Genomic DNA, 71,872 nt, shown 5'->3' with positions numbered 1-71,872 from the left:
GAAGAAAAAATGAGGGAGATTAAAAAGGCGACTGTGATCTGCAAAGTCTTAACCAGCTGCCCAACAATTGAAGACGATCCCTTAATCGGCTTTCAGAAGAAAGACTTGATCGGTCTTGATCTGCCTCATAAAGACGTCCTCGTCATAAGCACCCAAATTACACGAGCCATGATTGAGTGAATTCATATGGACGAGGACAATGCAACCTATATCCTACGACTTTCTGTAGTCGAGCAGATGGGCATAGAGGCCAAGATCAACAAGTCAACCAGATCATTCACCAGCTTCAATCGAGCAACCTCGATCATTATGGGAATGGTAGAGCTCGATGTCTACTCTCCATCAGTGATTAGTGCATACACGTTTATGATCATCGAGTAGGTCTCTCCATACAATGACATCCTGGGAAGACTATGGATTGACAAGATCAACGCCATCACTTCCGCCACACACCAGAAAATCCACTACCCAATCTCTAGAAGTGGTGTTGGGCAGATCAACAACGATCAGATATTGGCGAGAAGATGCTCAGCTCAAGGGCTAAAGAAAAGCAGACAAACTCATTTTATCCTTGTAAATCAAGTAGATCTAAAGGGAGCAGAACAAGCATGGGAGGAAGCATATCTTGTTCCTAACAATCGAGCTGATCAGAAGGGAAAGGGAATAGTCATTCCCCAATAACAATTAAAGAATGGTACTAAGACGAGGGAATTCGTCTGGAGGTCTCTCCTCAAGCTAGTACCTCTTTATCCTAATAAGCCAGAAAGAAAAAAACGAGAAAATGGAGTTGACCACCTTCGTCCAAGACAACAAGGACGTGTTCGTGTGGTCACCATGTAACATGCTAGGCATCGATTCGCAAATCATCTTCCATCACCTTCATGTTAAACTAATGGCACATAAGAGACACAACTTTGCTCCCGAGCAGGCTCTATTATTAAAGTCGAGATTGAAAGGCTCCTAGTTTCCGGCTTCATTGAAGAAGTCTCCTACTCAGAGTGGGTGGCCAAAGTTGTTTTGGTGGCAAAGAAAATTCAAGATAAGTTGAGAGTGTGCGTGGACTACACTGATCTTAACAATGCATGCCTGAAGGATAACTTTTCACTGCTAAGAATTGATCAACTCCTAGAATCAACTTCTGAAAAGCAACTGCTAAACTTCATGGGTGCATACTCTGGCTATAATCAAATCATGATGCATGAGGACGATAAAGCAAAGACTTCTTTCCTAATTGAAATAGGCACATATTGCAACAAAGTCATGACCTTTGGGTTGAAGAATGTTGAAGCAACGTACCAGAGATTCGTGAACAAGATTTTCAAAAAGTAGATCGGCAAGACTGTAGAGGTCGAAATGGATGACATGCTAGTCAAAGCTCCCCAAGGAACAGATCATATTAAGAATCTTGCCAAAGCCCTCAGCCTGCTCCAAAAGTACCGCATGAAGTTCAATCCGAGCAAGTGCATTTTTGGAGTCTCATCTACTCGAGTTTTGGGATACTTAGTCACCCAAAGAGGCATTGAAGCACATTCGAATTAAATCAAGGTCATCCTCAACATGAAGTCGCATGCCACAGTGAAAGAGATACAAAGTCTGATGGTCAGAGTAACAACTCTCAATCAATTCTTTTCGAGATCAACTGACAAGTGCAGGCCATTCTTCAAAGCCTTGAAGAAAGGAAAAAAGACAAGCGGGATGAAGAGTGCGAAGTAGTTTTTCAAAACTTGAAGACCTAGCTCACTTCACCTCCTCTACTCTCAAAACCCGTATTAGGCGAAGATTTATTCATCTATCTAGCGATGTCCAACTCAGCAATCAGCTTAACTCTCATATGAGAAAACCTAAGGGCACAACATCCAGTATTCTACACGTCAAAAGCTCTTCTCGATGCAGAAACTCGTAATCCAAAAATGGAGAGGCTCATTTTGTTCCTAGTAGTTTCCTTAAAGTTAAGACCTTACTACTAAGCTCAACGAATCATCGTCATGACAAAATTTCTTTTAAGGTTGATTCTACATAGTCCTGATGCTTCTTAGTGACTCATGAGGTGGGCTATCGAATTAAGTCAATATGACCTCCTTTACCAACCGAAGACTGCCATAAAAGCTCAAGTTTTAGCAGATTTCGTTATAAAGTTCACTCGATCAACTGAAAAAGAGAATATGGTCATCAAAAACAAAGAAAGTTCGACAGCAGACGAGAACTCCACTGCCGATCCTGACGTGCACAAATACATGTGGCAGTTGCGCATAGACGGAGCGTCAAATCAAAAGGGAGTTGGAGGAGGCGTAGTTATAATCACCGGAGATGGAACCTTATTAGTGCAAGCCATCACACTTGGCTTTCCAACCTCACACAATGAAGCAGAGTACGAGGCTGCTTGTTGGCCTGTGCATGACAAGGGAGCTATCGATCAAGAGGCTAGCCATCTACTCAGATTCCCAACTAATCACCAATCAATCTTTAGGGGAGTATATGGCAAAGCACCCAAGGATGATCTAGTACTTGTATAATAACCCAAACCTAAAATTCATAATTAAGGAATATTTTATTTTGTAAAAAGACAATTTTGCCCTCGGAATATTTTATTAAGAAAAAGATGACTTTTTGATCGAGAAGGAATTTGCCAATTCCACTTACACCATTGCGTAGAGCACGGTGAAATGAGTTCATAGACACGCAGTGGGCCCGAATCGGAGTTGTAACGAAAAAGTTATAGTCAAAAGAGTCTCAGTGGCAGAATCGTAAATATTTCAAAGTTGGATTTATAAAAACCAGCTTTCTCTCTCTCTCCCTCACTCTCTCTCCCGCAACTCTCCGCCCCTCCTCCTTCTTCAGCTCGTAACTCCGGCCACCGACCACGGCTATGGACGGGGCCGGTACCAAAACGACCGGGACGACGTCCTCTTCCTTCCCCGACCGTTCCCCGCCGGCGACGTGACCTGTGCTGGCCGAAAATTGCGCTGGAACCAACGATGCTCATCAGATCTTCAAGTCACTCGTTCTCCCTCAATTCTTCTCCAAATTTATCGAGTAAGGTATGGATTCCTACCAATTTTCCATGCTCTAGCTGATGGTTCGATGGGTTTGCATCAATTTTGACCGTAGATAACCCAGTTTTCGAATTGAAAATTCGACCGACTTTCGGCCGCCGTGTTCGGCAGCTTCCGGCCACTTTTTGGGGTAGGTCCAAGAACAAAAGTGGCTCCAAATACGGTGTTTTACCTAGGGTATGAGTTTGGAGCCGTGGTTTGAAGTTTTTCCGGCGAGGTGTAATCGCTTTAGACACCCATAGCTGCCAGCGCGTGCTACGGCGCGTGGGTGAGAGTAGTGCAGTGGCACTGTTTCTTGTTGCGATCCTCATGTCGTCACGAGCGTGTGGGATTTCGCGGATCTCAATTTGGATTCCGTTTGACCCCCGAACGAATTTTTCATATTGTGCGATTCCCGGGTTCGATACTGCTGAACCGTTGGATCGCGCTCAAATTCAGATATGTTGTTCCAGATAATTTTAGAATCGTGTAGGATTCGACGGATTGTGAATCGGAGTCCCGGATACTCCGAAATCGCGAACCCTAGGGCTAGGGTTTGGAAATTTTATGATTTCACGATCGGGGTCAATCCGATCGTCAGTTTCAGACCAAACTTGCAGGACATGGTTCCTTAAACGTGAGGAACTTAAAGGAACTCTTAGATTGGTCATTGGAGGTCGTGGACCCACGGGGTTCCGTATCGACCAATATGGAACTTTATCGCTTAATGAAATCTCAAGTCCTTTCAGACGGTTTTAAACATCTGAAATGCCTAAGTGGGTAGAAAAAGTAACTTTAAAGTTAGTGCACGCACTTTAGAAGTTGGGGGTCAGGGTTTTACTTAAAAACTTATACCGAGCAATTTTATTAATTAAATATTCATGATGGTTTACCCAAGCACCCGGGACCAGGCAGGCCCGCAGGAGAGACCTTCACGAAGTCTAGCGAGCTCGGACCAGGAGTGAGTTGACTTTTCTTTTCTAAATGATTTTATAAATAAATTTTGATTATTTGATCTTGAATAAGTTTTATTGACTGTTTTTCCAAGCATGATTTGTGCAGTAAAATACTTTTATTTATATGCTGCTTAGTTAATTATACCAAAGTGATATAAGAAGCAGAGTTTAAGATTTATACTAGAGGAAATAACAGCTTAGTTTCAGATTTGCCAAATTATGGTTGTTTATCAGACTTTTCTAAAATAGTTTATTTTAAAACCACCATGTACCCAATTATGGCTATTACCCTCAGTTATACCGATGTCTACGGACATCCAGTTTATTTTTAGTTTTGTCAGTGCACTTGACATTTGCCTCAAGAGTTTCGGGGACGCTCGGACCGTGAGTGCCAGGATTTGCAGCTCGGTTGAACTTGGTGTCACCGAGGTCTGCCAGGATTTGCAGCTCGGTTTGACTTGGTGTCACCGAGGTCTGCCAGGATTTGCCGATCAAGCTGACTACGGTCACCTGAATCCCGCCAGTGCGGCTCGAGTTGACTGTGTGTCACCGAGACCTACTAGCAGATCAGGCTGACTGCGGTCCCCTGAATCCTGCCAGGATTTGCAGCTAGGATAGACTGTGTGTCGTCGAGACCTGCCAGGGGAATTGACGGAATTACAGGGGCACATCCGAGTGGTAGTTTTAATTGATTGCAGTGCTTTTATGAAAGGTTTGAGTACATTGCTTTTATGCAAATTTGATTACAGTGTTTTTACGCAAGTTTGGATTTCAGTGCTTACATGCAAGTTTTATTGCTCTTGAATACGATTGCATATATTTATATAAATATGTAACTGCGTTGGTTTCAATATGCTTCAAATGTAGTTTAGATATTTAGTTTTACTCAACTATATTTTTACAATGGGGGTTAGTATATTCTGAGATATTTTATGAACGCCTTCTTGTTCAAAAGTGATGGTTTGTAAAATGATTAACTTATCTGTAAACTATTAGAATTGCTCTGATATATTGCCCTAGAGTGAGAATGGAACTATTGGCATGTTTATTGAAGTGCTGGCCGTTGGTTGTGTGGATATTTTGCTTGTTCTAACAGGTGGAAATTTTGGGATTGAGAAAATTACAGGGGAGACTCTGCCGAATTTTCGGCAGGAGTCAATGTTGAAATTTCAGTTCGAAGGGCAATTAGGTCAATTGTGCCCGACACTCGCCAAGTGTCGGACACGCACAGGGTTCGACTCGGATTCCAAAGCAGAATTTGGTTCGGGTCCTGTCAATTTGGTATCAGAGCAAGGTTTCCCTTCCTGTAGACTTTGCACTTTGTGCATTCTCGTATTCTTTTCAAATCCGTCTTCATGACAGGACAGATGGGCCCTAAAGGTGGTATTGTCCGTAGAGGGACTAGACAGTTGTCCCGACGTAAGGGGATGGGATCCCCAGATCGGGCGGGAACTGTACCGGTATCTGAACCGGTAGAGTAGTCTTTTGTTAGAGGCTTGTCAGGAGCCGTACCTGTTGTGCCTAGTATGCAGGGAGATCCTAACGTCCAGTAGACCTTGGAGTTGTTAGCCCAGGCATTAACTAGTACTGGGCAATCCAAAGATCCCTCCATGAGTTATGTGGAGCAAGTAAAGAGGATTGAGGGGCCACTAATTTTGATGATGGTGGCACCCAACAGTAAATGAGGATTAAATTAAAAGGATGGATAATATTGTATCAGAGTACGAGAAAAAAATTTGAACCGTCTAAGTATTGTTTTCCACTAGTAAGGATTGAAAGTGAGAAGTATCACCTTGTTACGATGGGGTTAAAAGACCTCCATCCGAGGTATTGTGATCAGTTAGTGGTTGATTACCTTTGATGATGTGGTGATGTCTGCCTCAGCCAGATGATGGTCAGACCACAGGGTGAACTCCGTACGCAGCATTTTGACATGGGTGATACTAGTTAGGGAGTATCTAAGAGAGGTAATTACAGTGGTAATTACAGTTCCAGATCATTGAGTTGTCGCAAGTATGGAGGCTACCGACCTGGATCTAGTTCCAGTGAAGTTTCCAGCCAAGGTCGTAGTATTGGAAACCGCTCTTGGGTTAGTGCAGCCAGAGGTATTGAAAGACAGTTGTTGTCAGGATCTGATAGAAGGAGTCGGCCCTAAGATGCCAGGTGTGGTAGGTACTATTCCGGGCCTTGTCAGTAGGCCACTACAGGATGTTATTATTGTTGACAGTCTGGAATTTTTCGTAAGGATTGTTCGCTGTCCCCTCAGCATAGAGAGATCACAGTTGCATCAAAACAGGTATGCAGGGTAGATTACAGGAGATACCACAGTTTATGGAGGCTTTGTCCAGTAGTGGACCCAGATCAGTGTAGCCGATCGAGACAGCAGTCAGCCGAGGGGACGTGGTGGAAGGTCCAGGCCCACAAGTAGAGCGTATAACATGTCCCAGCAGGAAGCACATGCATTACCTGCTGTAGTTACAGATTTAATTCCCTTTGGCATGGTTGATTGAGTGTCATTTTAAGGGTTAGATTGATTGGCCAGATACCGTGCCTCAGTAGGTGGTCCAGGAAGGAGTGCTTAGGATGCATAGCACATGTAAGAATACCAGAGATAATGAGATGAAATTGAAGATATTCCAGTAGTACAGGAAATTCCAAATGTTTCTCCCGAGGATCTTCTTGGATTACCTTCTCGTCGGGAGATCGAGTTCATTTTGAGTCCACTTCAGGAACGGAGCCTATTTCTCTGGCACCGTACAGAATGGCACCAGCAAAGTTGAAGGACTTAAAGACTCAAGTGCAGGAGTTGTTAGATAAGGGATTCATTCAGCCTAGTTTCTCTGCTTGGGGCGCTTCAGTGTTATTTAAGAAAGAGGATGTCACCACGAGGTTATACATGGACTCCAAATAGCTGAACAAGATCACAGTGCGGAACAGATGTCCATTGCTTCGCAGTGAAGAATTGTGTACCCAGATAGTTCCTAAAAGTGACCTGAGGCTTGGATATCTCCAGTTACTAGGTAAGAGAAGAGTATGTGCCTAAAACAGCGTGTTGAATGAGGTATGGGCACTATGAGTTCCTGGTCATGCCATGAGAATTAAGGAATGTGCCAGTTGCATTTTGGACCCTTCTTGAACAGAGTGTCTCAGTGTTACGGAGATCGCTGTAAGACTGTGTGCCTAGAGGACGTTTTGGTGTATTCTAAGAGACAAAAGGCACATATGAAATATTTAAACGTTGGGTTGCGGACTCTGAGAAGGAAGTAACTTTATGCCAAGCTTAGCAAGTGTCCATGTTGGGTAGACAGAGTAAGTTTCTTGGGGCACATGAACTCTACAGAGGGCATTTTTGTTGATCCTCAAAAGATTGAAGCAATAGTAAAATTGGCTACGGTCAACCAGTGTTACTGAGATACAGATGTTTTGAGTAAGTCGAGTATTACTGTCGCTCCACCACCATAGCGGCACTTCTTACCTATTTGACAAAGAAAGAAGTTAATTTTGCGTGGTCAGATAAGTGTGAAGAGGGTGTTGAACTCAAGATCGGGCTGACCATTGCTTCGATTTCAGCACTTCAGGAGGTTAGTGGGAACTTTGTGATCTACGGTGTTGCATTGCAACAAGGATTTGGTTTGTGCTGATACAGCATGATAGAGTGAACGCTTATGCGTCTAGGCAACTAAAGAAGCATGAGTCGAAGTATCCTATTCATGAATTGGAACAAACCGCAGTAGTGTTGTCCTAGAAGTTGGCGGTCGTATCTTTATGAGGAAATATGCCAGATCTTTACAGATCCCAATGGGTACAATATTTATTCACACAGGAGGAAGAAAAAAAATGAAAAAAAAAATGAGGCAAAGAAAATGGTCAGAGCTGACAAAAGATTAAGACTGCACCACCAAACAACACCAAGGAAAAGCTAATGTGGTCACAGATACACTCAGCATGAAATCCTCAAGAGCAGTAGCTTATCTCCAAGGGAGATATTTATCAGTGATGATAGGACTCAGGAAACTCAAAGTTGGGCTAGATATGTATAATCAGAAGGCTTTGTTAGCCACTTTTCAGGTAAAAGCAGGGCTAGTAGAATGAGTACCCGCAGCCCAATTTCAGGATTCTTGGAATTGCACACTGCGAGTGGAGGTTGATTATATGATTCTAAGAATGAAATTTTAAAAATGGGGATTTTACGAATAGCCTCTTGTGATGAAAGAAGTAGCAGAGTATGTCAGAAGGTGTTTAATTTATCAGCAAGTGATAGCTGAGCGACAGAAATCATCAGGGTTCTTGCAACCACTTTCGATTTCTGAAGGGAAGCGGGAGTAACTTACGATGGATTTTGTGTTCAACTTCCCCGAACACAGAGTAAGCAGGATGGAGTGTAGGAAATTAGGGATCGATTCAGCAAGTCTGTTTATTTTCTGCCGGTGAGAGCCAAATATAGTTTGAACAAACCGGCTAAGATGTTCACAGATAAGATCGTGAGACTTCAAGGAGTACCAATATCCATTGTTTCAGTTCGAGACCCATAGTTTATTTCCCGCTTTGGACACAGTTAAAAGAAGCTTATGGAACCCAATTGCATTTTAGTACTGCAACTCACCCCAGACAGATGACCAGCCTAAGAGAATGACTCAGACTTTAGAAGGACTGTTGAGAGGTTGTATACTGCAGTTTCGGGGTGATTGGGGTAAGAAGTTATCACTTTTAGAGTGTGCCTCAAATGACAGCTGTCAGACGAACTGATCATCCTCGGGATCGCAAATCTCAAGTTTGTCATGATGCCTTATACGAGACATAGTATAGGCCACCTCAGGCTGAAGATGAAATGGTAAGCAAGGATTATTGGTTTCTGAAAGTTTAGTAGAAAAGAAAGAAACATATTGGGTTAATCAGTAAAAGACTCAAGTGGCCCAGGATTGACAAGGAGTTATGCAGATAATAGAAGAAAGATCTTCAGTTGGGTATTTTTCACATTGTCACCTTAGAAAGGTATAGTAAGATTTGGGAAAGCGGGGAAAGTTAAGTCCTCGCTATATCGGACCCAGGAAGATTTTAGAGCTTGAGGGCCCAGTGACTTACAGGCTTACTTTGCCTGCAGATTTAGCACAGTGACTCAATGTTTTCCTTATCCCCATGCTCTAAAGAGATAAATCCGATGCGTCTCTTGTGTTAGAAGAATAACCAGTATAATTGAAGGCTGATTTCACTTGTCGGAAGCAACCAGTTCAGATTTTGGATTGGAAGTGTTTAGCTCTCAGCGAAAAAAGCTACATGGCAATCCGAGTAACAGATGCAGGAGCAGTACCTTCCCCCTCTTTGAGTGACAGGCGCGTAAATTTCGAGGACGAAATTTTTGTAAGGGGGGTAGGTTGTAATAACCCAAACCTAAAATTCATAATTAAGGAATATTTTATTTTGCAAAAAGACAATTTTGCCCTCGGAATATTTTATTAAGAGAAAGGTGACTTTTTGATCGAGAAGGAATTTGACAATCCCACTTATACAGTTGCGTAGAGCACGGTGAAATGAGTTCATAGACACGTAGTGGGCCCGAATCGGAGTTGTAACGAGAAAGTTATAGTCAAAAGAGTCTCAATGGCACAATCATAAATATTTCGATGTTGGATTTATAAAAACCAGCTTTCTCTCTCTCTCCCCCGACTCTCCGCCCCTCCTCCTTCTTCAGCTCGTAACTCCGGCCACTGATCACAGCTGTGGACCGGACCGGTACCAAAACGACCGGGACGACGTCCTCTTTCTTCCCTGACCGTTCCCCGCCTGCGACGTGACCTGTACTGGCCGAAAATTGCGCTGGAACCGACGATGCTCACCGGATCTTCAAGTCACTCGTTCTCCCTCAATTCTTCTCCAAATTTGTTGAGTAAGGTATGGATTCCTACCTATTTTTCATGCTCTAGCTGATGGTTGGATGGGTTTGCATCAATTTTGACCGTAGATAACCCAGTTTTCGAATTGAAAATTTGGCCGACTTTCGGCCACCGTGTTCGGCCACTTCCGGCCACTTTTTAGGGTAGGTTCAAGAACAAAAGTGGCTCCAAATATGGTGTTTTACCTAGGGTAGGAGTTTGGAGCCGTGGTTTGAAGTTTTTCCGGCGAGGTGTAATCGCTTTAGACACCCATCGCTGCCGGGGCGTGCTGCGGCTCATGGGTGAGGGTAGTGCAGTGGCACTGTGTCTTGTTGCGATCCTCAGGTCGTCACGAGCACGTGGGATTTCGCGGATCTCAATTTGGATTCCGTTTGAGCCCTGAACGAATTTTTCATATTGTGCGATTCCCGGGTTCGATACTGCTAAACCGTTGGATCGGGCTCAAATTCAGATATGTTATTCCAGATAATTTCATAATCGTGTAGGATTCGACGGATTGTGAATCGGAGTCCCGGATACTCCGAAATGGCGAACCCTGGGGCTCGGGTTTGGAAATTTTATGATTTCACGATCAGAGTCAATCCGGTCGTCAGTTTCAGACCAAACTTGCAGGACATAGTTCCTTAAACGTGAGGAACTTAAAGGAACTCTCAGATTGGTCATTGGAGGTCGTGGACCCACAGGGTTCCGTATCGACCAATATTGAACTTTATCGCTTAATGAAATCTCGAGTCCTTTCAGACGGTTTTAAACATCTGAAATGCCTAAGTGGGCAGAAAAAGTAACTTTAAAGTTAGTGCACGCACTTTAGAAGTCAGGGGTCAGGGTTTTACTTAAAAACTTATACCGAGCAGTTTTATTAATTAAATATTCATGATGGTTTATCCAGGCACCCGGGACTAGGCAGGCCCGCAGGAGAGACCTTCAGGAGGTCTAGCGAGCTCGGACCAGGAGTGAGTGGACTTTTCTTTTCTAAATGATTTTATAAATAAATTTCATTATTTGATCTTGAATAAGTTTTATTGACTGTTTTTCCGAGCATGATCTGTGAAGTAAAATACTTTTATTTATATGCTGCTTAGTTAATTATACCAAAGTGATATAAGAAGCAGAGTTTAAGATTTATACCAGAGGAAATAACAGCTTAGTTTCAGATGCCAAATTATGGTTATTTATCAGACTTTTCTAAAATAGTTTATTTTAAATCCACCATGTACCCAATTATGGTTATTACCCTCAGTTATACCGATGTCTACGGACATCCAGTTTATTTTCAGTTTTGTCAGTGCACTTGACATTTGCCTCACGAGTTTCGGGGACTCTCGGACAGTGAGTGCCAGGATTTGCAGCTCGGTTGGACTTGGTGTCGCCGAGGTCTGCCAGGATTTGCAGCTCGGTTTGACTTGGTGTCGCCGAGCTCGGCCAAGATTTGCGGATCAGGCTGACTACGGTCCCTTGAATCCCGCCAGTGCGGCTCGAGTTGACTGTGTGTCACCGAGACCTGCCAGCAGATCAGGCTGACTGCGGTTCCCTGAATCCTGCCAGGATTTGCAGCTCGGATAGACTGTGTGTCGCTGAGACCTGCCAGGGGAATTGACGGAATTACAGGGGTACATCCGAGTGGTAGTTTTAATTGATTGCAGTGCTTTTATGCAAGGTTTGAGTACATTGCTTTTATGCAAATTTGATTACAGTGTTTTTACGCAAGTTTGGATTTCAGTGCTTACATGCAAGTTTTATGCTCTTGAATATGATTGCATATATTTATATAAATATGTAACTGCGTTGGTTTCAATATGCTTTAAAGGTAGTTTAGATATTTAGTTTTACTCAACTATATTTTTACAATGGGGGTTAGTATATTCTGAGATATTTTATGAACCCTTATTTTTGTCCACTCACATTTTCAAATGTTTTGCGCCCCCAGGCTGTAGCATGCACAGGATATCCACCACCGGGCCATCTTGATTTCCGCACCTTCTTGTTCAAAAGTGATGGTTTGTAAAACGATTAACTTATCTGTAAACTATTAGAATTGCTCTGATATATTGCCCTAGAGTGAGAATGGAACTATTGGCATGTTTATTGAAGTGCTGGCAGTTGGTTGTGTGGATATTTTGCTCGTTCTGACAGATGAAAATTTTGGGATTGAGAAAATTACAGGGGAGACTCTGCCGAATTTTCGGCAGGAGTCAATGTTGAAATTTCAGTTAGAAGGGCAATTAGGTCAATTGTGCCCGACACTCGCCAACTGTCGGACACGCACAGGGTTCGACTCGGATTCCAAAGCGGAATTTGGTTCGGGTCCTGTCAATTTGGACAAAGTCCAAGAACTTTTGAAGGCATTCCCTACCTTCACCATCCAACAAGTTCCCCGGGCAGAGAACACATATGCAGATGCACTGATAGGGTTGCGATCAACGCTGGACATGCAGTTTAGACTTTCAATTGCGATCGAGCACCTTGATCAGCCAAGTATCGAAGAGGAAAAGCAGCCGGACCTAATGCAGATCGATGAGGATCCTATCTGGCAAGACCCTATCATTGACTACTTAGTAAACGAAAATTTAACAATGGAGAAGTTTGAGGCTAGAAAAAATCAAGCAGAAAGCTGCAAGATACTGCATGAAGGACAACAAACTTGTTCAAAGATCATATTTCGGTCCTCATCTCACCTGCATCAAGTAACCGCAAGGTTAAACCCAGCTTCAAGAAGCGATTTAGGTTAGCAAAGTAGATGACGGACCGATAGACGTTTGGAGTACACTGACTAGGAGCACACTCTATGGCATGGAACACCCTCTTGAAGCACCGCGACATCGGAAATCGAAAGCCCAAAGAGAAGTAGAAAGGGCAGAATGTGATGATCCTAGCATCTGGATCATTAGGGTCCGTGCAAGCCACATGGTTTGTCGGAGGCTCTGCCAACCTGACCTGCACATTACTCAGTATGGCAGAAGCAAAGGTGGCGCACCACTTCTAAAACTGGGATTCGGTTGTGATATCATACAAGTTCGCCACGAATTTCCTCTTAGGTAACTTGGAGCCACCCCACAAATACATGGACACTTGTGAACTGGCATATTGGCTTCCTCCATCAGATGACATGATGATTGCGCAGTTGTAAAAGGAAAATAAATTCACAAGTCAAATCGCAAATTAAAACCCTAATTTGTGCTTCGAAAAGAAGAACATGGAAGAAGAAGCCAAGTGCACCGAGCCGCTAAGAGCAGCTCCTCAGCCCAATCTGAGCCACCACATGCCCAGTAGGTCATGGTGCAGCACAAGCTCCAGCAAAATAAAATAAAATAAGAGGGTCGCAGCCACCACCAACAACAGCCAACAACCACCGCGGCAGCAACCACCATCCGACGACGACCATTAGCACCCTCGAATAGACTTGCAATGCTACCCAGTTGCCAAACCTCAACAAAGCTACGGTCTAGTAGCTAGGCCTGTGACGCGCACACGCAGAAAGACGCAACGACAGCTGCCGGAGTTGTTGCAGCTGCCACTGTCACTCATCGCCGATTGCCCCACACGATCACAACAACAACCAGATGGGCTCATCCAGTTGGCCCTCGCTGCGAAGAAAAAAGTTACATACAAAAACCAAGTGTGACCTACCTTGGTGTACACGATAACTCCTCTCCTTGACAAGCAAAACACTCCTCCAAGATCTCTCTTACAAGCTAGAAAGTAGAGGAAGACAAGTTTGCAATTTGAAGATGAGTGAAGAGAACCCTTGTATTTATAATAGTTGGGTATCCTTATCCAACTAGGAGTCACAAGCCAATTCCAAGAAGAATTCAAAGGCCTACTCCAACTAGGAGCCCAACTCACAAGTGGAAACCCAAACAAAGTTGGAAAGCCCAAAGAATATTTCACATCTCCTCCCTACCACATAGGCGCCAAGCAAAAAGTGAGGGGACATTTGTGGGAGCATATATTTTGGCTACCAATGAATGGGTGACACATGGAAAAGGGAAATTCCTTATTTCAATTAATTATCCTAATTAAATCTTATTTAATTAGGAGAATTATAATTGATTTAAGATAGGAATATCTCACTAAATCAAAGATGATATTTCCATCGAATCGCCTTTTTTAATTCCAATCTCCTATTTTTGTGTAAGAATAATCCTAATTAAATAAGGATTATTCTTCAAACCCTAGTTGACAATGAGCACTATAGCTACATCACACATATGAGGTAATCCTAAATCCCCAGCTCTCTCTCTCTCTCTCTCTCTCTCTCTCTCTCTCTCTCTCTCTCTCTCTCTCTCTCACGACTCCGGCCACCACCACCTACGGCTTCGGCCATCTAGTTCTCTCGTACCTTAGAGAAAGCTCCGATCACTTTAGCTATTGTCATATCTTTTTCAAGGTCCAATCAAACTAACTTGGGCATCAAATGGCCCTTGGCCAACACCCCCTGAGTATGGTCTGTTTACTCCAACCTTTTTCGCAGAGGAGGGAGAAGGAAGTTCGTTGGTCAAAGAATCTACGACAACCAGGTTATACTATTCGTGCACCAAATAAAATAAATAGTAAATTTAGCTTAACCCCTTGGAAGTCATTTTTCCTCAACTACAAACCATCTCTTTATTTTTGTTTGAATAAAATCTTGTTTTTTTCTAAATAAAACTCGATGACTAAGGTCCAACTAGGCAAGTTACCTAATCAAGTGCAAAATCGAATTTATTGTACTTTTTCTATTCCTAAAATAGTCCCCACCTAAGCCATTATTGCATTTTGTATATTAATGTAGGAACTAATATAGAAACAAATTTTAATTGGATTATAACTAATGACACACATTGAATTTGGAAATATCTCCAAATTGATATATAAATTAATTGAGATATTTAGTCATATACCCATTCTTAGCATTAAATTTCTATAATAAAAAACCGGTTAGTTTTTTATCATAATTTGAAATTGGGTTTTACTTAAACATTGTATTATTGGTGGGTTACAACCGGTTAGTTTTTCAAGTTCTTGCATCCCTCAATTTCATTGTGAGAAAAAACAAAAACAAAAACAAAAAATAGAAAAAAGTAAACATGATTTAGAACACTTTTATGCACATGTATCAGAAGGATCATGCGCAGTTTCTTTCGAAAAAAACATATATATATATAGTATACTTTGGTGTGAGAGGCATTTGATTGTCAAATTGAGTTTTGCTTTTTGACCTTTGCAACAATTCTTCAAAGCTCTCACTAATACGCATAATCGATCCAATCAACATTTATCAAAGTAGTTTAGAATGCTTTTCTGGTTAATACCTCCTCGTAGTTACGAATATGTTGCCACATAAAAATATATTTGTAAACACAAAATTAGATCTTTTTAATCTAGAAAGAAAAAAAAAAAAAATAGATTGCAATTCACATGACGATAACCAATCAAATGATAGAATAATGTGTCTCTATATATTCCCATAATATATATATCAATAAATACAAAATGAATGGTTGAATTAAATGGGAAATTAAATACAATAAAACAAATGATAAAAAATTCATAGAACCCCCGCTGTTCTCATGGCCTTATAGTATGAGATTCCCTGTTTACACAAGCAATGTGGCAGCGAAAACCCCAACGGCCACCGATCCGATTGAGAACCTATTCAAAACGGCGCCGTTGGGAGCAGGAGCTTCCGAGGGAGATCCCGAAACCGAAGTAGAGGGAGAGGTGGCCGAAGATTTAGGGGAAGACGATGATGGGGGAGAAGGTGGAGAGTCTGCAACGGGAGCTGTTGAAGGAGCAGCTGAGGGTGGAGTGCCCAAAGGAGAAGGAGAGGCAGCAGGTGGAGTGCTCAAGGGAGAAGGGGCAGAGGCAGGGGACTTGGCTGGTGAAGATGCAGGGGATTGTGCCCTTGTTGAGGCCACCAAAAGGGCAGCCATAAGCACCAAAACGACAGCGCTTGATCGAGCCATTAGAGAGAGAGAGAGAGTTAAAAGAGAAAATGAAGACAGAGAAAATTGTGGGAGGTTTTAAGAGGCAGAATGAGAAGCGAAGGATGGGTTTAAGGAGAGACCGGAAAGGGCCTTTTATAGGTGGAGGCTGATGAGAGTTTGGCAAATTGTAGATCACCGTTGGATTAATGTGTTTGAAGCGGATTTGATGAGGCTTGGACGGCGCAGATTGGTATGCAAGGAAATATTAGGTACAGTTGGACTTGGTTAGAAACCGTGTTACCCATTTTTGGCCAGGACGCGGTTGTTGTGTTGGCTGGTGTTTACTGGCTATTGGACGTAAAGGTGTTTACAACGGTTGGTCGGTAGACAGGTGTTTTTTCTGTGTCTTTTGGTCGCCGCCATGCATCAGGTGTTACAACTTACAATTACCCGATTTATTCGATTCGATTTGTTTCTTTGATTAATGTTCTTTTTGAAATAATGTTTCAAAAAGGAGGAATGTATTTTGGTCGTCGCCATTCAGGTATTGCGCGCGCCGTGTTGTATGTTCTTGTTTTTTTTTTTTTCAAGATATAAAGGGATTCGGTATTTGCATTTTAAAAAAGTCATTGTAATTAAAAATATAAAAGAGAAATTATATAGAGGAGTGCAAAATGACTTATTTGGAGTATTAATAATAGTTTTCTATGCAAATATTGTATGCTTATATACTTGGAATGTCAATTAGAATTATTTATGATTCCTAACTTCTTATGTGTTTGTTAACACATGAGTGTTGAAATTATTTCGATTCATGATTCACGCGTGTTTACTACTAACACATACGAAGAAGAAAAAAGCATGTGTTTCACATTGCAATACGTAATTCAATACATGAATATTATTCGATTTCGACAGTTTGGTTTGGTTTGGTTAAATAATAATTTTTTATTTTTTATTATTTCGATTCAATTCGTACAAAAATGTTTGATTAAAACGTTGGGTAATATTCTCTCTAACCGGACGAAAATCCGTACCAATCCGATATTTATAATTACTTTATTAATTAAATCAAATATACACATGTCAACTTATTGTGTGTAGACTGAAACCAAACACAACAACAATCACAATTTCAAAAATTCAAACTTCCAACAATAAAATTGAGAACATAAAAAGAAAAAGAATCATATCTTGGCAGAAAAGAAACATGAAAGCATCTTGTAGCGATATGTTATTCAAGATGATATTAATAAGTTCTTTGAAGCCTCATGTTGGACTGCTAAGAATACCACATTGGTTTCTTAAGGAAACCTCCACAGTCCACTGTATTTTCCTTTACAAAAACCTTCATCCTAGAATTTTAGTCCACATGCTTGAATTTCACCGTCCTCCCAGTAAATTCTCATTTGGAGTTTTTCAACTGGCATTAGTGATAAATGTTTTTATTCCCAAGGTTCTTCTTTTTTGAATTTGGAATACTTGTTTTTAATCCATTTTGGCCTAATTTGGATTACATAATTAGTAGGTTTTTTGTTAAACGGTACTACCGGCGTTTGAACTAATTCGAACCGAAGAAGCGGTTAACCAATCTGAATGATTAAATGTTCTAATAGTTGGTTAACGGAAGAGAAATTGGTCTATCGAAGACTTTGGTTTGGTTAACGGAAGAGCCCTCTACCATTCTGAATCGATCCGTGCTCAAGTCTAATTAGCGATAGTTGATCTCATACCTATTTTTAAATTCTTATTTCTTTGATTCATAACTTCTATCATTTCAAGTATGTAATGGGTAAATACACAGTTATTAGATTGGTTTGGATTGTGCCAAATGTGGATAAATGTACAAGACCACCTAAATGTGAAGGCTTAGGATCTATGTCATTAGTAGTTAAAGAAGTGTTTGATTGTTGGAATGAACAATCCAATTGAATGGAATAAAATGAAACCATGGGAGTTAGTAAAGATTGTAAATGAAGTTATCGGTATTTAACTGTCATAGATTGTTATGCATTTTATAAACAAAACGAAAAAATTATAGCATTCCTATTGTATTTCAAAATTCTTTCATAGTTGGTAACCAAAAAAAAAAAAAAATTCACTTGTTGTAACACCATCTTAAAAAACAATCTTCCCTTTCATTCTCAGTTCGGAGGATGAGGGCCCTCTTTGAAATACTTCTTGACAAGAAAAAAAATTCTGATCCATAATTGAGAAACCATCACCCAACTTTTTGATTAATGATAATCTCAACCATTAGCTGTTAAATGGAATCATAATTCTTCAAATGGTAAAGCTGTCCACTATATTCAAGTAATAATTTGGGGAATAAAGTCGCTATCTATTTCCCAATAAATGAATAAATAGAAGTAATATTCAAATAGATAATTAAAAATGGATAGGTAAACCTCCCAAAGTTTTTTGTCGGACCTTTTAGAGAGACAATAACATATTAAACTCACACAGACTACACAGATGTTTAGACTCGAACTTAGTAAGTTTCTGAGGGAGCAATTACTTCAAACCATTACACTAGCGGATTCTTTCTCTGCCTCCAAAGTACTTGTTTAACCAAGTTTGCAGAGTAAATCCCAGCGACGAGGCGAACTTTTTCGAAACTGCCAAGTTTGGAGCGGATGTAGGAAACTCAAAAGACGAACCAGAACTCGAAGAGGGAGAAATCTCCGCAGAGCTAACAGGGGAAGATGAGGGAGGAGAAGGCGGAGAGTCAGCTTCGGGCGTAGTAGGAGCAGCCTTTGGTGGAGCACTCGATGGAGAAGGGGAAGGTGAAGCCTTAGATGGAGAGCTAGATTGAGAAGGCGCATGTGACTTAGCAGGTGATGATGCATGGGATTTTTCCGTTGTTGAGGCCAGCAAAAGTAAAGCCATTAGCACCAAAACAACATTACTGAATTGACCCATTGGAGAGAGAGAGAGAGAGAGAGAGAGAGAGAGAGAGAGAGAGAGAGAGAGAGAGAGACTTATGGGGCTTTAGGGGGTTTTAAGAGGCAAATGAAGAAGCCAGGGATGGGTTGATTGAGAGAAGATGTTGGGTTTTATAGAGGGACACTGAGGATGCTTGGCTTGTAGAACACTGGTCCGTTCGATTGTGAGAAACTAGTTTGAACGGTGGAGATCTCTCCAAGGTGGATTTGGTTGGAGCAAAACGTGGTTTGTTTGTATATTGGGCTGCTTTTCCTAGCTGTTGTATGTAAAGTTGAAGTTGATAACGTAATGGTTAGTTTCCTTAAGTCCTAACAAGTTCCTCCTAATTTATTGGTCATTCTTGTTCATCATTTCTAAATTTAAAATCATTCATCATGTACCAAAACAGGATCCATTATTGACAGTTAAAAACAATTCATTATTGTTACACCATCTAGAAGAGAGTGCTGCTATTTCCACTCCTTGTCCTATTTCTCCATCCATTTTATCTTCAAAATTTTAAAGACAAATTTACCCTTTCGTTAAATGACTTCTAAAAACTTAGGGAAAAAGCATAACCCATCCATTCTTTACCAATAAGAGATATTTAGTCATATACTCATTCTTAGCACTAAAACTATAAATAAACTCTACACCATTTAATTTCTATAAACAAACCCAAAAAATGACAGCTGATCCGTTTTGAGTGTGTTTTGTAATCTAAAAGAAGTTAAAAGTCTTTTTGTTATGTTGTAAATGAGTTTTGAGTGTGTTTCTAAAGTCTATTTTATATAGGTTTTTTTTATAATTTGGGCTCCTATATTGGGTATAATAGTAAATCTCCCTAAAAATAATTTAACTTTTAAATTTTTAAAACCAAAGATAAAAATCTTGTAGCCAAGCAACCCCTCTCTCCCTCTCTCATCCCGGCCACCTTTTCACCCCTCATCATCTCCCACCCCCCAACCCAAAAAAATCCTCCCTTCCATGACCCACTCTCTTCTTCTCTCCCCCCTCTCTTTCCCGACCTACATCCGTTTCACTCTTGTGCTCAATGCTCACACTCAAGCAAAGCTTATACAGAGAGAAAAGAGAGATACGGTTTCTGGCGTCTTGCACCAAGGTATATTGGAATCACTCTAATAATAGTATAGGGTATCTAAGGCTTCAAAAATTTCCTATAATGTTCCACAACAATTTTATTGCGTCCATATGAGGAAGGGTATCAATATAAATGTACAAAACTTCACCCACCGTTTTTTGGAAATAATTTATTTTTATATTAATTCATTTTAATATAGCCTTCCTTTATTCCGTTTTCTTTTAGAAGAAATTCTCATTATCATATTTGATTTTATGGTATGATTGTTCACATAATGTCACATGCTTTGTTTTAATTTGTAATGTGTTTCACTCATAGTTTCATATTATTAATTATGTTGAGTAATCATACCATGTAATCATCGTATTGACATGATATAACGAATTAGTCGAACAAATATACATATATAGTAGAAAACATAGATATGCGACAATGTAATCATGACACTCGTGTATTTTTATGAATTTCGATACATCACTACTTTTCACTATAAAAAAAATTAAATATAGATAAATAATTCATTTAAACAATTAAAACAAAAAAAAAATGTATATAACGATATGGCAAGAAAATTTTATCAAAAATTAAAAAAAAAAATTGTTAATTTATGATTTTGCACCAATTGTTCTCCAATTGGACTTTTAGTGAACGAGTCCATTGTGCTTGAGACTTGCAATAGAATGAGCCCATTGTATTTGAGACCGTTAAGTCTAGAAATGTTGGCGTAAGACTGACTGATCTTGAAATGTGAGACGAGCCAAATGCATATGAGACCATTAGGTCTTGGGCCATCTAGCTGTTAATGATTTGTTAATGAGCTGAGTCCTCACAAGCCTTTAGCTTTCTTGATCATGCCACATGGCCTTCCAACCTGCGAACTGGAGTCTTTTTGTGAGCTCTTGCTAGTTTGTTTCTTTATGTCTTAATTGTCCTCGAGTCTCAATTTTTTGCAGGTGGCTTTGGAACAAAACGGAACAAGACGACTTCCTTCTTACTTTCACGTGGTAGGTTCACCACCCACAGGCTTCTTCTTTATTTATTTTTTAGTTTACCTTCAGCCAAACATAATAAACCAAATGTCTGATTTTGCATACTGAGAAAGAATTCCTCTTGCTTTTTGATTATGTGGGTCCATGAAGTTCTGAGACTTCACTACCGCACAATTCAATTGTCCCTCTAACATAAGAGCAACCCAGAAAACTCCAAGTCTTTTAACAGCTCTGTGAAACATAACAATCCCCATGGATTGAACTTGCTGTTTTGGATGATGAAGGTATCAGTGAGAGAAATCTCAAGATCTTGTTGTTTGAGATGCTTGAAGGCATCACGGCCAAGAATTTTCATGGATTGATCGAATCTTGGAGCTTGCTTGCTGTCTTTCTCTTATTTTCCTGCGGCTGCTCCTCTTCCCTCAGTTCCTTTTTCCTCCCACCATCTAGCGCTTCTTATAGGCTTCGATGTGAGGAATTTGAGTTGAAGTGAATAGCCACTTCTTAGCTGGGATGATAATTCAATACTTTATAAACTTAAAAGATGATAATTCAACACTTTATAAACTTAAATATAATCAAAAAGGATGATTTAGAATTGAAAATTTTACGATTCAATTCATTACAACAAGAGTTTAAAGGAAAGTAACTGATAAATTGATAAAACTAGTAAACTGATAGATTGGTAAAGAGAAAACAAGTCTAAGCAACTAGGAATCGATACCAAGTGTTGGCAAAGCAATAAAATTAACAGATAATTGAAGAATTGTCAACTAGATATCTTAATACATAGAGAAATAATATTGTTTTGAATAAGAAAATTGAGTTATAGGTGTTAAGCTAAAGATACAAAAGTGACTTAGTCACAAAGGTGTGGTGTTGTCACCAGACTAGTCACAATCATATTCTTTGCTGGAAGCCTGGAACTGGTTTTCTTGACTTGGCTTCTAAGTTTTCGTGCGAAACCTTCTTGGATTGTACTTTGGTCCTTTTTCATGCAGCAACACCTTTACATCTAACAGCCACTAAAACCCAGCCAATACGACAACCGCGTTCTGGTCAGACTTTTCTAACCAAGTCCAGCTTGCTTGCTACGTAATATTTCCTTTCATCCCAACCACAAAATCTGCACCGTCCAAACCCCTTAGAAATTTCTCAAAATCAACGGGGATCTATTAACCAAACTCTCCTCAGCCCTCCCCTATAAAAAGCCCTCTCCCTTCTCTCCTTAAACCCATCCTTCGCTTCTTAATCTTCATCTGCCTGCCTCTTAAACCCCATCACTTTCTCTGTCTTCATTCGCTCTTCTACAATGGCTCAATCCAACGCCGTCGTTTTGGTGCTAATGGCTGCCCTCTTGGTGGCCTCAACAAGGGCACAATCCCCTGCATCTTCCCCAGCCAAGTCCCCAGCCTCTGCCCCTTCTCCTTTGAGCACTCCACCCGCCTCCGCTCCTTCTCCTTTAAGCACTCCACCCGCTGCTTCACCTTCTCCTTTGAGTACCTCACCTTCTCCTTCGGGCACTCCACCCTCGGCTGCTCCTTCTGGCACTCCACCCTCGGCTGCTCCTTCTACATCTCCGGTCGCAGACGCTCCACCTTCTCCCCCATCGTCTTCTCCTGAATCTCCGGCCACCTCTCCCCCTTCTTCGGTCTCGGGATCCCCCACAGAAGCTCCTGCACCCAACGGTGCCGTTTTAAACAGGTTCTCCTTCGCGGGATCCGTGGCTGCTTGGGTTTTCGCTGCCGCCATGCATATGTAAAGAGGGAAAGTACAGCGGCAGTTTTCTGAATTTTAATAATTTGTTTTATTGTATTTAATTTACCATCTGATTAATTAATTCATTTTGTAGTTGTTGATATATATAGGAATAAAAAGAGACACATTTTTTTGCTATCAGAATTGCAATCTAATTTTTCTTTATTTTATAGTAAAAATTATATAATGTTGTGTTTGCAAAAATATTTTAATACATGAAGAAGGAATCGAGCTCAGGTTCAAGGAGGGACGGTATCTAACCCACAAGCAGAAGTTGGCCCATTGGCTTTTGCACCAGCCATTGCTAACCCCTGTTATTGGATATGTCTATGAATTCTCAATAAATTGAGGTTCAATCTTCATTCATCCAAAAAATCTTCAAGCTCAAGATTGAATGAATTAATAATAATAAAAAGTAGAGAGAAATTGTGTAATTGTTGCCAAATTCACAATTGACAAGAAGTTGAGATTTGATATTACAAATGAAAAAGCTGCAATCATGAATTAGAATTTTCTTTTTAGAAAATTTTATTATGAAGTAATTTTTTTTTGTTCTTCTGGTGATTAAGTAGTTGAAAGAGAAATCCTCTCATGAGAATGAGAATAAGTTCATTTTATATGAGAGGATTCCTCAGTATGTATGGGAACGAGAACAAGGTTATTTAACAATAATGAATTGTTCTTTTTGGTCAATAAAGGATCTTGTTTTGGTCAATGATGAATGAATTATCTTTTGTTGGAGAGAAATGTATTGAAGAGAAAATGAGTAATTAGAAAAAAAAAAAAAAATCAGGCTATGTTGTTGGCAATTAGGCAAGTGTCTCTACATTAATGGGTTTGATTGTCAATCTAACTAAGTAGGCTTACCCGCTCAATCACCAATGGGAGTAAAAACTTCCCCAATGATCTATGGCATCATACTCTTGGTGTCTTCCACTATAGGACCAAATTGTCGATACGGTAGGATTGGTACGCAATATGTTATTCAAGATGATACAGATTTCCTATCTACTTGGGCTTATTTAATCAAATCTCCAAATGAATCATCATTCAATGAAGCTTGGATCGTTTTGAAAATGAGTACAAAGAGAATGCAGCTGTTTTGAACTATATTAAAGGTACTTGGTTGTCCTTGAAAGAAAAATTTTTAAGTGCATGGACAGATGAGGTTGCACACTTAGGTAATTAGGCTATGGTATGTAACCTTACTATTAGTGCTCTATACGAAACTTAAATTGAGACTCTTATATAATAAAACAATAAAAACAAAATAAAACAAAAAACCATGAATTGTTGATGTCATAAAACACCTAAGCACAACTATCTTCGATGAAGACATGCATAGTCCAGTCGTTTGGTGTTGGTAATGTTGTCTAACTCGTCATGAAATTGATAGTCCCTAGGGCCATTTTATGAAGAAAATTTTGTTGCTTCGAAAAAAGAAGTAAAGAAACTACTGTTGTGCATAAATGAGAATCAAACCTGCAAACTAACTCCATTGGGCGCACAATTCTGTAAATTTATTTGAAGAACATCTTTGTGGGTTCATTTTACATTGTATTTCAATCATCCAACTCACTTCTTTTACATATTCCTTCGAAGATTATCTTTAAAACAATGTGTTCATCTAATTTTTTGTCACAATGGTTTTCAATTTGATGTTTCCGACCTTTAAAATTTTGATGGTTCCGACCTTTAAATTTACACCATACTCAAAACACTACTCATCCTCAAGGCAAATTGCACATTGCTTCTTGTAGTTTGGTGAAAGTGGGTTTCTTTTAGCTGGTTGTATCATGATAGGTGCTGAACGGTAACATTTATGTGTGACCGCCATTTTATTGTCACAATTTCCTTTTACTTTAGTTCAGTCTTGAGCACGAAGATTTCTTTTTTTCTTTTTGGTCAAAATCTTGCGTTCTTTGCTTTTGCCAATGCCCAGTGACAAAAGCTAGCAGCAGCTGCTTTTGCTAAAGTTCAAGGCTTTCCAGCTGGAAATGTCATTTGACACCACAAAATTGGATTCAATAATTAAATAAAATGTCTCCATTTAATTAAATTTAAGCATTAAAAAAAACAAATAAATTGAATCGGTACAAGAATTAATGAATAAATAAAAATCCATAAACTCTCACTAAAAATACTCGTAATTAAAAACCCACTCTACATAACCAAGACAGCAGCGAAAACCACAGCGGCCACAGATCCGGCGGCGGAGAATCTATTCAAAACGGCGCCGTTGGTGGTGGGTGCGGGAGCCTCAGAGGGCGATCCAGAGACTGAAGATGGAGGGATCGCTGGAGATTCAGGGGAAGCGGATGGGGGAGAAGGTGGAGAGCCTGCGACGGGAGACTGAGAAGGAGCAGCCGACGGTGGAGTGCTCAAAGGAGAAGGCGAAGCCTTGGGTGGAGTGCTCGATGGAGAAGGGGCAGCAGCTTTTTTGGGAGAGAGCACAGGGGACTTGGCTGGTGACGATGTAGGGGATTGTGCCCTTGTTGAGGCCAACAAGATAGAAGCCATTAGCACCAAAACGACGCTGCTGAATCTGGCCATTGTTGTAGAGAGAGAAGAGAGAAGAGAGGAGAGAGAGAGAGAGAGGGATTGCGAGGCAGAGTGGCGATGGATGGGTTTAAGGAGAGCAGGGAGAGGGCATTTTATAGAGGGAAGGGGAGGACACTTGGATGGGGGATGGACTGTTGGATTATTAGGAGCTTATTTGGACGGTAGAGATTTTAGCCTTTTGAGAGAAGGTAAGTTTCCAGAACGTGTTACCAACTCAGGCCAAACGCGGTTTGTGTACTGGCCTTGTTTTGTAGCCGTTGGATGCAAAGGTTTAGTCTCTAACGGTTAGTTTTCCTACGGTGCAGATGGCAAGTTTGGGTGATTGCGTTTCTTTTTGTGTCTTCTTTTTTGCCAGTGCAAATAGTGGCTTTATGCCAACGGATCCTCCTCTTGTAGTTGAGATACAGGTTGGAAAGTGTTGCTTTATTTTAAAGAGTTGTGATTGGCAGACTCCAAAAAAACATCATTTTGCACTTTATATTAAGATGCTATTTTTCTCCTATATTTTTCTAATGGAGCAGTGTAAGATGACTGTTTGTCATAAAAAGTAAGGCCGTTTGGTATCCTACTTGAATTCAATTTTATAAACTTAAAAACATATTTTAAGTTCAAAGCTTAAAAAACTCATTTGGTATGCCTATTTTTTAAACCTCAAACCTAAAAAAAACTCAAAACACCTCCCATTAGAGCAAGTCCAGCGAGCACCCAAAACCAGGCAAAAGGCTGCCTTCGCGAGCCCAAACGACCTCCAGGGCGCAACCAATAGTCCAGGCAAGGCCTGGGTCCCACCAGCCTGGGCAAGCCCAAGGGCAGATCTTGCCTGGGCTTCAGCCCGAAGGGGCTGATGTCAGCAGTGATGTCACGCTGACGTCAACGAGCAAAAATAAATTCAAAAAAATCGAAAAAAATTCAATTTTTTATATAAAAAATACTAAAAAATTATGGATGTTTTCCCTATAAATACATAACAATTTTATTCACTTTCCCTATAAATACATAACAAGTTTATATTTTGTTGCATATTCTTTTTTTTTTTTTCTTGCCCTTGCCTTTGCCCTAGTCTTTTGGGATGGAACCAAAAAAGGCAAGGCTGCCACTATTCACGTGAATAGTGGCAGCCCTTGCTTGCCCTTGCCCTTGCCTTAGCCCTTATGGGTGGAGATGCTCTTATTGCAAACAAAAAAAGTGAGGTTTTAAGAGTTTTTTCTACCTCTCTCTATTCCCTCTCTCTCCACACACACACACACACACACACACACACTCTCTCTCCCTTTCGTGGTTAGTGGTTATGAGTCGACATCGTTGTTTGTAGCTCCGTGACGGTCTCCTTCATCCACTACCTCCTTGGTCTGACCCAACCCCAACCAAAATTGATACAATTTTTTTTTTTCATGTTTTGGGTTTTTATGGTTTCCATTGAAACAACATAGATTTTTCCTTTTCTTTTGTTAATTTCAATTTGGTAATTTATGGTTTCTGATTGTAATTTCAATTTCAATTTCTTATAGATCTTTAAAATAGTTTTAAATCATTATTTGAAAACTCATATTTTTAAAAAGAATCATAGTTTTTGAGTTCTGTCCAAAAAAAATTTCATAGTTTTTTAGTTTAATTTTTTTGAGTAGTATACCAAACATGCCCTAAGTTATTTCACATATAAACTCCACTAATATATATATATATTTTTTTTGTCGTTTGCTAGAGAGGGAGAGGGGGGAGTAATATATTGAGTTATCTCAATATTGTCTCCTATGTGAATCAAACACGGGTACAATGTAGGGGCCAAAATAAAGAGAGTAGTTGTAACAGCTTGTACTAGTAGCTTTATCTATTGTATAAATTAGTTAGGTGTTAAATACTATTCTCTAATCTTTTCTCAATTGATTAATAAGAATCAAAATTTCCTTTACAGGGGAGTAGAAAAAACAATTTCAAACTCGCTAGAGAAAACAATGACAGATAAAAAAAATTGGATTCTTCCCTGAAAAATTACTTCAAAATTTTTTATTTTTAACATTTGTGAAAACTTTAAAAATCATTTACCGAAAAGAAGTACAAAAAATGAGTTTGTTGTTAAGAAGAGTATTGTCCATCGTTGGATTAGATCCAACGGCAAGTGACCAATAAACTCACTGTCCACAGGACCAGGAGGACGGAACTGTTAAAAATAAAAAACGAAAAGAGCAAATTTTAATTTTAACTCCAGTCAGATTAAATATTTAATGTCAAAGCTACCTCATTTGATGATTTGAGTTTAATAAAAGAACAACTTTTAGGTTCAACTTCAACACAACTAGCTCAGCCCAGTGTGAGGTGGCAATAGCTGTTGGCAGATGCTAACGACTACTTATTTGTAATTCTGGACCCAATGCAGGGGCTAACTTGAGAAAACCCATATGTATCGAAAAAAATATTTAAGAAAACAAATATGTCTCTTTTATATTCCCATATAACTGCGCTACAAATTTAAATTAAAATAAATAAATAAATTGAATTAAATTGATACAAATATTAAATGGATAATTGTAAAAATAAAAACCCATAAACCCCCCACTCTACATAACCAAGACAGCAACGAAAACCCCTACGGCCACAGATCCGGCGGCGGAGAACCTATTCAAAACGGCGCCGTTGGTGGCGGGTGCGGGAGCCTCAGAGGGCGGTCCAGAGACTGAAGATGGAGGGATCGCTGGAGATTCAGGGGAAACGGATAGGGGAGAAGGTGGAGAGACTGCGACGGGAGACTGAGAAGGAGCAGCCGATGGTGGAGTGCTCAAAGGAGAAGGCGAAGCCTTGGGTGGAGTGCTCGATGGAGAAGGGGCAGCGGCGTGTTTGGGAGAGAGCGCAGGGGACTTGGCGGGTGACGATGTAGGGGATTGCGCCCTTGTTGAGGCCAACAAGAGAGAAGCCATTAGCACCAAAACGACGCTGCTTAATCTGGCCATTGTAGAGAGAGAGAGAGAGAATTCGCACGAAGAGAGAGAGTGAGGGTCTGAGAGGCAGAGAGGCGAAGGATGTGGGTTTAAGGAGAGCAGGGAGGGGGGCTTTTTATAGAGGGGTATGGTGAGAAGACTTGGCTGAGGGATCGCCGTTGGATTATTAAAATCTTGTTTGTGGCGAAATTTAAGGGACTTGACGGTGGAGATTTTCTTCTGATGACAGGGGTCGGTTTAGAAAACGTGTTACCAACTCAAGGCGAAACGCGGTTTGTTTACTGCGCAGGTTTTATGGCCGTTGGATGAAAAGTTCAGCCTATAACGGTTAGTTTTCCTACGGTGCAGATGGCCGGTGATCTGGTGATCTGGCGATTTGCTTTTTGTCTTTTTCTTCGGCAAGTACAGATTATGATTTCAAAGCAACCAAATCGTCTCTTTCCTTGAAATTGGAGTCAATATATTTCCGCAGTTTCAGGAACATGGGAGAAGAGAAAATCAGTCTCTTTTTGTTTTTTTCTCTTTGGGTTGTGGGCCGAAGCCCACAACGGAAACTAACTTCACATCATTATGGCCCAAGAAATGAAAGAGAGAAGCCCACAACTAATTAAAAGGCTTTTATGTTAAATGACGTGTCCAAGGCCCATATATCTTAAAATGGCCTGCAAATGCAAATGTAAGGATCCAAAACATCACGATAACATAGTTCGGGATAGTAAATGAGCTCCTAGGCACTCTTTCCTTATAAGCCGGTTTTTTATTGGAAATTTTTTTACTCATGGGTTCTTAACAATTAGTATACAAGTCTAGTTTTACCAATTGGGCCAAAACCCCATGAAATGAGAACCTATAGGCTTATCTTTTCTCAATATAGTCGCTCGAAATTGAAATTATCTTCCTTCTCTCACCAACCTTTAACTAAATGACTTAAAATAAATGAATTAGTAAGTTACTAATTTAATACGATACTAACTACTCATTTGGGGCAACTAGTCACAATGTTGTATCAATAAGTAAACCGTTTGGGCTTTAGATCCTTATTTTAACAATTATCGTGCCAAAAAAAAAAAAAAAGCCCAATCGAAAAAAACTTGTAGCCATCTAATTGTGATCAACTATGTTGACAAATACAATATTTACAACAAAACAATGAAAGTAATCAACATGATATATTAAAATAGTTAGAAAGTTTTAAGTTCTCTGATTTGTTTTAAGGTATAAATGAAATATCCGAATCATAAGATCACATTGTATAATAAACTGAAATAAACGTTTAGTGTTACGGATGTTCCTCTTCATGTTGAGCGGAAAACAAACAACTTTTCGGTCTCGATTGTTTTTAGGAAACAAAAACAGAGAAATAAAAGTAAGGGGTCATAGTCAAGGAAGGCGTGCGAGAAGACTAGTAGGAGGAAAACTTTGGTTTGGGCTTTTGCAACCTCCACGTCGTCGAAGGGGTGTTGTGTTATCCAACCAACAACGAGCATTTTGACCCTCATTTCTCTGTGGATAGGGACACAGACAGAAGAAGAATCTCCTCGACCTTCCTTTCAATTTCTTTCTCTATATTGCTTTTGCGTGGCTGGCGGCACATGCGTTTTCTCCACTTCTCATCCTTTATTGTCGTAATCCCATTGTTGCATTGCATCACCTGCCTGTGACTCTACACATAACGTGTACACCAATTACAAGGAACTTCTTTGAATCTTAAGATTAAAAAAAGTCAAAACGTTAACGATAAACAACTAAACCAAATTCTTGCAGTATCTTTTTAATTTAAGAATAAATATAATTATTAATTAAGTTTATGAAATGTTATTTATATTGACAGTAAATTAACTTTAGATGAGGAAATTTAAAAGTATAAAGAAATTCATAAATGATGAAATTTAAAATTACGGAAATTAATGTTTTAGAATTTGTAAAGTTTCTTGTTTTGGTAACGAATTTAAATACGAAATGTAACCTTTATTTGTAAACGTTTTTTTTTTTTTTTCTTCATAAACTCAATCTCTCTTGGAATTTTAAAAATGATAACTTTTTAGATAGAATTTATAGAAGTCTAGAATAATAGCCATACAAATCTTAAGAAAAATTATAAAAAATTATATAGAAGTCTTCTGAAAGTCTATACGAAATCTAAAAGTTCCACAAAGTTCCATGAAATTTGGCACTTAAACAAAATATTTTTAAACGTTCTAGAATCCTAATTGACTTTTGTCAAAATCTCAAGTTTATTTCCCTCATCCAAATGCACTGTAAATGAGATTTGTGAAAACAATTTGAAACCTCAAGGAATGTTAATGTAATTTCCGAAACCTCTGAAAATTTTGTGAAAACACTAAAAATCTCATGGATGTTAGCGTAAATAACTCTTTGTGAAATTGGTGGGATGTATATGCAACAATGACATGCATGCTTACGTTTCACCATCATTTAAGCTTCTGCTTAATTAAATTGATGGAATTTAGCCTAAATGAAAAATGGCAACCAACCACAATGGTTAAGTTGTCAACGAGGTCTAACTCAGTGAAAAAAAACTGTAACTTCTAGTCTAGGGTAGTGATCTCATGTTCGAAGTACATAGTACCTTGGCAATATGTGTGTGAGGGAAAAAAAAAACTGTGTACAATTGAAAGAAAAAAAGAATAAAAAATTGTAATTTAATGTGCTTTGAACTACTACGCATGAAGATGAAAAATCAGCAATTATTTGAAAACCTCTCTACCAGACTCCTAGCTAGAGAGAACCCACCAAACAACAAAAGTCTAGAAAGCACAATCAAAAACCATTTTGGCAATGTCATCTAAATTTAGGACCTTCTTCCATTTTTCTCTTTGGGCTTTCTTTTTGATAATGATCTCCCTTAATTTTTCAAAACGTGCCAATGCTTACAATCAAATTTGTCAAATTCATGTCAAATTGAGGATTGCTTTCATCCATTCCGGGGGCATTGTCAATAGAAAACTACTATAAATTTTGACAAGTTTGACGGTATGGGCAAATTGGCATGTTTTAAAAGAGTAGAGCTGCTCATAACCAAACTATAAGTTGAGGGATAAATCGAAAGAAAGCCATAAGTTCAAGGTCAATGATAAATCGGATGATTCCCATTTATCCTTTGGAAGGACCAAAATAAAATGAGATGATTAAGTAGTTTTGTTCTTTTCCTATGTTATATTAGTAGGATATATATGGAAGTATGCTCAATACAATTTGAAGATACAAACAAATGGGACTAACAATGTGTTAATCAAACACACAACTAAACTTTGACCATTCAATTTAAAAGAATAGAAGAATACGTAATATTGAAAAATAACTTGAAAAAAGAAAGAAAGAGAAATCACTTTTACTTTGGGTTTTTTTTTAAATTGAGTTCTCAAAGATGAGCTCATAAGTTTTGGTGTTATTAGGCCATCTCCAGTCATAGGGCTAAATGTAGTTCATGGCTATAAATTTAGCCCTCCAAAATATTAATTTTTTAAAGAATAGTGTAGGGCTAAATTTATTTTAGGGTCCTTCATATTTTTTTATTTTGAGAAAAAATATGGTACAACACTTATACATTCAACAACAATGTATTATTTAGTTTAATTAAACTACTATTTAGAGACAATATTCCACATATGACACATATACTTTGATAACATTTAAAAAAGCTATTTATAAAAAAATTATCTTAACGGCTAGCTGACGTCATTAATGACATTAGCACGCCTTTAATATTGGCTGTTGGATATGCATTTGCACAAGATGTTTCATGCTCTTGCCCACACTTGATAATTTCTCTTCTTGAAAAACACATGTATGGGGCCCACAAAAAAATTTGGCCTAGGCCAAAACTGGGCTACAATTGACCTAGTTGAAGGGGCTAAAAGGCCAAATGTAGCCCTCCAAATTTGGCCAACTTTTTTTTTTAGCCCATAATTGGAGATGAATTTTGCATTATTTTAGGGCTATATTTGGCCTATGGCCCATAATTGGATATGGCCTTAGGCCATCTCCAACCCAAGGGGTGGAAACTCAAATTGTAAGTTTTGAGTTCAAAAAACTTCTCCAACCCATGTATTTTGGGAGGTGGAAATTTGAGAAATCTCAAATTTAGACTGGAATTCCACCCAAACTATTGCCTGGACTAATAATGTTTGTGGGCCCAAAATCTGCTTTTTCTTCTTTGTTTTTTTGCCTTGGAAGCCCACGTGAACACAAAAAGTGCTAGCCCCATGTCAGTTTTGCAACAAGCTGGCCATTTGATTGAATCCCGACGACTAGTTTTTCAAAATTATTAAGTGCTCTTTAAAAAAAAAAAAAATTTGAGTCCTGAAAATACATGAATAGTTGTATAGTTATAGGGTGGAAATATGAGTTTAGCCCCAACATAGTTGAAGATGGTCTTATGGAACCAAAGGCCATAGAAAACTAACTAGTCCTTGGAGTAGGTCTAGGCCTAGCTATGGTTACCAATCAACACGTTTTGAGCCTACCTTTCTTCCCCATTCTCCGTCCCTACCCCAATGTCAAGTGAGGTAGAGTAGAGCTATATAATACCATCAAAATAAAATAAAATAAAAAATAAAAAGCTATTTGACGAGTGTGAAATAGAATTTATTTCATCAAAATGCAAATGGACCAACCCCTCCGCTCCGCCCCATCCTCCTCCATACCCCATCAATTAATTGTGTAGATAATATATCATCCAAATCTAGGGGCACACAACGGATAAAAAATCTATTGATATAGTATTAGGAAAATTGTATTTATACTACCCCAACTGCTCACTCTACGATCCTTTTAATTTAAGTTATAATTTCGCAGATGTGAATTAAGAAAATTGGTCAAGTTACTATATCAGTTCCCTTGCACATGAGTTCGATCCCCCTCCCCATCTATATACTAGTTTAGAAACATTATAAAAAGATAGTCCTAATTTTACCATTAACAATATTCTAAAAGCTGCAAGAGGTAAATTTAAATTAAAAAACCTAGCAATCCCACCTACCATGCCGTCCCCCTTTCTCTCTCTCAACCTGATTTGAACTCAAAAGGTTACCCATCATTAAATCGGAAGTTTTTATGTAGAAGAAAGAGAAGAGAGCAAAAAGGACATGAAGAGGTGACCAGTGGAGAAGGGGCCGAGGATGTTCTTCTTTAAATTGTTATATTTATCAACAATCAACTTTTTAGTGTACTAGCGTGAGAGCCATTGCAAAGCATTTGTTAAAGCAATTAAAAGGTCAATCTCATTGTAACCAAAAAAAAAAAAAGGTCAATCTCATTATAAATTTATAGACCACAAGATGTGAGAGACATGTATTACACGTGATGCATATGCACAAATAAGTTTCTCCTATTTCAATTTCCAACAATCATGTGCATATTCTTGTTTCTTTTATTTGCATCAAATGCATCTTCTGCCTTAAAATAAGAAAAGATTTTGTGCGGTAATAATCTCAATTTTTTTAAATTTTTTTTCTGTCTTCTCTATCCAGGATAACATAAACTCCCAAACAAACTGGCGGATGGGCACCACAGTGCAGTGGTTAGGGCTTTGCCCCTTGCTAGGAGCGGTCCTAGGCTCGATCCAGCATCGGCGTGTGTGTGAGTTTGTAGATTTTTATCGACCCTTTCATTAGGAGAAGCTTTAAAAAAAAAAAAAAATAAAAAAAATAAAAAAAAAAATCACTCCCAAACAAACTGTGGGACTCCCAGGATGGAATCCACCTTTTCTTTTAATAATTAAAAAATAAAATAAGTGAGCCCACAATATTGACCACGGAGTGACCAACTATACATATTAGGATAAAATAAAATAAAGAGTAAGCCAAGAATTTGTGTTTGATTCGCATTTTTGTATTAAAATGTAACTTGAGAGCAAATTCAGAGACTATTGATATTAAAAACTTGAAAAAAACAAAGGACTAGTAATTATTTATGCATTTGATGTTTTAGGTTCAATTCTTCCCTTACTCAATATCGCTTGTAAATAAAAAAATTCGAAAATAAAATAAATAGATGAGTCATTTTTCCAATATTATCATGCCTTTAAAATTTTTTTTATAGGGATTTTATACATTTTTTATTATCAACGAGGAGATCAACATCTTTATTCAATTGAAAAAGAAAGTTCGTACCATGTGATGTGTTTATTGTTTTCTGATTGGTTGGGGACAAAGCTTCGTCACCCGCGAGTAACAAACCTCTCCCTTCTATATAAATCGCCATTGCTTCATAATCTGTTCCCTGTCCACCTTCCTTCGTTTTGCTTCATCTTCTTTCATCCTATAATCTAAAGGAGCCGTTTTAGTGGGAAGGTCTCAAAAGAGTCTGATTTTGGGCTTTGGCAAGGCTTCTCCAACAATCCCATGGCTTCCATCAACGTCTCATGCCCTTCTACAACTCCCCTTTCACGACCTCAGTGAGCTTTCTTTCATTTCTTCAGCTTTTTATCTGTTGTATTAATCTTTTAAGTTAAAACCCATTTGGGTTTTTGTGTTCTTGATGTTTTGTAGCTATTTTCCTTTACATCTTCTACAGATGTCTTGTTTGATTGAAATTTGCTCATCAAATGTGGACTTGGATTATGGCAAGATGCTAATGCTTTGCTTAATTCTTTGACTTTTATTTATTTATGTTTTTAGCTGTATACATCATGCTATTATTTATTTTTTCATGGTTTACCATATGTTTATCATATCATATGATTTGCCTTTTAGAGAACTCTTATTTGTGATTGTTGTTGTGTCTGAGTAGGAATTTTCTCTAGTTGGTCAGATCCAACATTTCGATTAGTTAACAATTTTAAGTGCTCAGATAATGGAAGTTACAAAATAAATAAAAAATTTGGCAGCTTTGTTTGTCTGCTTAGGAAATAGTTTTGGACAACCTTCTTTTGAGAAAAAACAAAATTTTGACTATTTGTTGTGTCCAGCGGTTTCACTCAATTTGAAGGAAACAAAATTAGATAATATCATAAAGCTCTACCCATTTCTGATATACTTGCAAATAAAAACTTTTTCAAAGGCTTTGCTAAGATTGGTTTTGAGATATAAACTCTGAGGACTGCACTTTTTGCCAGAACACATAACCAAATGGGCCCTTTAAGGATTGAACGTTTCAACTGTTACGTTAATGTAACCTTTTAATAGTGTAAATACAGTTGTAGTATTCATGTGTATGTTACTTTTTTCTTTTTTTTTCTTTTCGTATCTCATAAACAAAGCAATACAATTGATGCTTGTTTGGGCCATAACTCTTAGGAGAAACTTTAATTTATGGTAGACTTATTTTAAGGCCTGGATTATTCAACAACTGGTTCTCTGCATAAAAGGATGTTCGAATACATTTTATATGCTGAGAAGTTCCTGTCTAGTTAATCTCTTCAACTATTTGTTTTAGCTACACAATCTACTCCCACCATTTTGCTATGTTTCGTGTATACTTTCTCTACCACTATTTTCATCTCTTGGTACTTATTGGCATTCTATTTTGTGTAGGGCATGCAAAAATTTTAAATTGTTCAATGGGTTGCATACTCTGAATCTTTCTCTGTCTAATGGGAACACGTCTAGTATAGCCTCGATCCAGATGGGTAGTAAATTTTCATTCAGTAATAAGGGGGTTTCTCGAATTAGAGCTACAATGGTGTCTGAAGAGGGTGACCTTGTTTATACTAACGGCAATGGTGCAGTGACAAATAGTACTCTCATTGATGATCAGTCAGTTGGGATTGAGATACAGCCGGATGCAGTAGCATTTGGAACACTTTCAGCAGATACTGTTCCAACAACTAGTGGTTTTCCAGTTGATAATGATGAATTTGATTTGGATTGCCCCACAAAAGGATTTGCTTCCATCCCAGAGGCCATTGAAGACATTCGCCAAGGAAAGGTTGCTTATTTTATGTGCTTTTTTTCTTGTCTTATGGTGGCATGGCACTCTATGTTTGTCCACCTTTTTTTGAAGTAAATTTCCATGAGTAATTGAAATTACTATTGCAGATGGTAGTGGTTGTAGACGATGAGGACAGAGAAAATGAAGGAGATCTGATCATGGCAGCGCAACTAGCAACACCTGAGGCTATGGCTTTTATCGTGAAGCATAGCACTGGAATAGTGTGCGTGAGCATGGATGGAAAAGATCTGGAGAGGTTGCAATTACCTCTAATGGTAACACAAAAGGATAACGATGAGAAGCTTCGAACAGCATTCACTGTGACAGTGGTAAGTATTCTTATTATTTGACATTTTATTTGAAAATTTTAACTTTTCCTTTCAATATTGTAATTTCATGACTTAATGTTGATCTCTTATTTCTAAGGCTACAATAGATTAATTCCTCATCTCAGCAGGGCAGACCTGCAATTTTAAAATTTGAGCTCTCCTATCTTATCATGAAAAGAAAACAATGAAAATACGCTAGTTCTCTTTCTGAAGAGACAGTGCTGAGACAACGCAGTTTGTTCACAATGAATATGCTAGAAAATATGCCAATGTATCATAGGTTTGAACTTGAATGTTAAATGTACTAACATATATTAGAAAATCAATGACCACAACAGTCAGTACAATAACAAACCCATTAAAAAGCTTAAACTATCCTGTTTAGGATATTTACCTGAATTGTCCACTGACAATATTTCCAGTTGACTCAATTGCAGTGTTGTTCTTTATGGAAGGTTTTGTAAGTTAGTTGTTGATGTTTTCATTTGCGTACTTATCTAACTCTTTCTCAACTTTGATTTTGCGTTAATAACTTTTTTAGGATGCAAAAAATGGTACAACCACAGGGGTATCTGCAAGTGATAGGGCAACAACAGTTTTAGCTCTTGCTTCTAGAGATTCAGAACCTGATGATTTCAACCGCCCAGGTCATATATTTCCACTGAAGTACAGAGAGGGTGGTGTTTTGAAAAGAGCTGGACACACTGAAGCATCTGTTGATCTTACCGTGCTAGCTGGATTGGATCCCGTTGCTGTTTTGTGTGAGGTTGTTGATGATGATGGTTCAATGGCTAGATTACCAAAGCTTCGCCAATTTGCACAGCGGGAGAATTTGAAAATTGTGTCCATTGCTGATTTAATAAGGTAAAATTATTGCTCACTTTTGGACAAAATTTACTGTATACTAAGTTAACTGCAGTTGCTCCATGAAAGCCTACATTTTCTCCTGCGACTTTAAATATAGCTAGAATTATTTAACCTGCGGTTTTAAATGTTTTATAGCTCGATGAAAGCCTACATTTCACCTGCATTTTCAAAGCAATATATATTCATGCGCATATTTTATATGCAATAGCTCATAAAGAACAAACATCTTATCTCATGCTTTAACTCATCTCATAGATTCATTGATCCCTGTTCTTTTTTCAGGTCAATGTTTAAATAAATATATGCATGTATCGACTATTTTCTTTTCAATTTTATACTTACCTTCCATCTTTTTTGTTATGGTGTTGCATATTCATTAAAGCATAAACGACTTAACTGATCCAGTGCTCGGACAATGGCAGGTATAGGCGGAAGAGAGACAAATTAGTTGATCGTTCTGGTGCTGCAAGGATACCTACAATGTGGGGACCATTCACAGCCCACTGTTATAGATCCATCTTAGATGGGATTGAACATATTGCAATGGTTAAGGTAAGCACTGTTTGTTACGTTGGTATTCAATCTATTTTTAATTTGTTTGTCTCAGTTACAATGTAAAACAAAGTTATTGGTTGCACTCACTTTTAATACTAGAATACTAGAGTTTTTATACCAAAAATAGTTGTGTAGCCGGTAGGCAAAGTTACCTGATGACCAGAATGAAATTATGTCTGAAGCCTAGGCCAATCTGGTCCTGTTAGATCCTTCGCCTGAATGTGGGATCCATAATTTCTTTTTCTTTTTCTTTTCAATACTATAGTAATGTTTAATTTATAACTAAGTTTATGGTATAAGCAGGGTGACATTGGGGACGGACAAGATGTTCTAGTGAGAGTACATTCAGAATGTCTCACAGGAGATATATTTGGATCGGCCAGATGTGACTGTGGGAAACAGCTTGCACTTGCAATGCGGCAGATTGAGGCCAACGGCAAGGGTGTCCTGGTGTATCTACGTGGTCATGAAGGAAGGGGCATTGGTTTGGGTCACAAGCTTCGTGCTTATAACCTACAGGATGCTGGACGTGATACAGTTGAAGCCAATGAGGATTTGGGGTTGCCTGTTGACTCACGAGAATATGGCATTGGTGCCCAGGTACTTCCTAGTAGAAATTCTGTTTACAGGCATTTTGAAAGTAGACTGAATTACTGTTTCAAGTTGGTAACAAATTAACTGAGATTTCTGTATTGAGCTTTCGATTGCTCGGCAATCAATGTTGATTCTGTCTGGCCTCTAATTACATGCTTAAGTTTTGATATTTCGAAACAATTTATTAGCCATAGAAGTTTGGATCTCATCATATTGTTGTTTAATTAAGTATTGGTCTTTATCTTGCATGAATTCTGTTAAATATATTGGATAGTTGAAACTCAAATTTGAAGATTTCAAAAGTTTTAATATAGAGGAGTAGTTATGATGAATATTGACAAGTCATTTGTTCTGCAACATATAATAGATTTCGTATTGCATTCAAGAGTTGAATGAATATTGGTTTCTATAAGTTTGAAGGAAAAACTTACTCTCAGAGACTCAGTTTTAAGGAATTCCTACAGTAAATTAGTTGAGAAAATGCTATTTGCCTCAATGAATCTTTTTATTATTTCATAGAACAGTGAACTTTATCCTGTGACTATCTTTTTAAACCCCGAATACTTGCATGTTCAAGAGTACCTTTCTCTTGGTAAAACTGAACTATTGGCTTATTCATTGCAGATACTAAGGGACCTTGGTGTTCGAACAATGAAGCTGATGACAAACAACCCTTCCAAGTATGTTGGGCTAAAGGGTTATGGTTTAACAGTTTCGGGCAGAATACCATTAGTAACTCCCATTACTAAGGACAACAAGAGGTATTTAGAGACTAAACGTGCAAAAATGGGTCACATCTATGGGTCGGAATTTAGTGGCCCCTTGAGTAGTCTTATTATTGGCAATGGGAAACAGAATGTTGATTCCACAACTGATGTCATTTCAAGCTCATAAGCCTGGTTACCTGCCCATGCCGACACAGTTCGTCTGAGATGCGTAGCAGAGAGGTCTTCTTGTCATCCCATAGCTTACTATGATTTGATTAATTCTTTGGATTCAAGACTCAAACTAAATTGGGAGCCTTCCTCACAAGCTTAGTTCAAAATTTCATTAAAATTCTGTAACTGCATTGTAATGCTAGGCGCATTCTGCAGCATTTTTCATTTTTTCTGTAAGTTGTAGCACAGGCAGATATACTATTTTGGCGACTTATGAATTTGTTAGAATTAATTTAGTAAGGTCAAGGTGTAAGAATGCACTGCATTTACAAAATATAGCATTGTTTTTAAACTTCGTAATTTGTAATTTTTGTTACGTTGAAAGGAATTGAATCCTTGACCGATCATTTCAAAGGAAAATGTAATAAGCCTATCTGTAGGGTTAATGTATTAAAACTCACAAGAATGAGTAGTTAGTTTTAATTGATTGTGCATGGTATACAATTCTAGATCCTTCTTTTTCGTTATTGAAATTTTCGAATGACTATGCATATACAACACAACTTTTCAATTGAGTGATCAATCAAATAAATTTATTTGATGAACATTCTTGTTGGGCCCTTACGTATTGTATTTCAATAATTCAAACATTCTAACATTCTTATGCGGTTCTTATGTTAATGAAAAATTCTCAAGTGTTTTAATTAATTAATTGTTGGTATTTTCCCTTTTTCTTCTTTAAGCCTGAAAAATAAAAATTGATCACAATTTTTTTTAAGTTGGCCTATTTCTTCGTCCAAAAAACAGCCCTGCGGTTGAGGGTAAAAATGTGAAGGATCTTCTTGCCTTTAGAAATTGAACAATAAAACAATTGAAATTGATTACGGATTGCAATTTTATGAAGTACTAGGTTACCATCTGTGAACAACTTTTGTTGATATTAAAATTTAGGGTTTCTTAATACAGTAAGATTTCAACATCCACGCTACTATCCCAGAGGATACATAGTCCCCTGCTCTTCCTTGATAAGCGCATACAAAATTCTGAAACAAACCCTATCTCTACTAAGACTTCTTACCCATCGCTATTTATTTGAAGGAAACATTCACATCTCATGACTTGAAAATGAATTTAGTCACAACATATAACACATAAACATTCATAATGATGGATTAATTATGCTTATTCTAGTTGAACTAAGTATTTTTCGTTTTAACCCAAGTATCTTATGATCTAGTCTATTTGAGCACAAAAAAAAAGAAAAAAGAAAAGAAGAAATGATAAGATTTACCCTTGAAGACTATTTTTTGGACAAGCTAAGAATGAACACCTTTGTAAGAAAAAAAGTTTCTTTCTTCCTCTTCTTACAAGCTCCTCAACCCAAGACTCCAAGATTGAAGTCCTCTACCTCACCACACCAAAATGGACTAGAGATAAAGAGAAATCAACCTAGAAGACTTAGATGCTAGACTTCCTCTAGATTGGACCAATTTTTGGATAAGGAATATGAGAGAGAGGATGTCTCTCCCACACATAAAAAACCCAACAGTGGAATGTCAAAACCCTTACTAGGTTTTGAGTCAAGTTTAGCTTTTATAGGAAAAAGCATATAAAGGGAGAGAGAGGGCTCCCTTACTAGGTTTTGAGTCAAGTTTAGCTTTTATAGGAAAAAGCACACAAAGGGAGAGAGAGCTCTCTCTATGGCTGGCCATGTGGGAAAGGTGGCTTGACTTGGGTTTTTAGATTTATGTTGTCATACAACACTTATCCTTGGGGCCAATAGACTTTTGGGTATTTTGCCGCCCAATCCAATTCCTCATGTCAAAGTTAATTCCATAATTAACTCTTAATTATGAATTATAACTTAACTATTAAAGTTATACTTATAGTTTTACTATTTGACTCAGTCAATTACTTAGGTCAAATATGTTGACTTTGACCATTGACTTTTGATTCCTAGTTTCTTTTCTCTTCATTTGTTCCTCTAATCACATTTCTCGGTGTGCGATCTGTAGGTTCCTTTTAGTAAGGTAGTGGGTAGACTCAACTTCTCTGAGTTGACTTGTGAGTTAATGAGTTAATCTCACTATTTAATTCTTCCTGTTAGTGAAACTCAATTTTGATTGAACCTTTTAGGACTTCCACAAACCATAGTTGACGTCTAGCAACATGTCATGGTTATCCGAGCTAAATAGGTGTAGGGAAGAACCTAATCAAATTGGAATGATCGTGAAATTGAATCATTCTCTCATACAATATTCTTTATTCACATTATTAGATAATGGAATCTAATGTAGAATATCCTAATGCGAATTATTCCTTTATATGATTATCCTAGTAAGATTTGAAGACTTCTTCTTTCAAATCTTATCCACTACTCTGCGTAGAGATTTGATCATTCGTATCATTGGAGCAGTCTTTCTCTTTACTGAGAATAGAGATTCCTTATTGCACATTCAATTGCCTCCATGACTTTATTAGAGTCCTGATAAACACTTTTAGGTCATGTCTCCTACAACACAACTGTATGGTACCCTCAAAGACAAACAATATAGCCACAAGACATTTATGATGTCTCAAGTCTAAGGATTAGTTTGCATAATTGCAATCTATGAGTTCTAGTTTGACATGTGAGTAAAGACATATGAGCTCTAATTTGACATGTGAGTAAGGATTAGTTTGCACCATTGCAACCCTTTCCCATAAACTAAATGAAAATAGGATATGCCAATTGGAGTCTTGAAGATTGTTCAATACGCCCATAATGCATCAGTACGCTTCACACTCCAGTATTTTCTAGAAGAGGTTATAGGCTGTTGCAACTCTATGAGCGATGTTATATTTTGTAAGCATAGAAGCAAAAGCACGGTTAATAAAATGTGTGCCCTTATCCCTGATTATATCTCTAGGAGTTCCAAATTTGGGAAAAATGGTTCCTTGAAGAAAACTCGTGACAACTGAGGCTTTGTTTATTGGAGACGCAATGGCTCCAACCCACTTAGATACATAATCAACAACCACTAAAATATATTGGTTACCATGAGATGAAGGGAAAGGTTGCATGAAATCTATACCCCAAACATCAAATACTTCCACAATTAAGATACTTTTTGGAGGCATTTCATTACTACAAGACTAATTTCCAACTCTTTGACATTTATCACACGCTTGGCACCAATGATAAGCATCTTTAAACAATGTTGGTCATAAGAAACCACTTCGAAGAATTTTGGTTGCAGTTTTCTTGGGACCAAAATGACCTCCACATGCATAATGATGAGAGAATTTCAAAATATTTCCTTGCTTCTCCGCAGGCACACATCTTCGAGTAATCTAATCTGGATAGTGCTTGTAAAGGCAGAGATCATCCCAAAAGTTGTACTTCACAGTAGCTAAAAACTTTTTCCTTTGTTGATATGTAAAATCCTTCGGAACTACCCCACAGGCGAGATAGTTAACTATGTCTACATACCATGGTAGTGTAGAACTAATGGTGAAGAGTTTCTCATCCGGAAATATCTCTTGCAAAGGAAGTAAATCATTTTCTTCATCATGAGTGTGAATTAATCTGGACAAATGGTATGTTATAACATTTTCGAACCAATCTCCGAATCAAATTCTTGCAATAGAAGCACCCATCTAATCAATCTCGGCTTTGCTTTTTTATTTTTATTTTTATAACAAGTATTTGAGGGCTGCATGGTTAGTGTAAATAATCACTTTGGAACTAACTCAATAGGATCGAAATTTCTCCAAAGCAAAATCAAAGCAATGAGCTCTTTTTCTGTAGTTGAATAATTAAGTTGGACATCATTTAAGGTACGGATTGCATAATAGATAACGTGAGGCAGCTTATGACAGGACCAGACCCAAATTCCACTTTGGAATCCGAGTCGAACCCCCTGCGTGTCCTATACCTGGTAGGTATCGGGCACAAATAACCAAAATACCCTTCTTGCCCTAATCCAAAAGCTGCTTTAGGGTTTGACTTATGCCGGAAAACTGGCAGATTCTCCCTTGAAAAAGCTCAAAATCCAGAAATCTGCCTGCACAACAAACTCAAATAATTTCCCAAGCATTCAGCAAATTCAAGTTTACAAAACTAAACAAAACAACCCAATCATAAACTTGCGACTGCCTCTAGGTTGCCTACGTACCTTTACTGAGGGATCAAGCCACACGTAGTTCTTTATACAAGAAAAAAAAGTTCAACCCACATGTAAGCACATGAATTAAATATTTCTTCACACTTTCCTAAAACCAAAAGCTTCAAACTCTAATCAATCCGTTGAAACGTAAGCAAAAGATATTGATTTTAGAACAATCTTCCACCCACAGATAAGTAGGAAAATGAGAAAATTATTAAAATAACATTCGCCACGTGAAACCTTAACATTAATATCAACGGTTTGAATAAAACATGCTTCAATCTTTCACATGTAAAAACAAACTCATCACTTAAGAAAATAGTTGTGAATTGTATAAATACCTTAAAACTTAGAAAACTCTCAATCCTTATCTCATAAATCTGAAAACATGTATTAAAACTTTCACCAATAAGTACCAAGGTAAAATGATCCATTTTAGTTTAAAACATCTCAAAACTCAAATACTCTCCACCTAGGCATACCCCCACTCATATGCCGTCAATTCCAATAGTATTCCTTCAATTCTAAGTACCATATATGTTACATCCTCACAGAACTCGAGGGACACGTGGTCAACCCGAGAATGCATATCCTTGCAGAACTCGGGGGACACATCGTCAGCCCAAGAACGCATATCCTCGCAGAATCGAGTGATTAGCCCGAAACTCAGGAAGATATAATCAACCTGAGAAAGCAAATCCTTGCACCACATGATTCAGGCGTCCCTCGTGGGGCATTTTCATAAATGACTAGACTGTTCTGAAGGCAACTTGGGAGGGAGGGGGGGGGGGGGGGTGGGGGAGTACTCCTGTGGTGTGTTTGAAAACCATTTTCCAAAACTTATCATAAAATTACTCTTTTTCCAATAAATCCACATTCACAAATCCATTTGCCAAATCCTTCCTCAACTTTCCAAAATCAGTTCTTAAATAGATAACCAAAAATCCCTTTTTAAAACGAGATCAATCCCAACATTTCTTAACTTGAATTTGACCATGCATAATCTTTCAAAACTGTTCTCAAACTACATTCAAATATGTACAGTATACTATTGAGAAAACTAGTATCCATAATTCATCGATTTCAAGCTGCCGAGCATGTATTTAAATATAGACATATAATCAAGCATTTAATTAATTCCTTATTCATGCCAAAACCCAGTTATCCAAGCCATTCCCAACTTCACGCAATTAAACATAATATAACATGCTTGGAAAGTAAAAGTGATTGCATAATAATTCATAAACATTTACTAAAACTCTCACAGTATAATAACATTTTAAAACATCCAATTACAATTACAACTACTAAATGGCCTCAGCCGAGCCGACCAAGCCCACTATCTAAGTCAACTGGGCTCGTAGGGCCCATAACCTCAATTTCTTATACGACGATTCCTATTGGTCCAAAACCATGATTTAAACCCATCCTAGAAGTCTCATCATGATCCAACGATTGGGCCCGCGGGGCCCACAACCTATGATTTCCGGTCCGAAAGTTCCTATAAGTCCAACATGTCTACATAACATATCTCGAGAGCTTGGTCTTGATCAAGCGGTCAGATCACTCATGATCGCACAATCAGACGTCAACGTAGTACTTAACCATAAAAATCATTGATTCAGAGTATTCGGGACTCCGATTCTCGATCAACTAGTTCCTACACAACTTAGAGATATGAGGAATGACATATTTGAAAATGAGACTAATCGGAAGGCCCGAACCTATCGAACCCATATCGCCTAAGAGGCGTAATATCCGTTCGATAGTCAAACAATATCCAATTGCTAATTCGAGCATACCGTCATGCTCGGGACGACATGAGGAGTATTTTGGAACTCTAAGAACCTCCACCAAGTGGCCCACACGCTGCCATCTGCCATCTGTAGCGGTGGGTGTCTTGAGAGATTTTCTAAAGACAGAAAATCTCCAAACCACCGGCCAAAACCTATCGGACTAACAAAGGAAGCAACTTTTGGTCTTGGACACGGGCCAAAAAGTGGCCGACATAGGTGAAAAAGGGCCGGAACCATCTGCCCAAAATGGGTATTTAAATCAATGTCCAAAACTCCAAAAATAACCCTCACTAACTGCATAAATAGGTAGAGCATAATGTGGGGATGAATTCCCATACCTCAGTCGACTGATTTGGCCTTCGGAATAGCTGGAAAACGCTAGAACACCGCTGGAAAACCTAACCCTTTTCTCAACTTCGATTTGAGCTCACCGTCAACGAATTGGGTCGGATTTTGTAAAGGAGGACAAGAGGAGCATTTCTCGTGTAGGTGGCACGGCCAACTGGTGCACGACGACGTCAATTGGTGGCCGAGAAGTCGAACAGTCGTTGTTGCTATAGTGATTGTTGCAAGAGAAGAGAGGAAGAAGAAATGTTGGGGGGAAAAAGAAGGGAGGAGAAAAATAAAAAGCAACCCCGGTTACTGTAGCGGGTACTATAGCAGTAACAAATTGAAAATTCCCATTATGTCCTTTTTGTTTCTAGACATTTCCTCCTTCGTTACAACTCGGAACTGGGCGCGCCACATGTTTATGAACTTGTATCATCAAGCTCTATGCAATGGTGCCACTCAATTTTCCAAAGTACTTCCTGAACAAAAAGTGACTAAAGTGTCCCTGCACTCAAGGGCAAAAATGTAATTTCACTATAAATAATTAATTGAACAGTCTTTTTTGTTGTTGTTTTGTTTTGGGAATGAGGTGTTACAGCTTGTCCTTCCCCTGGCCAAGAACAACACCTAATGCATAGTCTGATGCATCACACATGAATTCAAACGATAAATCCTAATCCAGAGCTTGGATAATTGCTGTAGAAGTGAAAAGCTTCTTAAACGTGTTGAAGGATTTAAGGCAGGCTTCATTAAACACAAATGGCACGTCTTTGGTAAGAAGATGACATAAAGGGCTGCTGATTTTTGAAAAGTCTTTAATGAACCTTCTATAGAAATGTGCGTGACCAAGAAAACTTATGATGTCCTTTACTGAAGTTGGCGGTGGAAGCATTGCAATCAAATCTATCTTGGCTTTATCAACTTCGATACCTTTACTTGAAATCAAATGACAAAGTACAATGCATGCCTCACCATAAAGTGGCATTTTCCCCAATTTAGAATTAAATTGGTCTCCTTGCATCTTTCCAAATATAATGTAAGATTTTCTAGACATTGATTAAAGGAGTTACCAAAAGCTGAGAAGTCATCCATGAATATCTCAATAATCCTTTCCACCATATCTGAGAAGATGCTCATCATGCATCTTTGGAATGTGGCTGGTGCATTGCACAATCCAAAGGGCGTGCGCCTATAGGCAAAAGTGCCAAAAGAACATGTAAAAGTGGTATTTTCTTGATCCTCTAGAGCAATGGGAATCTGATTATAGTCTAAGTAACCATCAAGGAAGCAGTCGTGAGAATGGCTAGTTAATCTTTCAAGCATTTGATCCATAAATGGAAGAGGAAAGTGATCTTTCCTTGTTAAGGCATAACTTCCTGTAGTTGATACAAACTCTCCAACCTGTACTCAACCTTGTAGGCACCAATTCATTATTTACATTCTGAACTCCAGTAATTCCAGACTTCTTTGGCACTTGGGTAGGACTCACCCATGTATTGTCTGAAATTGGATATATCACGCCAACATCAAGATGCTTCATGACCTCAACTCTTACTACTTCCTTCATATTGGGATTGAGACTCCTTTAAGCTTCAATAGTAGGTTTAGCATATGCTTCTAACAGTATTATGTGTATACACATGGCTGGACTAATACCTTTAATGTGTATGCACATGGCGGGACTGATACCTTTAATGTCTACAATAGTCCATCCAATGGCTGTCTTGTATTCCCTAAAAAATCTCAACAATTTATCTTCCTCAGTCTCATTCAAGTCTACTCAATGATTACTGGTAACGTGTTTGAGGCTTGGAAATAATCATACTTAAGATGAACTAGTAATGGTTTGAGTTCCGGCCTTGGTGGTCACTCAAGGGAATGTGGGAGGGGCGGCTTTGTTGGACCAAGAGCTTCAAAGGAATGGTGCCTGATTGGATATTGAATTGGAGCTTTGTCAAGTGCGGCAATGAGCTCTAACATGTCATCTTCCTCTTCCAAGCACTCTTTTGTCTAGTGAGGCAAGCTTGAATAATATATGAAGTTGAATTTCTCAAGAACGCAAATTTCACTACGTCAATGCGAAAACAATCATCTTCGTTATGTGGTTTCTTGGAAAAATCAAACAATTTAAAAACCACTGATTCATCTGTAATGCGTATGGTGAGGGTGCCTTCTTCAACGTCTATTAAGGTTCTAGCAGTGGCCATGAAAGGCCTCCCAAATATCAAAGGTATATCCTTGTCTTCTTCCATGTCCAGGACCACAAAGTACACTGGCAGGTAAAGCCAATCAACTTTGATGATGACATTTTCTAGAACTCCAAGTGGGTAAGTGACTGACCTATCTACAAGTTGCAAAGTTATAGAAGTTGGCTTAAGTTAACCTTTTTATAGTTTATGAAAAATTGAGAAAGGCATCAAATTAATGCTAGCTCCTAGATCAATTAAAACTTTTTCAAAATGAGAATTTCCAATTGTGCAAGAAATTGTAAAACTCCTTAGATCTGGCTTTTTAGGTGGTAGTTTCTTGAGAAGCACAACGCTACATTGCTCTGTAAGTATGACATTCTCATGCTCTATCAAGTAGTGGCAGGTTAATTTGCACTTTAGTAAGTATCTTCATGAAATCCAACATTTGTTGGTCCTTGGTAGCACACTAACTTTTTTAAGGAAAAGGCAATGGCAGAGTATATGGTAGTTTTTCAGTGGGCGCAAACAAGGTACCAAAACCCCGGGCATTGCTTTAATGAGAGTTAGGCTCTTGCATAAGGGCTAGCGCTTCCGACATAGCATTTGGCACAAGTGATTTCACGGTTGTGGCATTGGATGTCACATGTTGCTTGCCTTTTTCAATATGAGCTTCCTCTTCCTCAAATTCAATGTTCGGCCTATTGTCAAAAGTTTTTCCCTTTCTGAGCATCTTGACAGCCTTGAGATGCTCTTGATTTCTTGGATTTTGTTCAGGTTGATTAGGGAATAACCCTTTTTCACGATCATTAACCTGATTAGCTAACTAACCCACCTGAATTTCCAACTTTGAAATAGAAGCACTCAGATTTTGCAATAGTTAAGTCACAACTTCCATTGTAGATTGTTGCCATTCTAGAGTATTTTGTTGTTTTGCCATCATTTGCTCCAAAGTAGATATATTTGCTTCCGCATGGGATGTTTAAGTCTAATTTGTGCATGGCTGAAGCTAGCGAGATTGTTGTTGTCCTTCCCATTCAAAGTTTGGATGATTCCTCCACCCCTGATTGTAAGTGAATGAAAATGGGTCATTCTTTGGTCCGTTAAAAGTATTCAAAGAATTAACATGCTCTTCAACAAGCTTTGGAAATGCGGCTTTACTTGGGCATTGAGTAATATCATGTGTTTCTTCGTTATAAATGGCGCATACTTGTGAGGTTACTGAAATTGATGAACCACACATTATGGCTTCAATCTTTCTCTCCAAACTAGCAATTAGTTGAGATATTGGGAGTGGCTTGATTGATTTCAAAAAAACCTCTTTTTCTTTGTATTATCTTCAGACCACTGTTGAGAGTTTATAGCAAGCATATCATATAATTCATAGACTTGTCTAGTTGCCTTTTCCATTAGAGATCCTCCTGTAGAAGCATTCACATTGCTTTTGGTAATTGCATTGAGACCATCGTAAAATATCTGCATCTAAAGCCCACTATGTAGGCCGTGATGTGGACACCATGAATAACTCACCAAATCTTTCCCAAGTTTCGTGGAATGCTTCCCCTTGTTTTTGTGAAAATGCCAAGATCTCTTTCTTCAATGCTAGTGTTCTTGAAGCATGGAAAAATTTGAGCAAACATTTCTCTTGGAGCTGGTGCCAAGTGATAATGCTATTCGTAGGCAATGAGTAGAGCCACGCTTTTGCTCTGTCTTTGAAAGTGTAAGTAAACAACCTCAGATTCATGCATTTAGGTACCATGCCCTTAATAATATGTTTTCCACGGTCTCATGGTATAACTTAAGATGCATATAAGGATCATCCATGGGAAGGCCGTGAAAAGATGGCAGCAAGTTCAGAATTCCTGGCTTCAACTCAAATTGAGTTCCATCTTCAACTTCAGGATAAAAGATGCAGGACGGTGAGTTGTTAGCTCTGGCAGAGAGGGAGCTTTTCAGGGGTTGGCCAGCTGTCGGAATCGTCAATGCCATTGAGATGGTGCGTTATCTTGGTGGAGTAGGTGTAGAACTCTTAGACTCACTAATTAATCCATCCTTGTGAGTAGTAGAAGATGGAGCTTTGTTTCTTGCGTTCTTCTTTGCTGCTTTTCCAAGCTCAAAGTCGTAAGGGATAAGATTTGGATTTTCGGATCTTGTGCAACTACTCACCATAAACTACACAAGACACACACGACTAATTAATAAATTTAAATTAAATAAAACAATCAAAGTAAAGTACTCAGCATAAACTAAATAATGATTGATCTTCGGTTCCCGACAACGGCGCCAAAAATTGTGATAATATTTTAGCCACCTACAAAACAGAGGTTAAAACGCTATATATACTCGCAATAGAAGAAGGCTATTCTTAGTATAGCAAAGGTTATTACTTTTAAGATTCAATGCGAATAAAATAAAACACAAATTGGAAAGAAAGTTTGAAGGATAATTAATTGGTTGAGAAAATGAGGAAAATAACATGCTAAGGCCAGGCGTCCACCGCAAGCAATCCAATATAGCACTTATGTTCATTCTTCCATTAAGAGGTAATTCCGTATTGAAGAATAGTTACTTACATTTATTCTCCCTATGGAATTTAGGCTAGAATAATTCCTACAACATGCAATCTCATTATGGCATTAGGCTAGATATAAACATGAAAAGTACGATGAACATGAGTAAATAAATAAATCATGTAATTCTTATACAATGGCATTTACCATAAGTAATCACACCTTTGAATTGCAAGAAGCATACTCAAAATTAATGTGGCATTCACTCAATTTTTCATCATATAACCTAGTCATATATCATAATGGCCAGTATAAAACTCAGCAATTAAAAGTTCAAACACAAAATCACATTAATATATGGATAAATCAATGTACAGTACTATATCATCATGCTAGGGCTTAACCCCGCATTAGATTAAAGTTTAGTTACACATGAACATAATTAAAACACAGAAAATAATATCATAAGAGTGAAAGAGAAAACCTTGAAATACAATGTTGCATGCACACGCCTAGTGCAGTATTCTCTTCTAGATGAAACGGGTCACGAAACCTCAAATAACTTAACTTGCAAGGCAAGAATGGCCAAACAAACTTTAACCATATAGGAAACATAAAAAATAGAAAGTACAAGTCAGTTTTCCTAATTATTTGTGAATTATAGCAGAGATTCGGATTTGGGGCTTTTGGAGGGCTTACTCTTCACCAACTTTAACGTGTAAGATGTCATTAAAAAGATATTGGCGTCAGCTACATTTTGTATGACAAATATTTTCCAAGACAAATTCCATAAACTTGACTAAAATCATCCTTAAGCCCAACAGCTCTAATCTGCCCGTATGGCACATGCCCTGAATTTAACAACTCGTTCTGAACAATTGGTTGGCCCAATAACTCTAAAATTTTGAAACAACGTCCCTTGACTCTTAGCTTTTATCTTCAAGTAGTTGCATCCTAAAACTTTGAGTAAAAAATAATTTCTCAATTTTTGGCATTTTAGAGTTCCTAAAAACACAAAAGCTGGAATATGTGAAGATCTCTATAAAACAATTAACTTTTGCAACCAATATCTAAGTGAAAAGAGTAAATTTATATGATATATAAATGACTTATCATTCACCTCTCCTTTGTGAGAGCTTTCCACCTCTCTTCTATGAGAGTTTTATTTGTATGCTCTGTGTTTTCAACCCTTATCTATTTTTTGTTGTTCTTAATTTTCACCCTTAGTGGAGGAGCCCTGGATTGTCTTAATTTTAATGTTAGATTGCTCCGTTGTAATGACCTTTTGTGACTAATGGATTTTTTGGCTGAATTATGAATGCAATCCTATAATTTCTCAACAAAAATAAAAACTAAAAAAGTTGTACATTGTCCAACTACAGCGCCACACTCAGCAAAGGAACCCACCGCCTTCCTCAAAAATTTCTTTTTAGTAGGACCCTCATGCCACTAGCAGAGACACTAAAGGCATAACCCTTCTTCCTCCATGAAGAAAGGGGAGGAGCATGAGAGTCACTTTCGTCTACTTGAGCATCTTCAAAAACAACAGGAAAAGGCCCAACTTGACCAAACGAGGCAAAGGCCTTGGAGAGGCATCTAAATCTTGGAGAGGACACCTTCAACAGTTTTCCTACGAGGAAGACCCACATTTATAGGCCTATAAGGACTCTGCAACCATCTTGAGTGATGCCACTTCTTTGGAAGACCAATAGCATTGTCCACATTGAACTTTTCAAAGAGAAGAGAATTCCTTTGTGATAAGAAAGAGCCTTGATGCACAAAAAGGATCATACTACAATCTTAAGAAATGAGAAAAATAATTCAAAGTAGACAGAATTATAAGATACTTAATGAGGAAAAACTTAGTGGGAATATAGGAATAGTCATTATCCCCTTGAAGGTCTCCATCCTCCAGTTGCGGTCTATAAAGATGAGACCGAAAATAAGTATGTACCCAAACCTAGTTTGGAACTAGCTTGGAACTAGGAATGGTGAAGATTTTCAAAAGGCAATGAGATGTGTCTCTTCCAAATTTGTGCGAGCATGAAATCTTGGGATTGGAAGAGACAGGGGGAATATGTGGGAGCAAGAATTCTCAAGCTAATAACGTAATGATACATAGACCCAATAAGAGATAACCGCACGAAATTGTCTTCAGCCACACACGTTCATTTGATATTGTTTGTACCAAAATTTGCATTTTTGCCCATTTATGACCAAAATACATGATCTAGAGGATTTCAAGGAAATTACTTGTTGTGCATGCCAAATTGAGGGAATTCTTGAAGATATTTGCTTGAAATACAAGATAATGTTCTAGATTCATGCAATATTTAATATAGAAAAAAAATATGGCTAATATTGACTCTATTTTGATAGAAATAAATAAATATTCATATTTTTGCCAATTGATGACGATATTATATGATTTGTCAAGGATTTCCATGGAGCTAAAATAGGACTACTTTTGTAACTAGAATTCTTGCACGCCAAGTTATCTTTGCAACCAAGGAAATAGGTTAGCCAACCACTATCAAGAGAAGAAGATCTCTAGTTGACAACTCCAAGGAAATTTCTGTTTGTACAAATTTCTCACAAGAGAATATTTGCGTGTATATTCTTTGCCTTTCGAGCTTCCTTCTCTCTCTTCCTCAATCCCTACAAAATAAATAGACCACACCCGGGGGGGAGAGGGGGGGTTGTTCTTTGATGCCTAAGTTAGTTCAATTGGATCTTTGAGAAAAGACGCTGCAATAGCTAAAGTGGATGAAGTTTTCTCTCACGAGGAGAGCCGAGTGGCCGGAACTGTGTGTGGTGGCACTTAGCCATGTGGGAGAAAGGAGTAAGGGAGTGGTGATGACAAGGAGAGAGAGAGGATTTCCGTAGGGTTTTTAGAATTACCTTGAATGCCTTATGTAGCCATGTATTTATAGCCTCCTTGTGTGGTAAGGTTTTGAGAGAATAATCTTTATTTGGTTTGGATTATTCTTCCCCGAAAAGATGATAGAAATTACTCCAAGAGATTTGGTGGAGATTGGTTCCTTGATTTAGGGAGATATTCCTATCTTAAATCAAAGATAATTTCCCTAATTAAAATAGGAATAAATTAGGGTAATTAGTTTGACCGAAGGAATATTCCTTTTCCACATGTCATCTTCTTATTAGCCTGTGAAATACATGGTCCCACAATTTCCAGCAAGTTTTATGCTGCTTTGCGACCTATTGGTATGATTTCTAACTAACATAACATTCTAGTTGTGATTGTTCTCATATGTTGCTAAATTGTGCTTTGCCATCTATGCTTCTACCATACTTGATGATGAGCATCTCAAGCTGCCGGAGTCTTCGACTAACGATGCAACTTGTGTGGACTTGAGTGATGCGGATGCCAGAATTATCACATTCTGCCCCTTTTACTTCTCCTTGGGCTTCACGTTCCGACGTCAAAGTTCGTTAGGAAGGTGTTCTGCGTCATGGAGTGTGCCCTAAGTTAATGTACTTCGAACATCTACCGGGGGATCATGTGTTTTGAGAATCTGAGTCTTTTCTTCAAGTTGGATCTGATTGTGCAAGAGTTCTTCTACTTCTTTGAAGTGAGGTGCTACGAGAAGTATGCCCAGGTCCGTGTATGCAAATTTGCTGTTTGACAATCTCAGCCAAGGAGATCACATATGGCGTGTCGATGTATTAGAGGTCAGCGGGACGTGGGAAGGTAAGGTTTGCGATGGGCCACTTGTTCCCCTCACTTACTGCGATGGTACGTTATACTTCTATTGATTTGCTTCAATTTTGTTTGAATTTTTTTGATGTGTGACTGACTGAATTCTATCTTATGTTTTCAGAGGATGACATTAGCAAGAAATTGGATCATGAGTTCACTAGGTCCACCTCCTTACGCAGAGCATCTTTGAAATCTCCTCCAATCTTCACGAGCTTCTCAATATCTTCTGCTTGCATGGGCTACGATTCACGTCGGTACCCTCGATGATTCGGCTGGGCGTGAAGTCGATGTGCTGAGCAACACACCCTTATCCTTCTCCTTGTTTGCTTGCTCCTGCTCAACCTGCATGGGACCTCTCGAACTGCTTGCGGGTGCATTCATTCATCATTCTCTCTTCCCCTTGTGGTCCAACGGCAACGTCTCGTACCAAGGTAATCTAGTTGAGGAGTTGTCCAACCAAGTTGTTTTGGTCTCCACTCTTTGAGTCATCTGGTCAACACTAAGACTAGGTTTGCTTGACTTCGTGGATCAGTAGGAGAGAATTGTGTGGAGCCCAATTGCACAAGGGCTAGGGTTTCGTTAGGGGTGTACACAAGAGCGTATGTTGAGTGTTGCGGCAAAGGAGGGAATGAATGATGTGGCTCTAAGATCAAGCCATGACATGTGGCTGCAACGGACCACCATGGATGGCGGCATCGTGGTGGCCATTTATTTTGGCACCCTAAAATGTGCAAGTTGGCTGACGTGTTTCCAAGTCAAAGAAGGATTCTTTCCTAGTTTATTGCCTTAATTGTTTGGGATTTTGTTTTGGTTTAGGAGAGTTTTTCCAAACCTTTTTAGAGTAAGGTTTAGTTGTTTTACACTATATAAGGTCACCCTAAGCTCTCTCTGTGGAGGATCTTTCTACCATTTATCTTCTACCATATTTCATACACCCACAAATACATTAAGGAGAGACCCAAGAGTTTGCTGCTGCAGTGCATTTGGAGCTTACGAAGGTGTTGCTATGGAGAATCCAGAGATCAAATCCATTTACCAAATCAGTTTGATGACAATAATTCTCTTGTTTATCTTTTCTTTTGTCATGAACTAATTTTCCTCTCCAGTAACCATGAATACTTAATTTTTATAGTTGTATTAATTTCTGATTACTATTCCATGTTGAGTATTTGTTACTGTTCTTAATGCTTTGATTATATGTCCAATATTTAATTGATTTGATGATCCAAGCGGAGACCAAGGGAGATGTTTGGTTGTTGCTTCTTGTAACAAATGAGTGTCCGAGAGGGACTAACATGACTCATGCAGTTTTCTTGCAGGTTCTCATAGAACTTAATGAGTTCTTGATTTTCTAAATATGTTGCTCAAGAGAGAATGAGTTGTTAATTAAGAATACTTTGGTTGAGCCCGAGAGGGGATATCGAATGAATTAAGATAAACCAACTGTTAACACTGGTAGTAATTAGGGTTAATTGACTATAAGAATTAAGTGGAATTGATTATGGTAAAATCGGATGCTCTAGTGTCTCTTCAACTTGATTTTCCACTGTTAATTAAATTGGTCTTCTAAAAAAAAAAAATTTAATAAATCAATCACTCTTATTAATCAATTATTCAAATAAACTTATGAATTATTTATAATTGGTACTTAAAATGAAATTCCAGTCTTCGTGAGAACGACACTTCACTTATCTCAATATTACTTGTGCGAATTGTGCACTTGTAATAATTTCACAACATACATCATTAAGGAGTTTTACTAATACAAAATTAGTGAAATACCCATTCCTAGACATGAAATTATAAATATACTACTATTTAAAGTACATAAACACACCCAAAATAAACCCAAAAATCGACAGCTGGCGATTTTTGGATTTATTTTCTATGTTACATTACGGTTTTGACCTTTTGGTTTGAATTTTTTGAAACAGGCCCAAAACTCTCTAGCTAGGATATGAATTTCTTGAAATTTACGTTGGTGACCTAATAACTGAAACCTGTTTGGCAGCCTCAGCAGATCGAATATTCCAAACAAGCTTCGTTCACTTCTTCGAACGAAGCTCAGTATGATGTGGTTCCAGATTTCCTTTTTCGATCTTCTGGGCTTTATGTCTGGTGTGAGGTGTAGATTGGAGTTCTATTGCTTCAAATTTTTTTTTTCTTTCTTGTTTGATTTGGTAATTTTTGGATTGATATTGTGCAGCATGAGACTCGATTGGAGCTTGGTGCGATATGTGATCTTCGATTTTGAGGTATTCGATTTTTTCTTGTGAATTCAGATTCATTTTTTTAGGTATTCGATTATATTGTAGTTTGATTTTTGGTGATTTCATGTTCGATTAATTAAGTTGCTGATTAGGGTTTCGTTTTGATTGTGGATTTGCTCTTGTGTTTTGGTTTGAGGTGTGGTAAAAAAAACTTGATATTCGATTTGGTTTTCATATTAATTGAGGAATGCTTTTTCAGTTGAATCTGAGTATATTCGTGTTTTTTCTGTTAATGCACTATTGGTTTTTGAGTCCACTATAATTCACTGTTAATGCACTCGGCATCCATTCTTATTGCTAGTAGTCATTTTTGTTTTGTTTGTTGTTTTTTTTGAAGAGATATGGATGATTCAAGAGTGGCGAAGTGCACCTTTGGTGCTGGAACTTTAGTGCTTATTTTGTCTTCAACTACTACTTTTGATTGGGTGTCCAACGAGTTGTGCAGTAGGTTTAAGCTTAAGTTAGATCATTTTGAGTTAAGGTACTCTTTTACGGATTGCTCCAATTGTTTATTGGAATCGGATGATGATATGAAAATCATGTTTATGGTATGTGGACTGATGAAGGATTAATTAATTCACATTGTTGTTAGGGATAAGGCTGTAGTGAATCATGTTCAAACTGTTAATACGAACATAATTGCTTCTCCTTTTTTTGTTGGAGGCTGTTCCTAATAATGACAGTTTTGCGCAAGATGAGGATACATGTAAAGATTCAAGTGTGGCTGGTAGTATTGTTGATCAAGTGCAACTTCTTCTTCTTATTTGAGTATGGATTTTGATGGTATTAGCAGTGAGTTTAGAAATGATTATTTAGGCAAATATGTAGTTGTGGAGGTCATAAGTATTTGTCTACTGATTGGGAATGTTATATTACTCATGAGGGTTAGAAGTTTGAGGGTGGAGTTTGTGAATTCCATGATAAGTTGGCTAAGTACTCGATTGAGAATGGTTTTAAGATGAAGTATTTGAAAAATGAGCCTCGTTGTGTTACTGCTGTGTGTGCTAAGAAGGAATCAAATGGCTGTGAGTGGCATGTGCATGCTGTTAAGTCCAATGTAAATAGATTTTTTTATATTAACAGTTTAAATAACGTACGCAATTGCAGTGGTTTGATCCGTGAGAAGAGAAATAAGGCAATGGGGTCTCGTATGGTGTCTTCAATTGTCAAAGATAAAGTTTGTAGCAATCCTTTGGTAAGGCCTATTAAGCTGATTACTGATTTGAAGACAAATTATAGATTGGATATCCCTTATCATGTTGCGTGGTATGGGAAGGAGTCTGCCCCTAAGGATTTACGTGGTGATGAGGAGTTGTCTTATGCTTACCTGCCTTGGTATGTGGATGTTTTGAAGGCCAACAATGTCGAACCTCATTGTGTGCTTGACTATAGCGAGGATGGTTCTTGTTTCCAATGGATCTTTTTATGTTTTAAGGCCTCCATTGATGGTTTTCGATGGTGTAGGCCTATGTTGTTTATTGATGGTAGTTTCATCACAAACAAATACAATCTAGGAGCTACTGCAAAGAATGGAAATAAAGGTATGCAATACCTTTTTCACTGTTGTTGTTATAATTTTTTGTACCCGTTATGCAAATCAATTGATGTTAAGTAGTATGGAGTTGTACTCTTTTATCATACCCATTATGAAAATGTAAATGATGTAGTTGTTGACTTCCATTGAGTGGTATGAACAGTATAGTTATGCAAATGTAAATGCTGTAGTTGTTGACTTCCATTGAGTGGTATGAACAGTTGCTATACTGTTCATACCCTGCATCTGAGTATTTTTATGCATTGTAGTTTTACTCTGCTTCATGTGGTAACACTGTTAGCTCTTGCAATGTTCAAACTAACTAATATAATTCTCTATTTCTTGTAGAGGCATTCCCTTTTGCCTTTGCGATTGTATCTGGTGAAACTATGGACAATTAGAGGTGGTTTTTGCAAAGGATATTTGAAGTCTTGGCAGATGAAGGAAGGAACTTACATTCATTTATGATAGGCATGGTGCTATTATCGATGCTGGTAGGACTGTTTTTCTTGCTTCTGCCCATAGTTTTTGTCTATATCATTTGAAAGAGAACTTGAAAAAGAAGTATCCACATTCTGTTGGTTCCTATTTCAAGGATCATATTTTATGGCTTTTTTATAAGTTGTTATATGCACAAACTATTGAGGAATATCAAGATAGGTTGAAAAAATTAAGAGATGATGGCGGTCTGACAATAATTGATAAGTTTTTGGCTGATCTTCCTGTCCAAAATTTTGCTAATGCATTTTTTTTGGGAAAGAGGTATGGGGAGGTTAGTAATGCCTTGTCAGAGTCATTTAATTTATGGGTTAAGGATGTGCGTAGGCTTCCAATTTATGAGATGATTTCTAGGAGGAAACTTGCATCCGAGAAACGGTGTAGTGTTTTGTGTCCGGTTATTGAGGATGAGTTGAAGAATTTAGCTGTAAAGGGCCGTCATTGGAGGATATGTCACGTGAGTGAATCTATATTTGAAGTTCATGCTGATTTGAGTGTTATGGTCAATTTGGACGAGAGGTTTTGCTCCTGTTATCAGTGGCAATTGCTTGGGTTTCCGTGTCAGCATGCGATTCAAGTTATCCAACATTCCGGGTTATGTTTGTATAACTTTGTTGATGAGTATTACAAGGCAGACTTTTATAGGGCTACTTATGCAACCCCTATATTTCCTATACCTGATATTGAGAAGCCTCCTGCTGGAGATGTTTTTCTTCTACCTCCGCATACAAGAAAGCCTCCGGGACGACCTCCGACAAAGCGCTTCAAGTCAAGCAGTGAAACTACAAGGCAGTTGAAGTGCAAGAGATGCGGTTCTTGTGATCGTCATAATAGGAGGACTTGCAAGGCTCCTATTTGATGTAAAGGTTTTGGAGTATAAAGACTTGAATGAGAGTAGTTAGTCTTTAACTAGTTAAAGTGCTATGTGATTGATTAGTGACAATCATAGTTGAAAGGAATAGAAATTGATATGCAAGTTGTTAATACGGTGAAATAGCAGTCACTGCATATGAATACTGTTTGAATTTTCGGTATTAATACATAATATGTACCATTTTTGGTATTTTGGAAATTTTGGTTTTGAAGTTTGATATGAATTAAGCATTACTGCTGTTTGAATAATCTATAAATGAAGGAACACTGTTTTAATACTCACTGTTTATGTCATTGTTGAAATTAAAAGATAGTTCTATGACATGGTATTAACAATTTATTTCTATCAAATAGGATTAACATTGTATTGAGAGTGCGTTGTTATTTGTTGGAGTTCACCTTTTTAGTTGTTTTAGTGTTATGGAGACCATTATTTCAGGTTACATACACTGTTAATTCACGTAAATAAACTGATTTTTGAATAAGTACATAACTTGAATTTGAAAATCACTTTACTTCAATGTTCTAAACCTACACAAGTCCTAAGAAACTACAATATAAGCAAGAATTTTTGCAAAATATTTGATTACAACTTCATTCCTTTGCATTTCTCTCCTCTTTCTTTGATGGAAATCCAACTTCTTTCATTGCTCATAATTTTCATGAGGACTTCTTTTCTCATTTCCCAGACCTTTTCTTTGTTGAAATCTGATTCTATTTGTTGGTCTTTGGAAAGCTGCTTCATGAAGTGCATGACAAAGACGCCACAATCATTGCTACATAATAGAGATACACATGCAGGAGTTAGTTCAGTATTTTTTTAATTGAAGATGATTAAAGTTTTACTGTTATTGTGTAATTTACGAATTGTTTGTTTGTTGGGGACATTCTCTGTTCTCAGTCAGCTTGAAATTAGTAGTACCGTGACGAATCAGATACTTCAATGTTTGAGCATATTTTGGTGTAAGTTTGATGCTAACAAGTATTTTTGCTATCATTTTAGCTAAAGCTTCATTAAGCCCTCTCGGCTTCTTGGCATCAAAATCAGGAATTTGGACGAGTTTTGTTTTCAGTGATGTTGCAGCACATTCCTTAAGTAGACAGAAGAATATATTTCCTGTCTCAACCTGCATCATAGTGAAGTATGTGCTTAGTTTCCTTTAAATTTAGTGTGCTATGTATTAACAGTGTTAATCACCAGTCTTACTTACCAAACAATTGCCTTCTTGTGATAATATTGGAGAGTTTGTTTTGATGTCCCCCTGAATGAGTTAAAGTGTATCCATTTTGCTGCACCGGTGTCAAAGACAAGCAGCGTATGGTGGTTCTCATCTGTAATTGGTATGAACACTCTATCAACTCTTCCAATATTTTCTAGGAGTGGCATACAGAAAGCATGATATGTCAGCTTGTAAGAAGCATCTCGCAAAAACATATGCAAAAGTCATATGTTGGTGATTAGTGAGCATGTTGATGATATAAAATTGATGTATTAGTTATTGGCGGACAAATATGCATTTTTTTTTGTTTCTGAGGGTTCTGCTTCGCATCATCATTAAGGCCTTTCCATAAGCGTCGATGATTAGTGCAGAAATTGGATCATCTCCCATCAGCTTTTCAATGTTATGTTTGTATAATATTGTCCTATTGTGTAGGTAAAAAGCGTCCTTGCAACAATAATGTTGTTTAAATAATAATTCAGCAAATAATAATCTTGTAATAGTTTAATAACAAGACAGTTCTATGACAGTGTATTAACAGTGTAATTCTATGACAGTTCTACGACATAGTATTAACAGTGTAATTCTATGACAGATTTGCTCACTCATCAGAATCATATGCAAATTTCTAGTAATTTTCCAACTTCTTCTTTGGTATTTCATCCAGCCTGTTGTAGACCTCATACATGTGCAACTGAAGTATGTATCTTTGTCCTTTTTTTTTTTGTTGGTTGCTTCATCTTCACTTTGGCTTACTCTTTTTCGGGCTTTCTTATGTGCTTCGGGGTATGTGTAATCTGGTTTCTTTGCAGGCTTTCTGTCTTTGATTACTTTGATGCCAGAACGTAACTGCTGTGTTCCTACTTCTTTCGCTTGCATGATAACTAACTTTTCAAGAGTTTTTTCATCGGCATTCTCATCTTCATCATTAGGAGATTCTTGCATCTCCAATTCACTTTCTTTCTTCTTTTCTTCTATTGTATTATCATCTTTCTGATTGGCTTTTCCATCTGTTCTTTCAGTTTCAAGGTTCTCTGCTGGTTTCTCAATTTTCTGCTCAATCTTTTCTGTTGTTTCAACTTGAACTGCTTCCTTTTCGTATCGTTCTTCTGCTATTCTCTCTTCTTCTTTTTTTCTTCTCATTATCAACTTGTTCTTTTCATTGGAATTTCTCCTTGTTCACCTTGTTTGAAATCTTTTCGCATCACATGTTTCAAAGAGGCAATAACAATGTCTTTTCCTTTCATGCTCTCAATGCAGGACAACTTTTCCCCTTCAAGTAGTTCACCTTGTTCCTGTAGTTGTCTCCTGTTTGATTTTAGTGCATGAAGTTCCCCTTGTAATTTTGTACTTTCTTTTTTCTCTTGCTCAAGCTGCTTTTCAGTATTTGAAATTGTTGCTCTAAATCTTCTTTTTCAGTCCATATTTTTTGAATGAATGAATTTTTCTTCATGCAGGATTCTATAGCAGTCTGCATCATATCCCTTCAAATATCTGCCTTTTCAATCCAATAGTCGACTGCTTCTTTCAGCTGTTGGATTTTCTTATGGGTAGGGAGTATTTCATGGTTGTAGTACTTTGGGATTGAACCCACTATGTCCCTAAAAATGTTGTTGAAGTCTTCTTCTTGGCTGTCAAGTTCTGGATTCTGTTGTTGGACATTAACAGTGTTCTCCTCCGTCATTGAGTCTGCACTAAGGTCAACTGCTTGTTCTTCAATTTCATCATCTTATTTGCATCCCAATGATTGTGCTGGTTGTTCTTCAATTTCATCATATGCTTTACATCCTAATGATTGTGCATTGTCTTCATTTTGCTCATGTTGTGGAGTTTTTGTCTGGGTTGCACTTTGGTCCACATTTTCGTAGAAGCTGAAGTTCTGTTTTTGGGTAATAACAGTATGTTTTTTTCCTTTTTGTGTTTGACTCTTTAACTATCACAAATATTAGAAAGGAAAAAAAGAGTATTAGCAAATTTATATACATGTATATGTGTTTGTACACCATCAATTCAGCTTTGAAATATAAATGTTGGATCATTGTAGGCTATCTTACCCAATCTTTAAGTGATAACAAAGTCATCATCCTCTTCATTTTCTTCTTGTTCTTCGTGGTCTGCATGATCAGTCTTTGTTGCTTCTTCTTCTTTTTCATTGTCAGCAGCTTTTATTTGTTGAATTAACAATTTGACATTTGGAAGTTAGAAGCCGGACATTTACTATTTTACAGTTCTAAAATTTGTGAAATCCATGCTTTCATCCTTCATTCCCTTTTGTGAAATACCAACTTTTTTCACTTTCCATTGTCTTCAATAAAACTTATTTTCTCATTTCCCACACATGCTCTATACTCAATCTTTCTTCAATTTGTTTTCCTTGTGACAACTGCTGCATGTAGTACATGACAAATACACCAAAATCGTTTATGCTAATTCACACACAGACACAGACACACACACACAGACACACAGACACACACACACACACACACACACACACACACACACACACATGCAACATTTAGTGAATCATAGTTTAATTTGAATTGGGGGAAAGAAAGTGTTACTGTGACACTTACGACTTTTCAAGTTGTTGGGTGCATTCCCTGTCCTCAAGTTGAATTTGGTGGGATCATGTTTCATCAGATATTGTATTGTTTGAGCAATTGCTAGTGTACCCGTCATAGACGGGCTTCTTGAACTCAAGAAGTATGAAGCTGTTTTTTTCTAAAATTGTTGGAGCACATTCCTTGACACTATTGAGGAAGACATTTGATGCGTCTGCTTGCATTGTAGGCAAGTATGTTGTTAGTTTCCCTGATTTTTGTTAAACTATTTTGTTCATGCCTTGTATTAACAGTTCATAGTAGGAGTCTGTCTTACTAAAATTATTCCTTTTTTGTTGTAGTATTCAACGGTTTGCTCAGTTTTCCCCCTCAATGAGTTGTAGTGCGTCCATTGCAATGAATTGGTGTCAAAGACAAGCAAGGTTTGGTGTCCGCCATCCGTTATTGGTATGAACACCTTTGACGTTTTCCCTATGCATTCGAGGAGTTTGACAAAATATTCATCGAATGTTCTTGGGTGCATTTTACCAGCGAGATACCTCTGCAAGATTAATAGTTTCGGCATTAGAGAGAATGTGAAAAGTATAGGAAGATGAGTAATTTGTGATTTTTACTAGAAGTAATGGGATAGCTATAATCTTACGTAAGCGTAGCACGTGATGTATGCATTATGTTGTCTTTTAGGGTCCTTTTCATCATGATGAAGTATCTCAGCATACGCATCTATGATTTGTCCATAAATTTCAGTATCTCTTAATAAGCTTTGTATGTCATCTTTGAACAAAATGCTTGTCCCTTGCCAAAAAGCAGTGCTGTAACAATATTTGTATTTAGAAAAATTGTCAATAAAAGTGAAAGAACTGTTCAATAAAGTTCCAGTATATGGTAATAATACTGCTTGTTTCCTAAAAATCCTTTTTCGAATGCATGTCTACTATTATAAAGTTCTAGTATAGGGTAATAACATTGCTTGTATCCTATGAAATCCTATTTCTAATGCATGTCTATCACTGCAAAGTTTCAGTCTAGGGTATTAACACTGCTAGATTCCTCTGAAATCCTATATTTAATGCATGTCTACCCCCTGTAAAGTTCAAGTATAAGGTCATAACACAATGAAATCTTATTTTCTAATGCATGTTCAATAATAGCATCTTGCATTAAAAATGAATGAAAAACATTGCCTTACCCATCAACTGAATTTTTTCAGTAATTTCTCAGCTTTTCTTGTGAGAGTTCATCCAGCATGTTGTAGATATGATATGTATTCCATTGCAGGAATGAACCCTTGGCCCTCTTCTTTGATTTGTCTGGTTCTTGAGGTTTTTTTTTTTGTGCCTTTCTCTTTTGTGCTCTCATCTCTGCTTTAGGGAATGAAGAATCTGGTTTTGTTGCGATCTTTTCAAATGTTGTTTCTTTGATTTTTTTGGCCCTCGGATGCAAGTTTCTTGATTTTATCTTTTCTGCTTCACCTTCTTTCTTTTCTCCTTTATCGTCTTCACTCTGCAATTCTTGCGCTAATTTTTGATCTCCCAACAAGGCAATAACAACTTCCTTTTCATTAATAATCTCCAAGTAGGAAATCTTTTCTGCAAGAAGTTGATCATTTTCTAGCTGCAGCTTTGTCATGTAGGATTTTTCCTCATAAACATCAAGTTGTATGGTATTCTTGTGATAAGCTGCTTCCTTAACCATCTTCTGCAAGTGCTGTTGATGCTTCCTTAATTCTTCTTTTTCATTGTATAGCATCTGAATCAATTTATTCTTTTTTATGCAGGATGCTATTGCATCATGGATCTTTTGATGCTCTCCTTTCTTTGTCCAATATTCAACAGCATTATTGATCTCCATCATATACTCTTTTGTAAGCTGTGTTTCATCCTCCTTGTATTCTGGGACTGATCTAACCATTTCCTCAAACAATGTTGAGTTCCAGTATTCTAGGATTTCAGTTTAGAGGTCTTTTTGTAGTTGGTGGTGTTGCTGGACTTGATGTTCAGCAGCATCATCATGCTTTTCATTCACTTCAGCATCCTCCTCCTCTTCATTTTCTTCTTCAGCAGCATCACCATGCTCTTCATTCACTTATTCAGTAGCATCATCCTTCTCTTCATTTTCTTCTTCAGCAGCATCGTCATGGTCTTCATTCACTTCTTCAGCAGCATCATCCTCCTCTTCATTTTCTTCTTCAGCATCATCATCATTCTCTTCCTTCACTTCTTCAGCAGCATCATCCGGCCCTTGAGCTTTAGTGCTTTTTATCTGTTTGTTGAGTAGAGTTAGTATTAAGAGTATACTTCTATGACATGGTATTAAGAGTGTAATTCTATGACATGGTTTTAATAGTGTACTTCTATGAAATGGTATTCATAGTTTACCTCTATGACATGGTATTCATAGTTTACCTTTATGACATGGTATTCATAGTTTACTTCTATGACATGGTATTAAAAATGTATGTCTATGACATGTTATTACCAATGTTGTCATATCAGCTGCAGATTATTTGAAAGGAAATAGTACCTTTATCTGGTTGTTCTTTAGATGATGAAGCTTCGCACTGAGTTCTTGAAGACTCCATTTGATAGCCGCTAGTGTCATTTGTTCTGTTCTAGGAATTGGAGTGAGCAGTTTAGATCTTTGACACAGCCAATACTGCACAATATTTTTTTGCAATATCACGTGTCAATTCATATCATTAGAATAATGCTACGAATTTGCAGTTTGGAGATTTGTGTTCTTACCGGTATTAGGATTAGGCAGCCACTCACACTTGGCTGCTTTTTTTTTTGTCCTTCTTGTTCTAATCCAAAATACATGTAGTCCAAAACTCCTTAAGCCCAATTATATTTCCCCATCTCTTCTAAGGTGTCTATTGTGGTTGTATATGTCCAAGCAAGTGTACAACCAGAGTTGTAGAAGAGATTGGTCATGAAGAGTTGTAGGATTATCAATCTTGTTACATCCATAGCACCCTCTTCTGTTTCATCTTCAAGTGCTAAGTTCAAGCATTTATCAATTGAAGTCTTTGTTATCTTCTTAAAAACCCTGAAGTATTTTTTTTACAAAATGCAAATCTGGCCTTGTTGAGGTTCTTGCCTCTGTTTGACAAGCCAAAAATTTCAGCCACATCTTGGCTTTTCATCTCACTGTCACCATCATTAAACTTGAACTTCTTTGTCTTTGTGTCATAAACTTGTATGAGTCTCACGATGTCATAGTTAGACTTCATGCACTCTACCTTTGTTATCATTTTCTGGACATATGCTTCTATCAATGTCCAAAAAGGTGTCTTCGATAGCAGTGTTAAGACATCGTGCCGATGTTCAAGTCTTTGTCTAATGTTGTCAATTGTTGTTGCAAAAGAGAGCATGTTGCTCTTGATCTGCACATAATTTGGGTCCTCCCATCTGCTTGGCTTCTCGTTTGTTTTTGTTTTGGATGATTACTGTTGGCCTTTTGGTTTGGAGGTTCTTCTGGTTTGTTATTTCTTCATCTTTTAATTGGTATACCTGCATTAGAAATAGGAACATGACAGTAAAGTATTAGTGTTAATACCCAATACTGGAACTTGACAGTTGTAGACATGCGGTAGAAATAGGATTTCATAGGAAACTAGCAGTGTTATTACCCTATGCTGGAACTTTACAGTGGTAGACATGCGTTAGAAATAGTATTTCATAGGGAACAATCAGTGTTAATACCATATACTGAAACTTTACAGTGGTAGACATGCATTACAAATAGGATTTCATAAGAAACAACTAGTATTATTACCCTATACTAGAACTTTATGGTGGTAGACATGCATTACAAATAGGATTTCATAGTGTACAAGCAGTGTTATTACCCTATACTGGAACTTTATAGCCATTAATCAACATGACAGTAAACTAGCGACTAAATTAATGACTAGAATAATGGTCCTATGCAGTCAGTCCAATAATAAAATCCAATATAGTTTCAAGATTTTGTTCTTCATTCGAATCTAAAATACTGTTATTACCCTAGACTAGATCTTTATAGCAAATAATCAATATTATAGTAAAGGTTTGGTTTGTAAATGTCTTACCTTTGAAGTGTTTTCTTGTTGAAATTGTTCTCTGAAATTTTGTCTTGGTTTTGAAGGTGGAGGTCAGTGTCTGGTATTTGTTTTCGAAAGTATATCAAGCTTGGTGGTGGTTATGGAGTCTCGGTTTGGACAGATGATGAAGACGCTTTGATGACGACGTTGAGTGAAGAGACGTTTTTTAGAGATGACTTATTGAAGGCTCGCGTGCTGGAAGTTAAGTTACCGTTTTTTTTTTTTGGACGAAAGTTACGGTTTTCGAGATGGTAAAATGTTTGGGTTTTTTTATAAATTTGGACTGGGATTGTTTTGGGTATTTTTTGAGTGTTTCTAAAGTACATTCTATCTGAGGTTTTTTTATAAATTCAGCTAATATATTGGGTATAATTAGTGAAGCTCCCTTTTACTAACAAGATACTATAGATTGATCCCAAATGGACAGTCATATAATTATTGATATTTCACAATAAAATAAATAAATTTGAACTCTAACCCCTAACCGCTAAAATAAAACAACAAAGATTTTGAGGGAGTATATACAATTTTGAGAGGCCAAGATACCTCCTGACCCCTACCCTGCATGTCTTCTATTCTAGCCGTGCTCTTATATCAAGAAAAAAAAAAAACCTGAATAAAAATAAAAAGAAAAGGAAAGAAAAGAGAAAAAAGAAAAAAAAAAAAGAAAACCATTGAATTCCCTCCTCACATCGGGTGCTCACCAGTACATATTCAGCATCCTCTGTGTCTCCGTCTGTCTGTCTTTTTCTCTCCCGTCTTTGGGAGTTCCGCTCCTCCAACAAAAATACACCAAAAATTCTCTCTCTCTCTCTCTCTCTCATCACCCCACTTCCCAATTCTAATTCTCATTCATTTCTGCCACGCATTTTCTCTCTAACAAGTGAGCAACAATGGAGAGCTTTGCCCTCCACTCTCTCTCCACCTCCTCCTTCTCTCTCTCCACTCGCGCTTCCCTCTTCCGCCGCTCAAACCCCATTCTCAAATCCCCACCCTTCATCTCCAAAAGCCCCAATTCATCTCCCGCCCTCCGATCACCAACCCTCTTTGCCTCCGAACCCATCTCCTTCTCTTCTCCCTCAAAACCCAACAAAACCCACTTCCCAATTCAAGCCTTTCAATCTCCACAGCCCCAAACAACTCTCAAACCACCACCAGAGCCCCCTCTAGGCGCCAAGCCCATCCCCTTCATCATCTCCATCGCCATAGGCCTTGTCGTGCGCTTCTTGGTCCCCAAACCAGTCGAAGTCTCCCCACAAGCCTGGCAATTGCTCGCCATTTTCCTATCCACCATTGCCGGCCTGGTTCTGAGCCCGTTGCCCGTCGGCGCTTGGGCCTTTCTCGGCCTCACATCCTCCATTGTCACCGGAACTCTGCCCTTTACGACGGCGTTTAGTGCTTTCACCAATGAGGTGATCTGGTTGATTGTTATTTCCTTCTTCTTCGCTCGTGGGTTCGTGAAGACCGGCTTGGGGGATCGGATTGCCACTTATTTTGTGAAGTGGTTGGGGAAAAGCACACTGGGTTTGTCTTATGGGTTGACAATAAGCGAGGCACTTATTGCTCCGGCAATGCCGAGTACCACGGCCAGGGCTGGTGGTGTTTTCTTGCCTATTATTAAGTCCTTGTCCCTTTCTGCCGGGAGTAAACCCGATCACCCCTCAAAAGGAAAGCTGGGTTCTTATCTGATTATGTCTCAATTTCAGGTTTGTGATTTTACTCCCTTGTATTGTTAAATATATTTCACGAAGGATCATATGAATCTGTCTCTGCTTATATGTTTTATAGTTCGTGGGTGTTTCACAAGGATCGTAATTCACATTTTTTTTCATTACTTGGTTAGACCAGTTAATGGTTTGAGGGTATTCTAAGTCAACAAGTTGTCAACATTTTAGGTTTAAGTATTATGCTTGCAGTTTACTAAATGAAAGATTTAAGGGAAATGCGGTAGATTGTGCCCTTAGAAGTAGGCCTTAAGCACTCTGTTTACATGATATGTTGAAATGTGCCCCGTAAGCCATATATACCTTTGCAGTTTACTCTGCTTCTTCAATGTGATCTCTATCTTGTAATGTTGGCCCAAATCCTAGGAGTCATGAAGCATTGCAATTGTTGGAAACCAGTGAGTTTGATTGGTTCATTTTAAGGATACTCACTGAGAATATAAGTTATCTTCATGGTAGAGATTGTAGTCTGTAGCCAAATTGCAAAGAAGACCATAACACCCTGTCTAATTTTCTCATTTCCTGCGTCAGTAAATTGTATTAAAATTTAAATGTGGATTGTTGGACTAATCAAACTGCGGATTTAAAACTTCTGTATCTTATCTGTGCATTTGGTTATTGCGGTTATCCTGGACTGCGTTTGGAACATGTGGTCTGCTTGAAGAAAGGGCAGGCACTCATGTTTGAAATAAGAGAACCACTGTATCTAAATTACAAGATCTATAGTTTCCTTTCTATTTCATTAATTCAGCATTAAGTATTAGATATTTGTGTCATCATGTGATTATTATGTGACTTATGCATCTGTGTTGTGTGACGCATGACAGTCTGCTGGTAACTCTAGTGCTCTTTTCTTAACGGCTGCAGCGCAAAATCTTTTGTGCCTTAAATTAGCTGAGGAACTTGGGTTGATAATTTCAAACCCTTGGGTTTCTTGGTTCAAGGCTGCTAGCTTACCAGCATTTGTTTCGCTTCTAGCTACTCCGCTAGTCTTATACAAGCTTTATCCTCCAGAAACCAAAGACACGCCTGATGCCCCTGCCATGGCTGCAAAGAAACTCGAGCATATGGGTCCTGTCACAAAACATGAATTCATTATGGTTGGCACAATGCTTCTTGCTGTCTCTTTGTGGGTCTTCGGGTATGTAGCTTTTCTTGCTTAGCACTATTCATTATTAATTTTATATGTCCTGTAGATCATAATTGCTTATTTCTTTTTTTGGCAATCTTTATATTCTGCACTTAGAATAAGACTTTGCTTGGGATGCTTCCATCGACTTAATGATTACAATAATATTCTTTTGTCATATAAGCTCCTTTTTCGGAAACTTTCAATTCTATTCCTGACAGATGTTATTCGTCAAAGTCATGTTTAGTGGGTTAAGTATAATTTTGTTGTTATGTATTCTTTTTGGGGGTTAAACAAGTTGGATTTTCTGGACCTTTATTTCCATGAACTTACTGTGTTCGTTTGTGGTTTCATAAGAGAGCTGATTTTATGAACTTATTCAACAGTGAGAATGAGCTTGTTTTAAGTGTTATAATCGTAATAGTAAAAATTTAATTTCAAAAAACAATATTGTAGGTGTATTAAAGCTTGTAACTAGAGCTTCAAATTCATGTAGAGATTCTTCATAACCTTTAACTATAATGGAAGATATAAGTTGTCAAAGATGAGGTTACAGCCAAAAAAAACTTGGACCTAACATCAAATTTTGTTTCTTTGTCAAATTGGCGTCAAATGATAAGCAAAAACTTGTTGAAACTCATGGGTTTTACTCGAGGATGACCGAAAACCATGTCTATAGCCTTAAATTTGTCTTTCAAACAAGAAACCGAAGAAATCTCAAACTTGGAGTTGAAATCCTCAAAATTCTTTGAGACTCGATCATTCTATCAAATAAATACGAAAACTAAAATTAGTTTTAGAAATCCCGTAAGGGGGCCTTTCAATCCCGCAATAACATTTTTCGAAAACAAACAGATTGTTTTGCGCCAAATTGAAAATTCGGGCTCTATGTAATCAATTACCGAATTTGAACTGTACTTAAAACTGCTAACAAAATCAAACAAAGTGACCAAATTGATAAATTTGAAATCAGTGTCCGAATGTGATTTTGGGTCTAAACGCCGTGACCAAAAATGTGTTTTACACATTCTTATTTGAATTATAATTTTTCCTCGTAAGGTCTCCTTTAGTGCAACATTTTTCAACCCAGCAAGATTTGCTTATAGTGATTGTTGACAATAGCAAATCCATTATATAATAGATATAGATATTTACTGTTCATGATTTCCCAAGAATGCATTTTGTCCTACTAGGATTCTGAATCTTCTGATTCACCAACTCTTTTTTTTGTTCTCTTGCAGAGATGCTCTTGGTTTAGCAAGTGTTGTAACTGCAATGATTGGCTTATCTATACTCCTTTTGTTAGGAGTCCTTGATTGGGATGACTGCTTAAGTGAAAAATCAGCATGGGATACATTGGCTTGGTTTTCTGTTCTAGTGGGTATGGCTGGCCAATTGACAAACCTTGGTATCGTAAATTGGATGTCTAATAGTGTAGCCAATACCCTCCAGTCTTACTCTTTGAGCTGGCCAGCTGCATTTTGTGTTCTTCAGGCAGCTTACTTCTCCATCCACTACCTATTTGCAAGTCAAACTGGTCATGTGGGTGCTTTATACTCTGCATTTCTTGCCATGCACTTGGCAGCTGGGGTACCTGGCGTGTTGGCAGCATTGGCTTTAGCTTATAATACAAATCTTTTTGGGGCTTTAACGCATTATAGCAGTGGACAGGCTGCTGTATACTACGGAGGTATGTTCCCTTCTGACCTCATTTGCTTAACTTTGGAATTTTTTTTCGTAATCAATTGCATTTTTGTAATGTTCATCTGTTATCCAATAACAGTTGCTTTATTGGAAAATTTTATTCTCTCTCTCTCTCTCTCTCTCTCTCTCTCTCAGCACTCTATGGTCAAGCATGAAAAACATTGAATTGTCTTTAGTAGAATATGTTCTCGGTGATGACTGATAAGATTTTGTTTCTTCTTTCCAACAGCTGGTTACGTTGATCTTCCTGATGTATTCAAACTGGGCTTTGTGATGGCCATTATTAATGCTGTCATCTGGGCAGTAGTAGGATTGTTCTGGTGGAAATTTTTGGGCCTCTACTGATTTTCATTTTCCATGCAAGAAGATTATTGGTATTCCCTGCATGTTATTTTGAGGGCAGGAATCACA

At 37.9% G+C, this 71,872-nt stretch overlaps 5 protein-coding genes across 6 annotated transcripts in view; 3 read left to right on the top strand and 2 right to left on the bottom strand.

Moving 5' to 3' along the window:
* The first annotated feature begins 22,025 nt into the window (after positions 1–22,025).
* Positions 22,026–22,703, top strand: LOC117637529 (vegetative cell wall protein gp1-like). The gene has a single exon (XM_034372437.1). It carries the CDS (start codon positions 22,114–22,116, stop codon positions 22,561–22,563), a length of 450 nt encoding a protein of 149 aa, XP_034228328.1. The 5' UTR covers positions 22,026–22,113; the 3' UTR covers positions 22,564–22,703.
* Positions 22,704–24,582: 1,879 nt separating this feature from the next.
* On the bottom strand, positions 24,583–25,171 carry LOC117637530 (classical arabinogalactan protein 1-like). Its single transcript, XM_034372438.1, has one exon. It carries the CDS (start codon positions 25,110–25,112, stop codon positions 24,723–24,725), a length of 390 nt encoding a protein of 129 aa, XP_034228329.1. The 5' UTR covers positions 25,113–25,171; the 3' UTR covers positions 24,583–24,722.
* A 2,505-nt stretch (positions 25,172–27,676) lies between these two features.
* Positions 27,677–28,066, bottom strand: LOC117638367 (classical arabinogalactan protein 1-like). Its single transcript, XM_034373498.1, has one exon. The coding sequence runs from the start codon at positions 28,064–28,066 to the stop codon at positions 27,677–27,679; it is 390 nt and encodes a 129-aa protein (XP_034229389.1).
* A 6,184-nt stretch (positions 28,067–34,250) lies between these two features.
* Positions 34,251–39,664, top strand: LOC117636837 (bifunctional riboflavin biosynthesis protein RIBA 1, chloroplastic). 2 transcript variants are annotated; one of them, XM_034371533.1, is made up of 7 exons: positions 34,251–34,472; positions 35,551–35,944; positions 36,055–36,276; positions 36,818–37,140; positions 37,566–37,695; positions 38,002–38,298; positions 38,917–39,664. In XM_034371533.1, exons 1-7 carry the CDS (start codon positions 34,420–34,422, stop codon positions 39,184–39,186), a joined length of 1,689 nt encoding a protein of 562 aa, XP_034227424.1. In that variant the 5' UTR covers positions 34,251–34,419; the 3' UTR covers positions 39,187–39,664. The 2 variants fall into 2 exon arrangements, with proteins under 2 accessions (XP_034227424.1, XP_034227425.1); XM_034371534.1 differs by lacking the exon at positions 34,251–34,472 and having other exon boundaries at positions 35,742–35,939.
* A 27,945-nt stretch (positions 39,665–67,609) lies between these two features.
* LOC117638151 (dicarboxylate transporter 2.1, chloroplastic-like) overlaps positions 67,610–71,872 on the top strand; it is a 4,492-nt gene continuing 229 nt past the window's right edge. The window contains exons 1-4 of the mRNA XM_034373262.1: positions 67,610–68,610; positions 69,456–69,769; positions 70,999–71,447; positions 71,691–71,872. The exon at positions 71,691–71,872 is cut by the window's right edge and continues 229 nt beyond it. Of these exons, the coding sequence (XP_034229153.1) occupies positions 67,798–68,610; positions 69,456–69,769; positions 70,999–71,447; positions 71,691–71,806 (1,692 nt within the window). The 5' untranslated portion in view covers positions 67,610–67,797 and the 3' untranslated portion in view covers positions 71,807–71,872. The remainder of the gene's footprint in view (positions 68,611–69,455; positions 69,770–70,998; positions 71,448–71,690) is intronic.

The sequence above is a fragment of the Prunus dulcis genome, chromosome 8, assembly GCF_902201215.1.
Source record: "Prunus dulcis chromosome 8, ALMONDv2, whole genome shotgun sequence".
Classification (NCBI taxonomy): domain Eukaryota; kingdom Viridiplantae; phylum Streptophyta; class Magnoliopsida; order Rosales; family Rosaceae; genus Prunus; species Prunus dulcis.
The sequence above is the reverse complement of the archived record's forward strand: the minus strand, read 5'-3'. Positions and strand labels throughout refer to the sequence as shown.

What these genes read in the sequence shown, in the direction of transcription:
- LOC117637529 (XM_034372437.1), top strand. Translation starts at nt 22,114, where the DNA reads ATGGCTCAATCCAACGCCGTCGTTTTGGTGCTAATGGCTGCCCTCTTG.
- LOC117637530 (XM_034372438.1), bottom strand. Translation starts at nt 25,112, where the DNA reads ATGGCCAGATTCAGCAGCGTCGTTTTGGTGCTAATGGCTTCTATCTTG.
- LOC117638367 (XM_034373498.1), bottom strand. Translation starts at nt 28,066, where the DNA reads ATGGCCAGATTAAGCAGCGTCGTTTTGGTGCTAATGGCTTCTCTCTTG.
- LOC117636837 (XM_034371533.1), top strand. Translation starts at nt 34,420, where the DNA reads ATGGCTTCCATCAACGTCTCATGCCCTTCTACAACTCCCCTTTCACGA. An exon ending in ACTCCCCTTTCACGACCTCA is followed by an intron (nt 34,473 to 35,550) that starts GTGAGCTTTCTT and finishes TATTTTGTGTAG; the next exon opens with GGCATGCAAAAATTTTAAAT. An exon ending in AATATGGCATTGGTGCCCAG is followed by an intron (nt 38,299 to 38,916) that starts GTACTTCCTAGT and finishes TATTCATTGCAG; the next exon opens with ATACTAAGGGACCTTGGTGT.